The sequence below is a fragment of the Sinohyriopsis cumingii genome, chromosome 13, assembly GCF_028554795.1.
Source record: "Sinohyriopsis cumingii isolate HCF-2022 chromosome 13, ASM2855479v2, whole genome shotgun sequence".
In the NCBI taxonomy this organism is placed as follows: Eukaryota; Metazoa; Mollusca; class Bivalvia; order Unionida; family Unionidae; genus Sinohyriopsis; species Sinohyriopsis cumingii.
Window position 1 is genome coordinate 66317080 of NC_142973.1, and position 72089 is coordinate 66389168.

Sequence of the window (72089 nt, forward strand, 5' to 3'; positions counted from 1 at the left end):
TAATCAAGACAAAGATGGGATGATTGCAAATGATGATACCGAACAAAATATCTATGTTAAATATTTTAAACACGGATAAAAAAAATTCAAATCAATTCGCGTAACAACTGCACTGTCCGCATTAGCATCTACATTGCTAAGTTGCCAATATTTAATTGTCAGAGACCTATACAGACATGTACTGAATGTGTTGAAGTTTTAGGAAAAGATGACTTTATACATTTGACTCCAACAGGTCAAAGACAGCAAATTGTTACTCTGATGGCTATCATTCGTATTTACAAAAGCCTTGTCCGTTAAAAAAATATTTTCACGAAAATTTTGTTTCATACAGTGTCAGTGGACATTGCTATGCACTGTTCAGAAGTATACACATGAGTTCCCGCTGTTCAATCGGAACCATTGCATGGGTATTAACAGTTTACTTTTTTATGTGAAAATAATTTTGATATTTTAGTACGAGCAATCGCTTCATGGAATAGCGTCGTGAATAAAGTTTTTCGAATGCTGTTTTGTTTTTCCTCCATTTATTTCAGTGTGTTTGCTTCCACAATGTCCATGAATAAGAGGCCATTGTCTAGCGTAAAGTTTGTAAGCAACAACTGAGGATCTCTCTGGATATTCCTTTTTTGGGAACTGATGACCTCTGTTACCGTCTCTCTGATGTTGATTTTTAACAGAATTCGGTATTTAGACCAGGACGTTCCCAGTCAGTCTAATTCATCAGTGGTATTGTTGAAAGTTGGCTACCATAAAAAGTCCATAAAACGTCTTTCAGTACTCTCTCTAGTGGTTCCAGCCGCGAATTCGCTCAGTTTTTATCGACGATACTAGCAGACAGACAGACAAAGATACAATGTACCAAATTAAACGCATGACTGCGTTTTTATATTAAAAAAAGTCTGCCGACATTTTTTGAATTCACTGCAATACTTGCTATAAAGGTACATTCGAAACAGAAAAAACCCAAAGATTCATACAACTGATAAACATAATAACGAAATAAATGAAAAGATAAAGACTTTCTAAAGTGAATTAAACGCGGTAAATATGAATTAAGATTAATGCATTAAGTGTTAGGATGGATGTTATTTTATAATACAATTTAACAACGAATTTCGGTAGGAGTTGGCACTCATGTTTGGTAGTAGACTGTTGTACAATTTCTTATTAATAAGGGATAGTCAGTGTGAATGTTGTTTTATTTGTTTTACAGATATAACGGCTATTAAATTCGAATCTATACGAGTTTTGGAGGCTGGGTTTTATGAGATTGATATTCAACCAGAGAAATAAGGGAACACTTATGAATTTGACTATACTCCTTCACTTATTGTTGAATTGAAATTAGCAGATCAATATGTCATAACAGTATCACGTAGAAACACATTTTTCTCAACTTCTATATCAAACCTTTGTATTGTGGAACTTGTGTACTGAGTTCTACATTGGATCTGGTGTATATATAGGCAAAAGACATATTTCCTACACATGAAACGTTAAAACTATCTCAATAGAGGTGACGATCTTGACAGTGAGAAAGAAATCAGCATCAAAAAAAAGAGGAGAACAATGCTTAATTATTGGATTGAAAAACAAAAATGATGAAACTATTCACTGAATGCGAAATAAACTCTGCAACCATGTAAACGTTTGGTACCCTTAACTAGTGAACTTTTTGTCGACATACAAATATTAGCAGCATGAGTAATTGAAAGAGACCTAACAGCTAACGGTCTTGCATGGACAGGAAGCGGCTATTTGTTCAAGTTATTTGATTTTAATGAATGTGATGATGACTTTAGTTGTGATGATAAATACCCAAGAATCGGAGAGAAAACTGCAGTATTCAATAAAAAGGAGGCGAATACACTGGACTATTTGATAGATAGAGGACGAGGTTTTGATGGCTCAGACGTCAGCCATCTGAAAAATACTTCTTGTATATACACTTCTAGACACCAAGACACATCAGCTCATCCAGAAAATATTAAATAAAATTCCAAAACCAAGACAATAAAATCTCAATGATTTATATCAATTTTAAGAATAAAACAAAACTTAGTACAAAATCGTTACGCGTAAGTGTATGTTTTACAGATATTTCGTTTCGTTTTTGTACGTAATAAATACAAATATCAATATAGAAGACAAACATGCGATGACGTAAAATAACCAAACCAAACAACCAACTCCCGTGTTATGCCCGATTGTAGTAACTGAAGTACATTTTGGATTCAATTTCTAAAATTATGTGCGCATCAGAATCACTAAGTTCAAACACTGAAGTTTATGGTCTCTAACCCGACCTCTAGCACCCAGGCCTGGGCAAGATAAACTTATCTCGGTGTTGTCTTCGAGAAACGTGAGCACTATAAAGGCAGGAATGCGACAGTATGAGAGAAGATAAATGAGTACATACATGACTAGTCATCAAACAGCGTGTACACACCAACCGCATATTGTTCATAGCTGTCACAGTGACGTAGATACGATACTTTGAAAGCTTACTTCTTTCATTTCCGCGTGATTCAAGATTACGGATTTTCCTTGTGATTATGCTTTTGTACTAGTTTTCGGGAGGTAATTTGTTCAAATATAAAGGGATTATGCTATCCTATAAAGTATATATATGATTTTGCTCTGAATCAAACAGGTAATGCTGACATGATTTACACAAAAATGGAGACGACACTGGCTCTAGTACTTATTTGTTTGGTGATTAGATCCGCCATTGGTGAGTACATTTGTGTTTCAAACTTACATATTTAACTCATCTTGTCATTGTTCCTTGTAGTATATGTTTATTGATAAATTATTAGATAACAGGATTTTGTTCTGTGATTTTATGATTTCTTAGTGCTGTTTCTAATGCAGCAAGAATGTTGAAGGGCCATAAAAAGCTGCTATAATCTTTCACTACGCCCGTTTGTTAGTTTTGTGCTTAAGCCAGTTTCTCGGCACTGTGAGTCACTGTTTGGCCGTATATTAGTGTTCCGTGCAAATTTAAAGTTTTAAGACAAATCTTCGGGGATATTGTTACAGCATCTCGTATTTCTGTACGTAGGTTTATTAGTTTGTCCTTCCTTCTGTTAATCACTTCTGCTCATCCAAAACTGATGAATGTTTCACTTACTTTGTTAATATACCTGTCGATATAATGTGCAAAAGATGCATTATCTAAACTCCCCTGCTTGGGACCCTTGGAGGGATGGCATTTAAAGATTAAATGTATAAAACTACAGTTACAGTGATATTTATTCCACCTTTTTTTTAAAGGAACTGTTATAAATGCAGTCATAAAGGTGTGACGAGAGCTTTACAATTATATATAACGCATATAAAGGTTACGAGAAATGTGCGACAAAGTGAGGGAGTGGAGGTGTAAACAATGACAGTGGTTTAGAATTATACAGATTCAAATTAAGTATTACAACTTTATATTAAAAAATGTGGTGATTTTCGGATGAAAAGTTACTGTAGTTTTCTCGTGGTAAATATTTAGAAATTAGAATACTCATTTGTCAAACAATATTTTCTAATAAAATAGCCTTGAGATGTAATTGCAGAGAACATATAACTGGTGAGGACACCGCAATGTACGACCCTAGCCATTTCGGAAAATATTTAAAACCTCATGTACCTTCATTAAACACTTGAAAGCTCCATTTGGAATGCACAAATAAAAAATATTACAATTATGTTTGTTGATACTAGTTTGGTTTTTTGTTTTATGCGTTTCTTTCTCGAAAGTGTTTAATTATAAATGTTAATTTACGGCAGACATATAGTACAGCAGCTGATATGAATATCTTTTAAAACAAATTACCAAGGTAAATTCAGTACTTTTGGATAGTTAATTACAAGGACAAAATATTAGACCTACATGAGACAAATGGAATTAAGGTACAGTAGACTGGAATTTCTCCTTACGTCGAATAATGACAACAAACACTATGTTTGGTCAAATCTTCTGATATATATGATAAACGTTTTGGTTTGTAATTCAACAGCCATGAAGAGTGATAAATGGTGGTTTGAATAACATTGTTACAATGATATGGCATACCTCTTTTTATTGCCATTTGATTTAATTCCGTTCCTCTTCTTCCCTTTTTGTCAACTTTAATCATTTCAGTCCACTTCAGTCCAGTTTTCTTTATTATGTTAGTATCTATCATCATCATCTTCTTATTGTAGCACAGAGGCCAGAGAAAGACCTCGGGATTAACAGCGGTCGATATCTGGACGGGTCCAGAATAGAAAATCTCAGGGGATTTGGACCCTGCAGTCCGTACCTATGTCAAATACGGGAATGCATCAGCAATGAAGACAACCTTACTTACGGCTGCAAATGCAACTGTAATGCAACCTGAGGTGAGAACGTCGAATAATCCTTTATTGTTATGCTTACAAATCAGAATATCTTCCAATCTTTTGCAGATTAGTTTGTGAGAGCTATAATACTTGGCTTTTCAAGACTTATAGAGATGGGATCATGGGAGCGTTACCGTGAAAATAAATTAACTGATTTGTTTTTGGTTTGTTAATTTCCCTTGGTTTGATCGATTCATGCCAGATCAGTCTCAATAAAATTTTAATTAATGTTGAAACAAAACTTTTTATTGGTGCTTGAAATTGAAACTGTTACATTACCTTGTGTATAAATGATAATGATTACGGACAAGGAACCAAGAAGCTTTTGGAAACATTAGTTCCTTTCTGAGATGATACGGAAAAAACGAATGCTCAGATCTATTATATAGATTGATATATTTCGTGTGGTGATTTACGCCACGGCAACACAAGTAGGTTATTTAGTTCCAAGGCAACTGGAGTCAAGAGCCTCGCTCAAGGACATATCATGTGGCTAACACAGGCTGGTCCGATACATAGTTGTATGTTTGATTGTAAAGTATAACTGGCCACTTGAAAGTATTGTTATTGCTTGAATGGTTTATTACATCAACATGGGGTTTTCACTGAAACACTACATATGATGCCTAATTATCCCTAAATGAAAATGGTTCCGACAAGACATCCATTATAATTTTATGGAAGCCAGCTTCCGACTATTTTTGTTGCTACTCCTCCTAAATGGAAAGTCATATCAAATGAATTTTTAACAAGAGGACTGAGTATTATGTCTACTTATTTTGAATGAATTTGGTCCATATATGATTTAAATATGGCTGCCACATTGAACCTTTCGAAATTCTTATCGTAAATAAAAATGATGCAGTTAAAAAAAATATTGCCTTATCTTGAATTCCTGGAAATTCTTTTCGGTAAGAAAAATGATGTCAGTCTGGGGGGGTGCGGGTGTGTGTCATCCTCTAAAATCCTTCTTATTTTACATTAGACACTGAGAATGCAAAGTCGTAAATGCATGTCAACAGAAGGGTCTAAAGATAGCTTATGTTGCGTAAAACAAAGTGCAAAAAATTCGTTTTACCTAGATGACGTTTTAGATTAGATAAGTTTAAACCAAAAAAAGACGCTGGAAAACTTGATCCAAGAAAAGATGGCAAATTTAAAATAAAATAGACTCCGAAATACTTAATCCTAGAAAATATGGCAAATTTAAACCAGAATAGGTTTTGGAATAATTTATGCTAGAAAAGATGGCAAATTTAAACATAAATAGACTCTGCAATACTTTATCCTAGAAAAGATGGCAAATTCAAACAAATTTAGACACTGCAATACTTGATCCTAGGAAAGATGGCGACTTTAAACATGAGTATCATTTATGAAAATAATATTAGATTTGTCAATTTATTATCCGGCATTAATGAAACCTTACTATATATGTTACAGGAATTTTCAAAAAAGAAAATTAGGAATAAAACTATATTCAAGTGAATTAAAGTTTGTATTCTTATGTCACGTGCTTAGACTCGAATAAACAGTAACACAAGAAGGAGTGAAAACAAGAAGCTTCAAAAAAATACAATAATTTATTTCCCTGGAAAAATTCTATAAAAATGAAAAAAGATGAACTTACGGTTTTATACAATCAAATCCAAAAGTAATCCACCAATAAAATTTTTGAAGTCCTATTAGCAAAATGTTCTTCTGATTTCAAGTTGGAATCCCGATGAAGAATCAAAGATGGAGGACGATGGCGTATGCTGCAATCTGTAGTGTTGAAGTCTATAGTTTCTTATAGAAACAAGAATTATCACTGCGGTTTCTGATAGCTGAATATATTTTTATAAAAAAAAATGTCCTTGTTGAACCATTTTACATAAGCACACGTATTTTCCAGAAAAATGACAGAATTAATCCTTTTGAATCCAAGTAATAATATGAAATAATTCCAACCCAAGTAATTTGAAATAACTCCAAACAGCACAACATACAACTCCTAGTTTAACAGCCCAGCTTCTACTGAGAATAATTTTCCAAAATAAAGGTTATATCGTATCCTAAAACGTAAACAAGGGGTCACGTGATCATCTTCTAAAAGCTTATAGAAAACTAGTACTTGTTAAAGGTCACGTACAACAAATGTGACCCTGACGAAAACCAATCATTTTACTCTAAGAAATAAAATATTAAAAAGAAGTTGTTTACATCTTCAACCTGAAGTCCCATCATGACCTCGACAACAGCCAAACATTTTAAAATAAAGATAGAACTTGTTTACGTGATTGCCACAATTTTTTAAAATTAGATCAGGATTTAGATCAACATCTGGTGTTTATAAACTAACAGTTAAGGTCAAATTATTTTCTGAAAAAGTATCATCTCTAGTGAATAAATTTACAATACAATATCATGTAATGAACAAAAAACAATTGACAATCAATTAAATTGTAATAAATATATATTAAATCAGATATAATTAAATCAAATATACATAAGAGTATATCGTTTATTAGATTATATTTCTTATAAGTAAAGAAACTGTGCAATTTACCATAAAATATATATGTCTGCGTGGCTTCGATTCTCGGGTTCGGCCAATGTGGGTATGTGAGAAAGCTTGCCAATAGCTCATCGTGGGTCTTTGGTTCTTTCAGGGGGTTTCCCGGGTTGAGAGAGAGAGAGAGAGAGAGAGAGAGTTGCAAACGATATCATTTTAAGCGGACTGTATTTTTTTACGTTCTTCGTTGTTCATGTACAGCCAACAACATTATTAATTTTCTTAATTTTCTTTGTCTTTCATAATTATTCAAAGTGTGACTATCTGATGATTTCTTAATGGAGAGATAGCATCAACGTTAACTCATATTATTTTACGTCATGACGAATTCCATTTATTTATTTATCAGTGATTAAATGTTAAATAGTGTTTGTGCAATAATGAGAATACTTTTATAATATAACGTAATTATTCGAAACACGATTACTGTGTAAGGGTTTCCATTTTACGTCAACGTTGGCAATATTTGCATTCCATGATAAATCAGAAGCAAGTCAATGACGTATAACAGTCATCATACAAGGTGTGGTCTCGTGAATCCACTTGGCCAATAACGCCAAGCAATACGTAGATTTTGGAGTCCCCGACTAAAAAACATGTATCGACGTTTGATTTGATTAGAACTAGGAAAAATGTCTGAATATGTTGGAAGATGAACATGGAAAGTTGCATCATGCAAGATGTAATGTGTTGTGAAGGAAAAGGTCCACTGATGTGCGAAGGAAACTAAAACAGTTGGAACAATCCAAAAGTGTCGTTCGTTGAACCTGACTCGAGCAGAAAGCTAAATCAGAAACAGCCACAAAGCAAACAGCAAGGGAGTCCAATTTCCAGACAAGGATGTATTCCATCTGACTTTATATGAATATTTAATTTAAATAAACTTACACTGAAAACCGATGATTCTCTATCCTGTGTTCTTTTAGCGATCATGCAATATTTATGATACATAGATTAAGCATATGTCGAACAAGAAAGTGTCTTCAACTTTATCCATTCATCTAAATTTTGTTTAAAAATAACAAAAAGAAACTGTTATAGTTTATACCCCTGATCTAGAAATCATAAACCTGATCTAGAGTTTGAACTTAGACTTACGTACATTGAATAAGAGCTACGGACACATAGGTGCATAATTGACGCACGTTGTCTGCTTTCCACTTGTTCAGATAAATACTAGTGTGAGCCTGAGATTTTATTTCAACAGTCACAAATGGCGTTACTTCTGAAAACTTGTTTCTAGTTGGCTGATAATGGCAGCTCAGTTTCAGAGTTTTTTAATTATAAACTTCTGAGCTTGAGGCTGAGTTTGGAGTTTCAAAATCAGCCAATCAGAAACAAGTGTTTCAAATGTAGGGTCCCTTGTGGTTGTTGAGAATAAAATCACGCTGAGATTGAAACCCAAGGATTGAATGATATCGTACCCCACCCTACTTCAGGTCTCAGTGAAATTCTGAATATTTCTCCTCATACTGAGATTGGACATAGACATTTTTATGATATTTCTGACAATATTTGGAATGATGTCACATGTAAAGATGGTAGAAAAAAATGACTATTTTTATTGTGACGATTTTATCTTTGAAACAGGATAAATTGGGAATTCACCAATTGTTAGGAAATATTTAATGTTTCCCAGAGGAAATAAGGACTCTTTACATAATAATTCAAGAAGTTTGTGTAAGAACTGTACATAGATTCCTAAGGCCTGCTGGAATTTAACATTTATGATTTAAAACTGAGCGAACCTAAGATTTTTTGTTAAAAAATGGACGTTTTAAAAAAATACTCTAAAGAAAATACTCTCTCAGTTACATTGTCGCAATAAAAAAAAAACTTGTTTAATTAGTTTCTCAAGAAGTTCTTATAGAAATGTCCGCTAGATAAATATTAATTGGTTTCGAAAAGGGACATACATATATTAAATGTAATACTCGAAAATGGCATCCCTGAAATATCACTAATTTACTGCCAATTATCATGTGACCCCGAAAATTCTGTATATAAATTATGTAAACACGAAAAGAGGGCTGTACTTTGTTTCTATGTTACATATCAACAGCGCGAGTTATAAGGTACCGTACATGATAAAGTGTTCGTTTGTTATTGTTTTGCTTTTTCATTTATTTGTTTGTTTTTGTTTGGTTTTTTTTTCTTTGTTTTTTTAACGACCCTTTTAACACATATTGGCTCTATCACGACGAGGAAATGATACCTTAGTGCCTTTCATAACAGCACACTGAGGTACCTGGCCGAGACTGACATGACCAGGTATCAAACACGCGACCCTTAGATTGCGAGTCATATGTTTATTTTTTAGCCACTTAGCAATATCATATTTAATGGCTAATTAAAAACAAAATAATTATTATCGTCATATTGAATGGGTCATTAACAACAAAATAAATAATACATAATATAAACTCTACAAAATTTAAAAAATCTAAAACTTTATTTCTTCCAATTATTTGCCCATGCTAATATTGAGTTAGAGTTTTAGACAGCCGGGTAATCTCCTTTTCTGTCGACATCATTTTTTTCCATGCATCATTTACAACAAGATTTTCAAAATAAAAAGACCAAACAACCTGATATAAGTGTCTTTTTATTTGCCACTCTTTAAGAAAATATTTATTCAAGTTTCCTGTTGTTAAATTTTGATCAATAACCTGGATGTAAAACAGCATACCATAAGCTACATGGGACAAACTGGGGAGTTAACAATACAAAAGACAAAGGAATGAAATTGAATGTCCCACATTCCTTGGGGTATACTATTATCTCTTTCAGTGTACAAGAATAATTGAGAATATCTCTTTCTGTCATCAGCTACTTCTGTCACATGTCCTTTTACAGTGATTATAGTGCACATAAACAGTCACTTGACCTTCTACTGTGATCATAGTACACAGAAAGAGTCAAAACTCCCTAATTTGTATCACCATGTGCGCATCCATTTACAATAATCAAGATAAACGTTATTTGCAAAACATTGGCGTCAAAAACATCATTAATCATGCAGCAGTTGAAGTTAGTGACTCGCAAAGAAGACGTAGTGCGCACATTGATCTGGCTACTACTCGGTTTTGACTTCTAAAACAAATTTTGTTCTTGTAATTGTTATTGTTTCACGGTTTATCTTTTTATTATTATTTATGACAGAAAAACCAGTTCTATATCAAAGATGATCTGGGATCTGTTTAATTAGTTTTGATCTATCTCGTCTGCTATTAGTGATTACTGTAGAATCTTCCAGTTCTAAGCCGATGCAGGACTTTTTGAAGGACTTTATTAACTTTTCATTCGACTATATTAAACTTTTGTTAATTTGTTAGATACTGCCATGAAAAGAAACTGTATCAAAATTTTTACACATCATATTCAAGATGGTATAATATGTGGGGTGTCTATTTTTAAAAAATATATTTACAAAAACATATACTCATGTTTGGTAAGAAATTATACAAGACTTCCGTTTTTCAATATCGTGACCTCAAAGAGATAGTATTCATAATTAAAGTAAGTACATTCTGCAAAATGATTAGTGTATACATTTGGTTTTCTCTTTTCATTGAATCATGGCACAAAAATGGCATCCAGTTCAGAGTTATTTCAATTTGTCAGTCGAGACCCAAATCACGTCATTATTTTTCTCGGAGACAAGCCCGCCTTTTCCGGGTTATTAATTTGTGAATAGATTTAATAAATGATAATAAACGTGTTTATTACCCAAAATGTAGGTCATATACATAACATTCCCGAGAGAACGACATTATTAGCTTATTAATCAGCAGGTATACAACATTTGGTTTTCTCTTTCGCTACGAGACAGATTTGCAGGGCTGCTTGACACTGTATAACGTTAATGATTACCAGATTGATAGATCAATCTAAGCATGCTGTCAATAGAAGGACTAAACAATTACATCATAGCTTGCTTTGTTGACGAATCTTTTAGTCAACTTAATTACTAATACCTGCAAATTTTGATTGTATATTTTCTGTAGACCTCAGACTCTAGGGTGTGACGTCTATAACATACCCTATGTGCGTATTAACATAGGAAACTGCCATTCGGTTGTGACACTAAACAATGATTCCAACAATTCTTAAGTGTTAAAAGCTAAAATGAATGCATAAAGTATATGTTTTGTTTCTATCAGTGTTTAAGAAATGTAGAATGAAGTTCTGATATCAGATAGTGGCATATTTCTGGCTACAAACACGTAAACAATGGTATACAAAATCAGGCTTGGTATTCCCTGTAAAGGCTGTCAAAATGTTACTACTTTGAGGAGGGACAACGTCGTAAAGTTGTGGTAAATGTCATTATTTACACCAAAAAATATTACAAATGTTACTGGACTAATTTTAATCTATTTTGATGAACAGGGAAACAATAACGATACAAGGAAGGAAAATCTGAAAAGCCAGAGTTATGGTTATTGGAACAGTTTTTTTGTGACAAGGTTGGAGTATTCTCTGAGGGGGAATTGGTATACGAAGTTTATTATTGGACATTAACAAACAATAGCTGATTAGAACAAATATACTGAGTCATTTTGATCACCGACTCAGTCGTGCGACACTTGTGGACTATATTAGTACCATGGGTTGTTCTGTAGTATCTGATCACGTCTGGTAATACTTTGAAGGCATCCAAATGTCCAGTGACACTGGCCAAGCCAGGCATTGACACCTGGATGAACCGTCTTTTTGCACTGAAAAATAATTTATATAAAACTCTCTTTATAGTCCGACTATGTCGAACGATTTGTGGTCTCTTTTGTTCTCCATTCAAAGTTTGTTATTTTCTCTTGATTCGGTTTAAAAAAGTAAATACATGCTTCATCGTTTGGTAGAAACTCATTCAAGCGTATCTAGTCCTTCTTGTCATATTTGATGAGTAGCTGTATAACGATTTAAATTTCTCTGTTTGGTGAGTAGCTGTATAACAATTTCAATTGTGGTGAGTAGCTGTATAACAATTTCAATTGTGGTGAGTAGCTGTATAACAATTTCAATTGTGGTGAGTAGCTGTATAACAATTTCAATTGTGGTGAGTAGCTGTATAACAATTTCAATTGTGGTGAGTAGCTGTATAACAATTTCAATTGTGGTGAGTAGCTGTATAACAATTTCAATTGTGGTGAGTAGCTGTATAACAATTTCAATTGTGGTGAGTAGCTGTATAACAATTTCAATTGTGGTGAGTAGCTGTATAACAATTTCAATTATGGTGAGTAGCTGTATAACAATTTCAATTGTGGTGAGTAGCTGTATAACAATTTCAATTGTGGTGAGTAGCTGTATAACAATTTCAATTGTGGTGAGTAGCTGTATAACAATTTCAACGCAAGTCTCTTTCTGATCAGCCTCCAAATGCAGGATGCAGCTAGCACACACCTTTTCATTAGCTTCAAATGATTCTTCAATATATTAAAAATATCTGACAAATTATTGTAATATAAATATCTTCCACAGTGTATCGAAGATCTTCATCGATTCACAGCATCCACCTCTTCACAGAGAACTGTCTTCCAGAACCTGGTCATCTTTAATGGATTCGTGACCTTTGAAACGATATAACCACTTCGAAATTGTAGGATATAACAGAGAACTGCATCCTTAGACTTGTTATCAGTTAAAGAATAGCCTAAGAACGCCAGGATATTACGGAATGCTCTCTACGCAGTAGCAGAATTGTGTCCTCCTCCGACATTTTTACGTCTACGTTATTTACCTGCATGTGTGTGGCGTGCTTTATGTGGAGCAACAGATCAATGTATAGATCGGCATTACATTTATTGACGGGTTCAAGGAAACAAAATCAGTTATAACAAAATATTCACAACTTTTCAAATATCCATTGTCTAGAGGTAAAAGACCAGCACCAATTTTGTACACTTCCATATACAAATATGAATAAAAAATCCACAAAGTACCCAGACCCTAAATGGTTGCAATTGAAGATTTTCCATAGAACGTTGCCTATAAAAGTTAAAGATTTTACATAGAAGGTAGGCTAGAAATACTTAACTTAAAACAATCAAAATTGTCACAAATGATCTTTATTCTGTGTGTATGTTACACGCTGAAACAATCTCTCATATCTTCTGTGACTTTCACATATCACAGACATATCTAAATGACTTGTTACATTGGACCAAGAGCAAGTGCAGTCACACCAACAGTTTAGTTTTCTCAAAGAAACGTGTAATATTCGAAACCAAAGAGACACCAAAGAACCAAAAAGAAAATTCAGGCTGATGATGTAGTACAAAACAATTTTTCTTAATATAAATGTAGACAGACCTAACATGTCACGTTTTCAAAAGAATTTAAATTCCATTTTAATATAAACAAATGGGAAATGTTTGATGGTATTGTACAAAAACAATTGATTGAATGAACTTAGTTTTGCAAAGTCTGTTGGTGTGTGAAGAAATAAAGCATGTTAATTTTCATCTGACTGAACTAGTTCTTTTTTCCTTCGTACCTTATAAGTCACGTGATATTTTCCAGGTATTTTTGTAGAACTGTTATCTGGATTAGGGTGAAAGAAAAAACTGTATCATCTTCATGAATAATAATTTTGTTTGCTCCTTGTACACACACACACACACACACACACACACACACGTCTGTTTCTTCTTTTCTCGTTTCGATCTCCATTTATTTACTTGTCCGTAATCATTATTTTTTATTAGTAATCAGAGCCAATAAATATTATAAACATTTTTTTAAAAATAAAAGTAATCTGAATTTATGACAAAATATATCAACTTATGAATATGCAGTTGATTAATAAGCATAAGCTATAGGCTTCTATATCTACCAAACTCCTCAACCCTACAAGTAATAAACAAACCAACATATTTAGCAAGATTTTTCATCTACTAAATCATAATGACACATCAAAAAATGTAATGTCTATCACCTGTGTAGGCGATAACTCCATTGACCGTAACCTTAGAGTCGCTATGATTCTGGGATGAATAAAATAAAACATACAAATAAAAAATGCGCAAAATATCGCTTATGATCGATAAAAGAAATATTTTCAATTAAAAAAAACACAAAAATTCAAGCTCGTAAATAAGCAATAACCCTCTGTTATAATGATATAACTGTTGTGAATGTGACAAAAATGCACCTGCTTACGTAATTACATTTTGCTATTTTGTATTATGTTAACTCTATCTACACCTTGGCGGATTAATTATAAATTATGTGTCACCGCATCCAATCAAAATCTAGTTGCTCAGATTTGAACAATGTTTCTACATGATCGAGATAAAGGGAGCACACAACTGGAGTGGAGTCAAGCAATCTAATTGACGTCGCAAGGTCAAAGCACTGAAATAGCTGATTAATCTGCCAAGGTGTATATAGGGTTAACATATCGGAACCTTTGCTGGCGATGATGACGTATTCATAGGTAAAAAGAACATTCTACAGCCTAATTCCTTGAAAAACAACATCTAATTTGATATTACTAACGTTAAAAAGCCAGAAAAGTTGATAAATTATCGGAGAATTACTATATAATACATGCACGCGTTAAAATTAGAATGTGAAGTCCGCAAGTTTACTGTATATTTATCACAGGCGTAAATGTCACAAAGTCATATAGTATATGTGACTGTTTTAACATTTTATTTCAACTCAGAAGATTCTCAGTCTTGTAAAAGATATATATGAAACTGGAATCTTCGACATGGAGCATGTGCCAATACTACTTATGGGGTTTAATCAGTTGTTACTAGTCAGTTGTGTTTTCCAAACTTAGCAAAAATTGAAAGCTGATTTGTCAGTAAGTCTTCTATGTGCTATGGACTCACGCACCTGAGATAAGCTCATTACACATTTTATGCCATCTTATTAAATAAAACTGGAATTTATATTATGTAATAAATGGATTCGTACACATTAAATGTATGAAACTAACCTAATTGTTTCAATCTTTTACTTAAAAAGGCAGGTACTAAGAGATAACAGTCAGGTGTCTTTCATGCATTGTATTTGAAACAAGGATATTAAAGATGTTTTACGTCAGAATTATACATTATCTTCTCGTTCTCACTTCATGGCATTTAAAATCTAGATTTAACATACGCCATGTGCATTGATTAACACATGCTATGTATTTTGATTGACACAGGCTATATGTATTGATTAGAACATGCTAAGTATATTGATTAACACATGCTATGTGTATTGATTGACTCTGGCTATGTGTTGTGAAGAACACGGGTTATGTGTATTGATTAATATTTATAAAGCTTTTTTACCGACTATGATAACTGGGAAAACAGGTAATCGCAAAGTGTGCATGACATCATCGTTAAGATTCCTTTGCTACCTAAACTGGGGACGTTTATGTTAGTGCAAAAAATGTAATTTAAGAAAATATGTATAATCTAAAAAATTCACAACCTAAATTGAATGGATAGCTTGGATATCAGGATTCATTCAATCACAATCTAAACTGAATGGACTGTTCGGATTCCAGGATTCTTTCAGTCGCAATCTAAACTGGATGGATTGGCTGGATATCAGGACTGATTAAATGGCAACCAAACTTGAATGGACTGTTCAGATATCAGGAATCGTTCTTCGAAAACAATGCCATAAACCATTTTTCGGGGTCTGTCGATAGGTATGACTTTATGCCTATAATCAAGTTAAAAAAGGTTCAGCCATTGTGGATAAAGATTAGTCCAATAATAACATCGTCTTACTAAGAATCGGAATAATATTAGCGTGGTGCTGTATTAGTTGCAAAATCTAAATAAATAAAAATAAAAACAAAAGAAAACAAGAAGAATAAAAAAGAAAATGCCCACTTGGCCTACGCAACTCTATACTTGTTTATATATCTTAGCATTACGGCGGTTTAGTAGAAAGAAAAACAAATTCATTTATAAAATACAAATGAAGCCGGAATTCCCAAAACCTTGGAAAAGGGATTTGATAAGATGATTAGATGTGATGACGTATGACCTCATTGCAATGATGAGATGACCTAAATAATTTCAGTTCCATTGACGATTGATACAAGTCTCTTTCATTGGCGTCTGTTTAAAAACAATATTTCTGTTGACTTTTTTCATGATGCTGTTAATAGTTTACAGTAGAATGATAGTATAATATATGTTTCGCTTCATTTAAACTAAATATTATTTTCAAACATATAGATCGTACCTAGTCGACTAGAACTAAATATATACTTCAACGAAAGCGCAAACGGTGTGATCAATTTTTCCCACTTATACCACCTATAACACTACCATAGGTGAACAAAAGTTAGTAAATATATAGGAGTAGTCGAGAACTACACCATGCCACCACCCATTGCCTTGCCTGTAAGCACCAACCCTCATAGAGTATCGACCATGCTCCCATCACCAAAAGATGATGCCAAATATCGCTGGTATAGGCAACAATCTACAATTAAATTTACATAGCTATATTTTATGTTGGGGTAATATGCTTCTAAATTAAACATAAATGTACATATCCATACTGAATTTTGGGTACACAGCAAAATGCTAAATATTTCTAAATGCAACATAAATTTACACGGCTATATTGTATGTTGAGGTACACAGCGAAATTCACATAAATTTACATGGCTATGCTCAAGATACGAAATACTTCTAAATTAAACATCAATTTAAAAAATTTGCATTGCTGCATTGCATGTTGCGTACACAGCAAAAATCTAACTTCAGCATAAATTTATGTAGCATCGGCACCATAGTTTTTTACTCACCCTGTGAGATTCAGTGCGAAATAATTTATGATGCTTTTTAAAGTTTAGGAAAGGAAACTCAAAATTTGTTTATAAGTTCTGGATTACCACCATCCCCTTTTCCCCAGCATCACAACTCACTCGTGAAAAAATTACTTAACAAAAATACTCATGACAACCACAGTTGACACATAATCATAATTGGATTAAAGTATTTAAACCCAACATAAGACTGACGTAACACCTGAAAAATTTTGTCATGTTCTCGGACTCCCTGGAGAGAGGAACGATGATATACACTTGTATACGATAAGAAAGAGCATGGAGGCATTACAAAGAATGTTCATATATTCAAGTTTTATGGAATGTTAAGTTATCAAGCAAAATAGAACGCGGGGCAGAAATTTTACTTTCTTTTACTACAAATGAAAAATATCATAACGTTGTTGTGAACTCTTAATGTCATCTTACCAATCTATTTTCCAGTTAAAAATACGTATAAAGTGTACGTGACAGGTATTTGATTTTTACTATAAATGAAAAATCACGACAGCGTCCTGAATTCATAAGGTCACCTTAGCTGTCGACTTGTAGATATACGTCACTCAATGCATACATGACATAAGGCTGAGTTCTTTTCAATGCAGAGTAAACATGACGTCATTTTTATAAAAAAAAAAATCCCGACAATGTTGTTATGTCTATGGGTCACCTTACCTGTCCATTTTACGTGTGTCAAGTACACGTGATATATACATGACACGAGCAAAATTGCCTTCAATGTATGTCAGGTTTTTGTTGTTGTTATAAAACAGGGCACGTTTACCATGTTGTCTATCAAGTTCAGTTCTTAGTGGATCCATAATCTGTGTTGAAGTTACTGATTAAGCCCTTATTTTAGACTTATTTTCATTAGTATTTTTACTTTTATCACCTTTAATCTGCAAAAAGATTATATTTGAAACACACATTCAAGTTCAAAATTAATCAGCATCGTATTGTAACTAAACTGTTTGTAATACGGTTGAGAAACAACATCGGCAACAAAGACTGAAACTAAAACAGCGACGTGTTTAAAGTGTCAAGTTTAAAACGTAATTTTTACAAAACTAGTGCTTAATGCAAACAGTGTAATAGGAAATGCAGCTAACAGTGGGAAGAAAAAAAACAAGGACCACTGCAAACATTGTTGAACGAAAATAAAGAACACTTTATAAATTGGGGATAATAGAGAACACGACAATGCATACTTTGAACATATACATCGCAATAAAGAAAGCTTAAGGATAACAAATTTAGAGTAAGAATTATACAAAATGTTAAGAATTTCTTTTAAAGTTTTACCATCGATTGCTCTTGGTCATATTTGCTTCAATCAAACTAAACCGGAAAGTGTTCGTGATAACGATTTTATTCATTTTGCTTCATTAGACGTTTCCGATCAAGAACAACAAAACACCTGTTTCCAAATGCAAGGTACGCGAAGGCTAGTGCTACCGGATATGAAAGTGTCATCGAAGAGAGAGAGAGAGAGAGAGAGAGAGAGAGCTTGTAAAACTGAATTTCATAATTGTGATTTTACATAATAGTCTGTAGTCGGGTTTCTGTTGTCTCGTGTTTAACTAGTCATTCTGTCAAATCCAAAGAAAATGGAATAAGTGCTGTTAGATATTGCTAGCAATTCTAATGCTTAACACATAGACTTTAAATTCCCTATTAACGTTTCTGCCGATGCTACTACTATTTAAAACAGCTGATGTTATTATTATTATCATAAACATCGTCACTATTATCATCATCATTGTCGTCGTCGTCTTCATTAAGAGAATAAATAGTAGTAATGTGCGCATGAGCATTCCTTTTACAATCAGCAGTGATTCTGGTATTTGATTTTTATTCTTTTGCTTTTCTGTTATCTCATTTATTTTAATGTTATCTTCTGTCAGCTCAAGGACATGCCATAGACAAGGGGTCGGCAACCTATATTACATAGTGTGCCACTTTTTTCCGGATTATTTACAAAATGCCACCAGTAAGAAAGTAACACCGTTAAAATAGAGATTTTTGGCTAGCCTTTTCGTGCCATACAAAACCTCTTGACGTGCCACGTAGTTTGCCGTCCTCAGCCAACGACTTTTGGATGTGCACGTGTGCCGTAGGTTACCGACCCCTGCCAGAGACATTTGGATGTGCACTCGTGCTGTAGGTTGCCGACCCCCGTCATAGAACTTTGGATGTGCAGTCGTCAGTCAGGTGTAATGAGGAACATCTGGCCCAAAGTATTTGACTCAGGCCTTAGATCCAGAACCGGGAGACTGAGTGGTCAGGCAATTAACTAATGGGGTTATTGCAGTCGGTCCCTCTGTTGAAACAAGCAGTGTTTGGGAAATGAATACAATAGTAAGCACCACTACTACTGCAATGGTGATGTTAACATCCGCTGCTAGTGAGGAGAGATAAAACACATATTCAACAGTTCAATATTGTATATGCATGTATCGATCTTGCTATCAAATTTACATGAACCTACAGCTGTATTTTTTCTCCACCACAGGTGTACATTGTTACATATACCTGATTTAACTCATATTTATTTTAATTTAATTGTTTGTCAGTTTTAATTTTTTTTATTCTATTATATGTAAATTTATTCACTGAAGATGATATTTTTCCAGACAATCAGTTGACATGAATCATTCTTTCGTAAACACCAGGTGTTGATCTAAATCCCGACCTTGTTTCAGAATTTGTAGCAACCTTCGTAAACAGGTTCTATTTTATTTTAAAATGATTGGTTTTCCTCAGGGTCATTTTTGGTGTACGTGACATAAACCCGATCACGTGACCTCCCCCTTTCGGTTTCGCAATACCGGTTTTTCCATTACTGCGCATTTGTTAGTTTTAATAGAGATGCGTAGGGACAGACTTCTCAGTTCTGGGCTTTTTACACTGATGTCAAGTTATTTTGTTGAAGCCAGATTTTGAGTTCAGATCAGTTGGATTTCAAAAGGATTAATTCTTTCTTCTCTGGAAATATTTTGAGGAGTGCTCACACAGAAATTTTGGAAAACATTGCTTACAAATTCAATTTGGATTTCCAACACCGGAGTGCCATTATTTGTATTTCTACAAGAAACTGTAGATAAGCACAGTACTGACTACATCATACGTCATCGTCATCCATCTTGGATTTTCCATCAGGATTCGAACTGGAAATTATTAGAACATTTATTACTAGGACTTTTGCAATTTAATTCGTGGATCATTCTTAGATTATTTTTGGATTTGATTCTTGAAACCGTAAGTTCGTCTCCTTTTTTCATTTTTACAGAATTTTTCCAGGGAAATAAATTATTTGTTAAATTTTAAAAGGCTTGTTGTTTTCACTCTTTCTGTGTTACTGTTTATTCAAGCCTAAACACGTAACAACTTTCACAGGATTCAAAACACACTGAAATGGGAGTTACTGTTACTTAAATATTATATTATATTATATTATATTATATTATATTATATTATATTATATTATATTATATTATATTATATTATATTATATTATATTTGATTCAAAGAGGCCATATCTGATTTGCGGATTTGAGTCATTGATAGATATTTCAAAGGTCTCTATGCCACCATCCTTTATACTAAGTTTTGTTAAATTCTATTCAGGGGCTTTGGAGAAGATACTATCGAAATATATGTCTATCTGATCGCAGATCGACATTATTTTAACATATTGGAAGGTCTTTATGAGAGAATGTTTCTTTTTTGTCAAATTGGTCTAAATCTATTGGTCTAATACATACTGCCACTTAACAGCATCTATGAGCTATCAAGTATCAACATGACTGCGCATTTCATAGTGATAAATGCCTACAAGTATGAACTCTACAAAATTAACAAGAACCTGTTTCATAATTTGGTGCGGCTAAAGCGACCCAAAGGTACACAGCACTACGTGCATTTTTGTTTCTAAACTCTTGCAAAGAAAGTTTAATAGAATATGACATACTGGTGTTTGGAAACATTACATTGAAATGTGCTCATCTCTCATCACACTTCATTGTTTATTTAGACTTTGTCAAGCATTACGTTCTGTTCCATTTGTGTAGACTTACACTTTTCATCAGTCAGACAGCCTGTTTGTACGCTATATTTTGTTTCAAAAACAAACTTCTTGGAGTTTTGAAACTATCAAAACGTGTCTGTATGATCTGGATTATGCCTGGTTATTCCTGCAGTCGGGCTCGTGAAACAAACAGCATATCCCGATGTGGCGGCAGTTCAGCAATAACCAGTCTCTTAAGGCATCTTTTTGCCATAGGTACATATCATCTAACTGGAGTTTTATGACCCCCCCCCCCTCTCTCTCTCTCTCTCTCTCTCTTCTACATACATATACACAGACACACTTGCCATACTCGCCAGATACGATCCGTCCGTCATTGAGAGTCGAGCATTTCCCTTTTAACAAGTGCAATCAAACCGAATCAATAAGTGTACCCGATGGGTAAACCAAGGGACAAACGAATACAGCATCATACAGAAAACAGGAAGTAGTCTGACAGAGGTGCAGCATGCATTCCAAACAAAGAGGGGCCCCGAGTGGCCGATTAGTCTAAAGCGCTCACCGTTCCGGTTCACTGCCATCTCACCCCTGTCTGCGTGGGTTCGAGTCTTAGGTTCGGCTAACGTTGGTACGTGAGAAAGCTTGCCAGTAGCTTCTCGTGGGTCGGTGGTTCTTCCCAGGGTTTTCCGGGGTTCTTCCTCCACCATTTATACTCGCCACCATGTATAGTTTATCTTGTACTGAAAAATGGCGTTAAACCCTATTGCAACCAAACAAGGAATATAGTACGCAAAGCACACTGGACGCTTAAACTGACAATTCATACAGGTAAAGACTCTGCCATTCGCCATGTATCAAAGTCAGTCTCGAGGGAACCATATACTGACAAATCATGCATGTCATCATCGAATTTGGAAACCTTTGAATTTGTAGTTGGTTCATTTTATAACAGACGGTTAAAATAATTACAGAATTCGAGCTGATATAAGAGCTATTAGATTTAAATCGTTATTATATCTCTATGCTGTCTGAAAATCATATCCACACTTCTTTGACTGCAATCCATCGTGCATACATTGCTCTTGTGTAAAGATTATTACAACAAAACCCATGTTTAAAATCTTATAATGTAGCTACAGAAAAGGTATTTTTCACTTTTGTAATTTTGTAAAACTAAGTAACAAATATCTAACATTATTCCCAACAGAAATAGAAAATTCTTTGCTAATATATTGACTGTGGAAATGCGATGTGAATTTAAGCAAAGAGAACCGTATAATTATACAAAATGACAGGTCATATTTGAACCAGTATAGAAATATGACTCTTTTGAATTGGTATGATGCTACAACACAAACATTATATATATATATATATATATATATATATATATATATATATATATATATATATATATATATATATATATATATATATATATATATATATATATATATATATACCTATATGTTTTATTTATTTTCCCTGCATATCTATTTTTACATTTCATTTTCTTTTAATGCTATTATGCAACACACACCATGTGATTGTTTTTCATGGTGGAAAGGAATTTCTAAGTACTTTTAAACTATTTCCTTTTTTTGCAAATATATTGTTCTTTAAGGTGATACAATATTTTCCTATTAATTAGAGATTAAGAAAATTATATATATATATATATATGTGTGTGTGTGTGTGTGTGTGTGTGTGTGTGTGTGTGTGTGAAAATCTATCTTTTACAAAAGAGGAACGAAAGAAGCGTCTTGTATGAAATACGTTTATTCCTCGTCCATGGAAGGTGGATATATGAATGAAACATTCTGAATTACAATGGAAAGAATACTTATTTAAAGTAAACAACACTAACGTAAAATCGGTGACCGGACTTGCTTTATTTAGTCTTCACACTGAAGTTAACTAATGGTTTACAAAAACAGAACAATTTTTTTTCCCTACTCACTTCAGGTGAAAACAAAATTGTATCAGTGAGCAGCAAGACAAGAAAATCTTCAGCCAGCATAACCTTTTCTAATGAAAGCGTAAATAGTTTATCTTTTTTTTTTCGTCTATCAAAAGACGGTACAAATCACGCTGGGAGGCAGTGCATTAGTAGTGTCTAACCAACAATCGCAGAACCACCTGCATCATCAACGTGTATGATGGTAGGAACGCTCTCTCTCCTGGCTCGGTCCACGCCTCTTACCGCGTATTCACCATTCGATTTAGCGTTGTAAATGACCGTATCTTTATCTATGACAGCAACAAGTTCCCACACATCGGCTTTCTTCTTGTAGATGGACCAAAGATCGATAACTGCACTAGTATCCTTGTGCCATGTCATTCTATGGCCAGCAACGGTAAGGTTGGCTGGACTGTGCACGGCTGGAAGGTCTGCAGTCAACCAACTCATCTCTGGACATAGTGCAGGACTTTGGTACAGATGCTGCTTAAAGTAATCACTAATACCTACACTATTATCCCTAAAATACTTCATGCTGTACTGAATATCCCCAAGACTGAGATGGCCATTTCTTGCCCTGGATTCTGTAATTTGCCTGCCGATCTCTGTAAGAGGCCAATGTTTCAGAAGCGTGTTTCCAGCAAACATTCCTGCATAGATATGTCGCTGTTTCGTGTTCTGCTGTATCCACCAGTTCAGTAATGTGGTGAAACTTTGTTGCGGTGGATCTATCTGCCAGTAGATTTGTGGAGACAAATAGTCGATCCATCCTTCGTGGAGCCATTTTTTGGAGTCGGCATACAACGAATTGTATGCATCAAGACCGTTTATCCCATGAGGGTTGCTAGGTCGCCAAATCCCAAAGGGAGCTAGGCCAAATTTCACATTCTTCTTTGTGGCTTTAATTCCATTGTATATTCGATGGATAAGCGTGTTGACGTTTTCCCTCCTCCAATCAGCTAAAGATAAATGCCCACCGCCTGCTGTATATTCATGGTAGGTATGGGTGTCAGGAAAGTCGTGGCCTGATACTGGATATGGGTAGAAATAGTCATCGAAATGAACGCCGTCAATGTCATACCTTTTAACTACATCCATTATGACGGAATATATGTGATCTTGTACCACCTTTGCACCAGGATCCATCCAAAGATCATGACCATATGCATGTGCGTGACTTGGGAACCGTTTAGCCATATGGTTCGACGCAAGATCGGTGTCTGTGGTCTTGCCAGAACGTGCTCTGTACGGATTAAACCATGCGTGAATCTCTATTCCTCTCTTATGTCCCTCCTCGACGACTAATTGTAAAGGGTCATAATGTGGCGAAGGAGCTCTTCCCTGCGTGCCGGTAAGGTACTCACTCCATGGTTCAAGGGAAGAATGGTAGAAAGTGTCCCCAGCGGGCCTTACTTGGAACACAATGGCATTGAAGTGTACTTCTTTGGCTTTGTCCAGGATAGTCAACAACTCGGCCTTTTGTTGGTCAGTGGTATGATGCCGAGATAATGGCCAGTCAATATTGGCAACAGTAGCTACCCATACACCACGGAATTCTCTTTGTGGCCAACCAGACTCTTTAAGAAATAAGAAAAAAATTGTGTCACCTAGATAGTTAATAATATCTGGAAAACGTTTACTCACATGTTTTATGGTGGGAGGGTAGTGATTGGCGCAACTCTTCCTTACCAAAAGTCTGTGGAAGGTAAGCTTTCAATTAAAAAAAAATGTATTCTGTTTGTATAACTTTTCGTTTTATGTTTCACCCTAGCAATCTATCAAAATATTAGACAGTCATTAACTTGAGTGATGGGAACGGCACATTACATGCCAGCCCCGTCTTGAATTTTGTCCGCCATGTTAGCACTAGTTGGGTATTGGAGTATGTATATAACAAATGAACTGGTTTCATTGGCTTGGATCTTTGATCCATGCATGCGGTCTTGAACTAAACCCACTAGTGCTAGAAATTCACAAAAGGTGAGTCAAGGAACTTACTCCAAAACAAAAGTTATTTTGCCAAGCCCATTTTCCTTGACCCACAATTACTTTGACCTACGATCTTTTGAACATAAGATCAACATACCTCTTCCATACTGTACGAGCCAAGTCTTACACAAACTTTGATGATTGTACGTAGCCCAGAACAAAGGTTATTATGTTAACAAAAATCTCTATCAATATAAGCTTCCTTTCAATCAATTTTACCTACCAATTATTTCGCGCACCTACGCCGTAAACATTATTTATTACATAGGCGTGCTCATACGTGTTTTCACTTGTGGGACAATAATAGTCGGAAAAGTAGGCCATCGTCAATATGGAGTAAATTGTGTCCCCTAACTTAATCGTTCTCAAAGATCTTTTTTTTCTTGATTAAGACGCTGACAAAGAGCAGAATATACGATATTATCACGCTAAAAATGAACTCGATACATATGCATTTTGCTCTTCTTTATTGTTATTGTTTACACACACAAATATACAGAGCGTCCATGGCTTGCCCGTTTTCAGCAAGACATTTTTGCCTGCTCTCAAGAATGCCTCTTGAGGGTTTTGTTTGTCGATGATGACATATTGGAGAAATTCTTTGCCTTGCGTCAATGCGGCATCTTTCAAGGCGTGCAATCCTCGTGTCACCATTAGTTTCAAAACTGGGGCCACTGAACGAAAGGCTGATTTCAACATATCTCCTTAACCATGTCCTCGCTGTCGAGCGACGCATCGATACACTGGATACATGACTTACGATTCGTTAGAGAATCTTTTTTCGAAAATGGAGTTTCACCGTGACTTTCCCTTTGGTGAATGGAATATTTTGTCCTAAATCTCCTTTTATAGCAATGTTGACAGTGTCAAAATACGACTTACTGACGGGTAAATAATGAGGATATACAAATTCGCGAAGACACCTTCTTCGTCAGCGTTCGTGGCAGAATGTACTTTGAAAGGAATGACACGCAGTAACGGTACGGAGGTATGTCCCACCATGTTGTACTCCACCACATCGGAGTAGACAAGATCAAATTCAGTCCTTGGTTCAGTTCTACCGGGGATCGAAAATACCTCGCAAAATCCAGGTTGCTGACAATGTTTGGTATGGTGATCTTTTGGTTCTTATCCGTGGCCATATTGAGGTCTCCACCCAGAATGTCATACAATTCAGGGCAAAATCTAATACCTATAATTTTTTCTTCACTTTCAAAGTTTATTAGCAGGCGATGCGAAATTTTATGGTACTCAATGGTGAGACGTTTTTTAGTGTGGCCAGAACTTTGTCAAATGTTGTATTGAAATTGTCAGCATTTGCGTTCACCAGATGTTGACCACTAAAATAATGTCCTGAGTTAATTTTAAACTCATAGATGTACAAAGGAGGGTCACTGTTGGGTACTGTAAGCTTTGCAGTTAATTTATGATGTTTAGTGTTAGTCAAGGTTTGTTGCAGTGTTTTGTTCATAATTTCAACCTTAAAACTGTTTTTAGTTTCAGTTATGTTTCTGATTTGTGTAGGGTGAATGATTTCCACCAAAGCCACTTCCCAATAGGTTTAATTGGATGGCCTGAGGTAATTTGGTCGTGTAACAGCACAAAACTGTTGTTGGGAAACAAGTCCATGGAACTGTCACTGGGTAAGGTTAAGTAAAATTGGTTGTTGTTCATAATTCCAGAGTTCTGTGGCTGTCCGAGGGGTCACTGGAAGTCAGAGGAGGGTCTCCGCCCAAAATGGGGTTGTTGTTGTTGTTGTTGTTGTTGGAGTGGTGACTGACACTGGACGTAATATTCCCGTTGTTCCCGTTCGAGGAGTATTTCAGGGAAGGATTGGGAAGAAGGTAACTGATGCAACAGCTCAATAAAATGGTCCACAATTGTTTGTCTCCTCGTTGCAAACTCAAATTGGCAATGGCTGCACCGATGACACAATACACCACGAAGATTTGGCAGAAAAAGACGATTTGCGTTTTAGGCACACGTTCTCCACACCACACCCACAAAGGTTGTTTTTGTAGATCTTGCAGAGAAGAATTCGGTGAAGGAGTGGTCGCTGCAGTGGTAGCGGTAGCTAAGGTTATATGGTAGAGCATGATGGTCACTTCTTTTTATATTCGATGACTTGTGAAGCGTCCATCCAAGACTGGGAGGATATCCTTTCCAACGCACTTTGACTTCTCTGACACGTCGTTTTCACACTTTAAGGGTTCTGCGTTCGAAAATGCTTTCGATATCGTACACGTAGTCTTCATTTTTGGTGACACGTTGTAACTCGGGTAAGTAAAACGTTCCTTTTAACACTTCCCCGTTCATATCTTCCAATTTATAGACGACAGGATGATGGCCATGCAGTCCAGTGACACGAAACCATTCGGTGGTCCAGTTGGTTAAGTAACCTTTGTCGAAAGTGCGTTTGGTTTTGCCAATGCGCACCCAATCTCGTACGGTCAACACTTCACCTTTCTTGGGGACAGCTACTGTCGGGGACGTACCAAACAGGCGATCAGAAACGAGCGCTTCGTTGTCGGAAGTCACTTCTTGGGGGTGGGTGGGGGGCACGTCCAGTGTTTCGATGGTAATATTGATTGTACGCTTGAACCAGGTGCAGTAAGATGTTGATGTACTTGAGAGTGTGGTGATGTGTAAATATGTCCACATGCGTTCTTTCAAAGTGCGTTAGAAACGTTCCAAGATGCTGGCTTTGGTTTCGGGATTCTCGGTGGTGAAAAAATGAATGTCACGTTTCTTTTCTTTTCATTTCTTTTTGGAAAGCTTGGTTCAGAAATTCGGTGCCTTTGTCAGTTTGCCATCGAAGAGGGTGACGACCGCTTTATTTCAACACCAGTTGGAGGACTCGCACTAATTCACTGCTCGATTTGGAAGTCAATGGCACAACCCAGGCAAATTTGGAAAATACATCGATGACACAAAACACGACTGAAGCTGGCCAAATGAGAGACATCGGCTAAATCGGCTTGCCATTGATAATCGATACCCTCCACTCGAGTGCGACTTCTAGAACATTTTCGTCGAATGGGTTTGTGTAAAGTGTATGTAGCTTGTTTTTGTAACCATCGTTGCACTTGAGGTAAACGGAGACTTTTCAGTCGAGTTTTGGCAGCACGATACAATTTCTGAACTCCTCCGTAACCTGCAGGATGGGATGGATCGTAGTAATTGTTGGCTAACACCTTCTCCATTTTTGTTAATAAGTCACCCACTCTTCGCTGATGCTACTTTGGACGGGACGAAAGGGTGGCTTGGAAACGGATTTACGTGTCCGATGGGCTACGGGAGTAGAAGTCGAAGGTAGTGGTGGGGGTGGTAATGGAATGGCTTTGGTCTTCTTTTCTGTTTTCACTTCTGGTTTCCCTTCTTTCTTTCCTACTTTTGTAGAAGGAGGAGTGGACATCATCTTTTTAACCCAAGCTTTCAGTTCTTCTCGTTGGGGTGTGGGGTAAGGAGTCAACAAGGACGCTGCAGTCTTACTAGGAATGGGAGCTGCTGACGATGTTTGAAAGACTTCTCGTACCTCTTCATTCTCAGGCTTTCGTGGGTTACGTCTCACATGACCACTGGGGGGTGGTGGTGGTGGTGGTGGTTGGCGTGGGTGATGGACTTTTCATCAAGGCCTTACACTCTTTCAGAGTTGGCTGAGCTGTTTCGTCTAAAGCTTTCTGGTGAAAGAGTTGTAGTCGTTGCAAGAGTTGACCGTACTTTTGCGATTTTTCTGTTTCGGACAAATTGTGGCGATCCATCAATGACTTCAATTCGTGTTGTAACTGGGACATCTCGGTCAAATTTGGATTGGGAGGCAAATGCGGGGTCCGTTGCTCTTGCCAACGATGGTATTCCATCCATCGTTTGTAAGGCACTAAAACCAGTTTTTGTCCTTCCATTCGATTTCAAGGGTCACTTCTGAGATCTTTGGACTTCAGAGGTCTCTTTTATCTCTCTTCCACGAGTCCTCCCATCATGGTTCCCAATACTCCTTTCACCAAGGGTCCTAACGACAGAGGCAACATTCCTCCGCGTTGGACCAACGTCTTCTTTTTTTGACGAATGGGGATTTTCTTTTGAACCATTTGGCGAAGAACGTGACGATGTTTGGCTAAGTATTGTTTCTGTAGTTTTGACAAAGGTATCGTGCCTTTCAAGACGTTCAAACAACATTCGCACACGGTATCGATGACATCTTTGGAGGCGGTTTGAACGAGTTTTTTCTCTCGCATGGGTGGAGAAGCTTTGGACAGGACAGATAACATGTCCCCATGTTTGACTAAACGAGGAAGTAGTCCTTTCCTTTTCTTTCCTTTAGGTTTAGAAGATGGATGTTTTCTGGGGAGTGGCATCAATGCTTGTTGGTTCCGGGACACACACCAAAAATACACTGACGTCTATGTTTTATCATACACCCTTTTATCTTTTTTGACTATCGCTTCGTCAAAAAGGTGACAATGTGTTTTCCAAAATCGCCAAAGAATCCTCTCCTTTGGATACTCCTCTTTTTCATTGTACTATTGTGTCTTTTCTTGGGGTAACGTCGATGCTTGGCTAAGCGCTTTGTCGGATGACGAGACTGTCATTGTCTCTTTCTTTTATGGACAGGAGAATGGCGATAGTCACGGTGTGCACTTCTTTGAGGTGACATCTTTGGGCTTTCATGAGCACAAAAAACCCACTATTACCCATCTTTGTCTCAGGATTTTTATACTGGAACGCGTCGCCACTGATTGTTTTGCGTCGTATCAACATGATGACAGACATCACGCGTCGTGGAGGGGTTCGCAAAAGGACTGAATCGGGACAGTTCTTGCTTGGACAAATCCAGTAAACTCTGTAACATACCCAATCTCTTTTGGACTTTGCGTTTGGGAGCAGGTACTTTGTGAGTAGCTGACACTGCCGCTAAAGAGGAGGAAGGTGTCACCGCTGAATCGGGACAGTTCTTGCTTGGACAAATCCAGTAAACTCTGTAACATACCCAATCTCTTTTGGACTTTGCGTTTGGGAGCAGGTACTTTGTGAGTAGCTGACACTGCCGCTAAAGAGGAGGAAGGTGTCACCGCTGGAGGTGAAGTTCTTGGAGACGTGGGTTTCCATGGATGCATCACCTGAGGAAGAACGGATGTCAAATGGGGTTGGGCTGGCATCACCAGCAATGGAGATGTGGAAGAACCTGAGGACACCGGAGACGCGGCCACTGTCGTTGCAGGTCGTGGTTTGCGAATGTAAGGTTGCGTCCTGGCCGAAGTGTCTCTCTTGCGAATAGAAACTGTTTTCTGAGGGATGTTCTTTTTCTGGGGACTTTTTCTTTTTCTTTTTCTGTGGGCTTTTCGTTTTCTGGGGTTGTGACCTGGTCTTGGCACCGCTGTTCCTTTTCTTCTTTGGGCTTCGTTTGGGTTTTTTGGGAGTGGCATTTTTCTTAGAGAGAACTTTGGGGGCACTATGATCCCATTTATGAGGGAGCGAATGATCACACCTCCTAGAGTACCGCTCCCTCCAGGTTTCAAAATGAATGATTTGCTTTTTGGTTTGAGTGTCGATGCGGGGATCGGCCAGTTGTGTCAAGGCTACTTTGTTTCTGTCAAACAAGCGTTTGGTTTGATGAGGAATCTGAATGATGCCTTGCAGTAATTGACTTGCTGTCACCGTAAACCATCGTAAGACTTCTTTAAGACTGGTTTCTAAGACACGAGCACGTATTTGTGGATTGGTGACATGTCGACGATGTGTGAGACAGACGAAAAGTGTCCGAGGTTTTTATAGATTTTTTTGGGTTAAGTCGACGACGGAGACATGTACAGGACAGGCCATCCGTCTTGACACCAGTGGTGAAACAAATGGGTACGAAATCGCAAATAATCAGGAGTGGTGGGTTTCAAATCGACGAGTAAATAGGCATGTGGAGTTTGAGTGGCATCGTCGTACGCATGAGTCAGCCAAGGTGTTCCTAACTGTTTGGCTAGGACTTGCACTTGCGATTTATCTCGAGGGCTTTTAAACAAGACCATGTAATGAGCATTGAGAATGATGGTGCGATAGGCTTTACTTTTTTTCAAACAAATTTTGAGTAATGCAAATGACACTGGCATTACCATGATGTCTTTTGCGTGTAAACCACAGTTTAATTTCTTCTTCGTCTTCTTCTAACATGTCGCCGAAAATGACCAGATGGGTTGGACTGTGGTCAGACACGATTCCGTCATCTTCGTTAGGAATGCCTTCCACAAACACGATGGAATCGCCTTGACATTCTCGCAAGAGACTGTACGCCGATTGCCACTCTTTGTAACACCACACGATTCGTTGAGGTGGACGATCGATCAAATGATTTTTATGTTCGATCAAACGTTTCAGAAATTCGGTTTTGCCTGAACCGCTAGGTCCAGCAATTAAGATGTTAAAGGGATGGCGAAGATACAAGGCCTCCCAACTGGCACGATCTAAGTGTTCGTCGATGACTTTGAAAGTGGAGGAAGGGGGAGCAGAGACAGCAGAGGTAACCATAGTGCAAAGAATGCTACTTGTGAACGAAGACAGACAAGATAAATATGAGTTTTATACTTTCTCAGGACACATTTATTCATTTTTTTAAAAATAAACACGAAAGACAAAAATACATAAAAGCCAAAGGGTTAAGTACAACGATAAAATACACATCAAAACGACCAAAGTGGAATAGAAACAAGTCTCTGTACAACATGTTTTGGTAACCAAGTTGTCATAGGGACAATGTGTAATGTTCCTACAGACTCTACATGGGGTAATGTCACACAAGTGTCCTCCCGGAATGGTCTTTCGGGAATGTCTATGACAGTCCTGTCCTGAAGAAAGTGATTGTCCTCGGTGACAGGTTCTTCTGGCACTGTCACTAACACAGGTTTAAAAGTCACTTTTTTCCTTGGACGTTTGAATGGAGGATCACAACTCTCGAGCATAAAGGGTCACTTCTTGTGTCAAAGCCTCAAAACCCCAATTTTTCCAGTTACGTACATCAGTCCAATGAGGGTGTAAGTCACAAGCCACACACACATCGTCATACACATCTTCGGTACCCAAAAGTTGACGAATCATTTTTTCCTGTAGAGGTCGAAAAATATCCCTATGAAAACGCAAGGCTTTGAGAAAAATGAGTCTCTCGTGGTCATTTAAAGGAACCACTTTCATGTGTTATTGGTTGGTAAGTAGAGAGTCCAAAAGGAATCCGCTGGCAAACGAAATCCCAGAAAACAAGCCACTAAGACACACGTCACACGTCTACCACAAATTGAATGGACACAGTTCTGGTAATAAGTGTTGGTAATCTTCCACTGTTTGAATAGTGTCATTGATTTCCTTCCACGGATTATGTTGAATCACTTCTGAGAAAGGTTGTGGCATGGTAGCCTGTTTTTATACCCTCTTTTTTTCGGAAGCAATAAATGTACTTTCTGCACAGAGATTATCGTACTCCAGTAGCGAATCTAAATGGTTCAATCATCAACATACAAATCACAGTTCGTTCAGAATCTTCCTCTTCCACTAAGTTCAAGTTGTGCAAAAGATTTTGGTAATCCACCAACTCTTCTTCTGGAATTCGTTGCAGTACGTGTATCTCGTAGTAACGAAAATCATTAACATACCGATACTTCTCGTGCTCGAACAGTTTAACAAGGTCTGACCTCTGGAACACTTTCTCATGAATCAATCTTCTTATATCATTCAGGTACTAGTTGTTTAAACATCGGTGACGTAACGGATGCAACTGTTCTTTACGTTTCACTTGAATTTTGACCAGTTCTTGGTAAATGTCTTCTCTCAAATCCACTGACAAGCCCAAAATGTTCTCTTGTAAAGTATCCATAGTTATATACTCCTTTGGAATTACTGGGTCGTGGCCAATAGCTTCGTTTGCCTTTGTGACTGAGGTAGTCTCTACTCATAATCAGTCTTCTTATACTTTGGAAAAGAGCATAATTTAAAAATCGAGAAATGATTTTGAGTTTGCGTTTCACTTGTATTTTGACCAACTGTCGCTAAATGCGTTCACTCAACTCCACAGGCAAACCCCGAAAGTTCTCTTGTAAAGTATCCACGATCATGTCAGTCAGTACTATGGTATTTAAAATCTTCTCATAGAGCGAAAGTAATGAAGATAATGAGTAATTTCTGACCACTGCCATTCAGGGTAACGGGAAAGAATGTCACTGAAATCTTCTGATGTAAACGGTCTAAAGCAGAATAATAGGATGAACGCACACTTGATCCAGAAAAGTCTAATCCGTTTGTTGACTTTTTTCACTCTCCTCTTGTGAATTTCTCGACACAAAGGTTCTACAATCACCCATTGAGATTTCGCTTTGGCATGTCCCTGCAAAACTTCCTTGCAGATCTTCTCTTGCAGTTCGTTTGTTAATGCTTGAATATTATTTTTAAATGGGGTTTAAATACTGGTCTCGGTGGTATCCAACGTTTGACTCCTAGCCAATCTGGTTTCTTAAACGACATGGTAGGTCACTTCAATTACTCAGTCCCACTACAGGTAGGTAGTGACAATTCGGAGACCATCGAGTATGTTCCAGGTATGTTGAATCTTGTTGTTCCCACTGGTGTAGTGACACACCGCAACTGAAGCACTTCACTGTATCCCCTTCGCCCAAGTAGAAAAATCCGGCTCTGGCTGATTCTTTGGGGGTCGGTCCTCCCAGATATTTAGGCCATTTTCTTTTGAATGATTTAAGACGATTTTCAAAGTCGCAGTATTTAGGCAAACGCACAGGGAACGCATATCCGTCTTTCACAGGTTCGTTTCGAAGAGGGCAGGGTGATATCGACAGGAGTTTGCTCAGTGTTGGATGACATCCGTAGGGTGGTAGACGTGAAGGTTGACATCCACAATGAAAACCAGTAAAGAGTCCACGATAACGAGTGGCATCGCTTTCGCATCCGTCAGGTTTGACACGCACATCATCACTTTCTATGATAGGTGTAGTGGTAGTAGTATTGAGGACAAAGTTCCCATGATGCTTTGTTGCATCGCTGAGGTCACAGCGTACGGCATCGCTCTCATCGCAAGGCACGGCATCACACTCCACAGCAAACTCCGCTACGCAATTACAATGGTAACCGCATGCACACTTACAGTTTCCTTCCGGACAATTTTTGCCGCAATGCATGGGTCTTATCCATCCACTACTAGTCACACTATGGAGAGGTAATTTTTTTACAATCCCCGAACTTGAATGATATCTGTTTTAAAGGATTCATTTTGTTCGCTTAGTCTTGGTAGTCACAATGAACTATCGATCTTGCATATTGTGACCTTTTTATATGCTGACCAATATTGACGTGACCGTACGGCAAACAGAAGTGATATGGATGACGTTTCTGGTACACGATTTGATAAAGTTTTTCCAAGGATCGACTAACGATTTGGTGAGTGGGTAAACGTACAATCTTGTTCGGTTGGTAGGTGGTCACTTTAAAGTTTCCATCATCTTACGACTGCAAGGCTTCTTTCAATCCCACAAAGTTTACCACCCGACTGGTGCGATAATTGAGAGTCAATCCTTTCACTTTACATTCAGCATGCACTTCACCTTGTTTGTCCCGGTATTTGTAGCCGTAATTTTTAGGACCGCCACTAGCAAAACTTAAAATCTTCTCATCGGGGTGTTCTTCTGTCCATGCTCCTAAACGGTCTCCTTCGATGTCAGGGTGACGTTGATCCGGGCGATCGATGTAGATGCAACTGTCCGTGTCAAAGTACAGGACGCGATCACCTAACAGTTCTAAAGCCTCGTACAATTTTAAGCGAGCATGGGCTGTCACGTAAGCCGCAGTGATGGCATTTCCAAATTCGTCGGCTTGTACAAAGTCAAGATCTTCTTCGTAATTGACTAAGATCAAATCCTCACGAACGACGTCCACGTGTTTCATGTATAGCGGAAAGGTTCTGTCAAATACTCTGTCTTGTGTAAAGACGGTCGTTGTACTATTTTGCCCCACAAGCAATTTAACATCACTTTGGCAAACGATCGCCTGCCTTCTCTTTTCTCGATGTGATCCAAAGTGATACCTTCCTGCTCCCAGTATTTCTCTTTGAATGTCCTTTGATCTTCGGGAGTGTGACACCAGGAAGGATAGCCGCTGGCTTCTTGTTTCAGTTTCAAAAAAGCATCTACGTAGTCTGCGAAAATGCCTTTCTGACTCTCGTCGCCCTTGTGGTATTTTTGTGTCTTGGGGAAGTGGTAAATTTCGTATACTTCTAACAGTTGGTATCCCATGTCCAGAGTTTTGAACAATTCCACGCTCAGCCACGTTCCCGTCAAGGCGCGTTCTTCTTAGGTGTGCTGACAATGTTGGTCTTGGTTACACGTTTCGGCACAAGTACGACACAAGGGAAACATCAGTTCTCCTTGGCAATGGTGAGGTAATACGGGATGGTACAAGTCCGTGGGAGGCAAGACTTTGTACTTGATCAAGCCTTCGTATTGTTGAATATTATCCAGGTCAAAGTGTTCCGTCAGCAATTGCTGGTGCCCTGCAGGAAAGTGACAATATTTGCACACGTAAGGATACAGTGAACACACGTCCAAATATTTGATTTCTTCTCCTTTCTCTTCGTCAGCGTGGTACAGCAAACAGGTGGCATTTGTCCGTCCTCCGTACGAGCTATCCCTCGGGTTCAGTGGGTCCACCAGCTTGTAACTTTCCACGATACGTTTAAACTCGGGATCGTTTTTCAAACTGTGATCGTATTCATGTTTCCACATTTCCACCACTTGATATCCTTGCTGTTCTAACTTCAAACGTCGTTGACAAGTGGCTTGGTACAAGTCTTCCATGGTTCGTTGAAAAAACTGATTTTAATGCCACGTTGAGTGTAACAGACAGGACATCCGTGAAATAAGCAACCATGAAACTCGTACACGATCTTGGGGTTTTTTAAGCCCCAGTCATCCACCAAATACGTCCCGATGGTCTTTTCGCCTCCTCCGTTGCGGGTGTCTTGGATCCATTTGTCTTCCTTGTCGCACAAGTAATGTAACCAGCGTAGGGCTTTGACCGAGTATTGACGTTTGATAAAGTTGGTCGTTTGAGGACTAATGACAGTCAGGGTGTTTTCGAGCATGAATCGTTGACGGTACACGAAGGAACACGTTTTGGCAATGGTACAGGCTTCTTTCAAAGGATCGACCCCTTCGTGTTCCATGAACAGTTCTCGAAATTTACCACAGCAACGTCGTAAAATGTCCACGTCGGAACGACAATATTTTAACATTTCTTCCTGAAAGTAGAAGGTGTTTGAGGCGTGAGCCTGGTACCAAGCGAAGAAAGCTTCTCGTTGTTTGGCACGCATGTTGTCGGGGTCGTAGCAGTGAGCCTCAGACATATGGGGTAGAACGGCATGTTGTTTGGTCATTCCAAACGTTTTAGGCATTCGGCTCAAAGGCATGGCCAAGGAACTCATTGAATCTTTAAACTGTACTTGTCCCACTTGCATGGAAATGATTTTGGCTCCGTTCAAAGTCACTTTCGGACGTTCGGTAATTTGTTCCGTATAGTATCTCAAAAGAAACTGGCCATCGTATCCCGAGAAATTGTGAGCCGTTACTGTGGCATGGCGATGACAATCTCCGTAACGTTCGATGTCCTCTTGGCTCCACATCTAGTCGATGGGGTTTAAGATCCATTGGGCAAAATCGGTCAGCGTGTTCGGTCTCTGAAAGATTTTTTTCACGTCCTCCAGGAATCTTGCTGCAGTGAGGGCAATGACCAAAGATAGGCTCTTGGATGCACTTTTAGCACGTTCGATGAGCCACACAGAAATTAGGAACGTGAATGCCGGTCTTTTGCATGAATTCGAAATCGAAAAAGATGAAATTGCCTTTCTTCTGGTCATCTTCCTCTTGTTGTGGTTGGTATTTTTGAATGTAGCATTGGTGTTCCAAGTCCATGATTTGGTGACAAATGTGACAGTTTCTTTCCTGAACATACGTGTGCCTTGACATTATTGCTACGAATGACTTGTCCACAAGTAGGGCACAATATCAGCAGTTGACAAGCACCTTTCTGCTGTAAACATTGCAGTTTCAGATGCTGTTGGTAACAGGTTGGACTGACAAAAGTGCGTTGACAAGCAGGGCAATGCACTCGTTCTTGTCCTTCGTCCAGACAGGCTTGAGAGACCAAATATCCTGAGCATTTCGATCCGCAATGCTTGTGTTACTCTCGGTTATTATAACCATGGTCACATTTTTCACAGTAATAACCGTATCCCAAGAATGCGGTGATACTGGTAATAGCTTCGAAATGTTCATCGTGATAATAGACGTGAATGTATTTTCCGTCTTGGAAATCTTTGCCTCGTAACAATAGTGGCCCTCGCTCTTCTTGAGGGTGTACTTTCAAGGTGTAGCGTGGAGCCAAGACGTCTTGAAATGTTTGCATTTCAGGAATGCCACAGGGTGTGTCTTTGGCATAGGTTCGTCCCACCACGATAGCCCTGGCTAAACACATCTGGTCTTGAGGGTTGTTAATTTGGACGAGGCTACGCTTGATGCTACGAAGGTCGTTCACCAATAACTTTTCTTCGTTGTCCAGTCCCATTGGGGAGAGAGACGTGAGTCATGAACAGTGTCGCTTTTCCATCGGTGATGTGAAATTTGTCGTTGGATTGTTGCACGTGTTGAATCTTGTCCATGACTTTGGAAGGTGTCAGTTCTGCTGGGCTGCTGAACTCGATCCAAACAGGTGATTTCAAGCTGTCGTGATGAATGGAAAGTCTCAAGTGATCGTCTTCTTTGGCTTCTCATTGGCGTTTCAGTGTGCTTAACAAAGAATCCCACACATCGGTGATAAAGCCCTCTGCTTTCTCCAATGGTACGTCGGATTTGAAATCTTTAAACCTCATCGTGTAAGTGTAAGCCACAGTTCTAAATTTTCTAGAGGAGCGCTTTTCCGTCTCTCGAATGTGATAGTAATTTTGAGCGTTTACTGTTGGTGGTGAAGTTTGGCTAGGTGAAGAATGTCTGGGTCTGGATTCTGGCTCACTCATGTCATCTTCAAAGTCACTGGCATGAATCTGTGCCAAGACTTCGGCTACTGTACAAGGCGATAAATCACGTTTCTGCCTCTTACTTTCTTCTCCTTTCTTCACTATTGTATGCGATCGTTTCATCTTGACTGCGAAAAGTCAAATGACTACATTTTAAACACCATGGGTCACTTTTATATCTATGGCAGACCAGCGTATATATAAAGGGCGTGTGACTTCCCTTCCAATATTCATTTCACTCTCAAAGTGAGCAGAACGATGGACGAACCTACACAAATCGAACTTTTGATAAGAGCTTTGCGAGGTGCCATAAGAAAATTTTCTTCATACAAGCCGACGGACTACTCACCCTCCTTTCGAGATAAAAGTCAAGATACTTGCTATATCTGTAAGAAGAAAGGACATTGGTCTTCAGAATGTCCAGACCGTTAAAAAAGCAAAACAGGTGCTAGAAGAGACAAAAGGCAAGATAACTGTTATCATTGTCAAGAAAAAGGTCATTGGTCTTCAGATTGTCCTAAGAAACAACAGGAGCAAGAAGAAGAGATGGGTTCAAAACAGCAAGAAGAAGAGGCACCCACCCCAAAGGAAGATTCCATGCACGTTCAGAAAGAGAAACATGAGAAGAAAAGAAGACGAGGAGAAAGTGAAGAAGTGGAGAAAAAACATGTGAAAGTGAAGAAATTTAAAGAACAGAGAGAATGAAGACAGAGACAGAAGAAGCCTATGAACTTTTTAAAGTGTTATGTTGTGCTGTGAATTGGATTGTAAAATTTGTACCAGAATAGACCAGGCATAAAACGTAAGTGTCTCTTGGTTTCAATTTTTAGAATAAGAACCTACACTCACACACGTACATGATGGGCATAAAAGGGCTTTTTGAGTTTTAATTGATGTTGGCAATTGAAATACTATCTCTTTTCGAGAGAAGCGAGTGGCCCTGAAAAGGGCCTTTGGGTTTATGTTTGTTTAAAAAACAAACTCAGGAAAGGAAGCAATCAGCTTTAACTGCCTTAAGCCTTTGCCACGGCCAAGGCCTACTTCTGGACTGCCCCCTGTCGATGATGATTTGGTAGAAATCACTAGGGGCGTTATGGTAGACGTAGTAACAGGGTTGAGTTGTTTAGCTCGGGAAGGTCTTTTTCTCTTCGGTAGTAATAAAGAAGTCTGATACATTTGTTTCAGACTCCTTAACTCTGCTAAAATGTCTAAGAGTACCGTGACCGTTTGACTTTCACTGTCCTCCTTCTCTCTTAGACCTTGTTTCTTTTCTGCTTCTTCTTCTTGTCGTTTCCTTCTTTCCTCTTCTTCTGCTCGCTGTTGTTGAAGAAGAAAAGCTTGTTCTGCTTCCTTTTGCTGCTGTAAAAATTTCTCCAACTCTTCTATCTGTCTCTGTTTAAAATTCTCCACGTGTGGTAAAGAAGAAGGTGGCGAAGATACTGGTACCGGAACAAATTCTTGCAAGGAAGAAAGAAAATCCACTAAATCTCAATTAAAATCAACCTCTTCTTGAAGTAGGATTGTGTTGACTTGAGTAGCCGCTGCTATACTATCACTTGTCTTCTCCACAGCTGGTGCACCCCAATACATCGTCTTCTTAGGTTCCGTCATCATTGAAAACTGTGTCGCATGGATTGACTGCGCACAGACGCTAGCGGCTCTATACAGGGAATGTAACGTCACACAGCACTCTCTTCGGATTGGAAGACTGACTCCGTGTTGTGCCTGAATTTTGTAACGCGTGTTTGGATTGGTGAATTAACTCAGTCCGTTTTGATCCTCCCTTCCCCTATAAATAACCGCAGTTCACCGCATTCCCTTCACTTGTTCTCGTCACAAGATGTGGACCAACGTAGAAACCTCTACTCTCGCATCGTCAATGCTATTACGTACGGACTTACCCATGTATGTGAAATCATCATGGACAGTTATCAGGATCACGGATAGTAGCGTTTGGAAAAGAAGAATTTATGTGGAGAGAAGACTGTTTGAAGAGGGTCCTTATCTACAAACCAAAAGTCAGACAAAGTTTAAGGACGAGAAGTCCTATGCAATGCCCTCTTAGTTAACGGAATAATGTTAACATAAATCCAAAGGTCCTTTTCAGGACCACTCATATGCCATGAAAAGAGTTGCTTTCTTGCCTCAAAATTTTTTTTAGAGTGTTGTATAAGTGTTTGTAACTGTATGTCACTGTATAGCAGTTAGAAGAATGTCACAAATATAGTCCATGCAGCGAAATCAGCCGACTACACTACTAAGATTATGGAAAGTTCCAGCTGCAAAGAGCTCTTCGAGATTACTAACAAGCTAATGTCAAGGAATAAATCTACACTACTTCCAACTACCTTCTCTCCAGTCGACCTTCCGGACATGTTTGCAAATTTCTTCCGTGACAAAGTACAAACCATTAGAGATAAGCTTGACACCACAATTTCAATTGACTCGTCGTCACCATACAGTTAGGATATAGAATTTGAGCGGCAACCATTAGCATCATTTGAACCTGTCTCTATGGATTTCGTACGTACAATCGTGATGAAGAGTGCACCAAAGTCATGTGAACTTGATCCAATTCCAACATCACTGCTGATTGAGTGCTTAGATCCAGTATTGCCTTCACTAACTGATGTTATTAATACCTCTCTCTCATCTGGGGAATTCACATCATTTTTCAAAACTGCCATTGTAAAGCCTCTGCTGAAGAAACCAACACTAGGCCATAACGATTTAAAAAACTACCGCCCAGTTTCTAATCTCCCATTCATTTCAAAAATCTTAGGAAAGGTTGTTCTATCTCAGCTTGTATCTCATCTAAATTCAAATAGTCTTTTTAGCAATGTACAATCTGCATATCGCCCTTGCCACAGTACTGAAACTACTCTTCTAAAAGTAGTTAATGACATTCTCTCTGCGTTGAATAGCGGAAAGATTACAGTCCTCACCCTCCTTGATCTGTGTGCAGCATTTGACACAATAGACCATGATATATTACTTCACCGTCTCCAGCAAGTATTTGGCATTCATGATACAGCCTTACTGTGGTTCAAGTCCTACTTGGTCAACAGGACCCAAATTGTGTCTGCAGATGGAATACACTCCAGCCCAGTTGATCTATGTTGTGGTGTTCCACAGGGGTCTGTTCTTGGACCTGTTCTCTTCATTCTGTACACTCAATCGCTCTCAAGTGTCATAGATCATCATCCAGTGTCTCATCAATTGTACGCTGATGACACCCAAATATACAAATCTAGCCACCCAACTGAAGTTGATGCTACCATCCAAGGTGTAGAGAGGTGCATTTCTGATGTTAAATCATGGATGACTTGTAAGAAGCTGCAGATGAATGATGATAAAACTGAGGCCATTCTGATCACAACACAAAGACTTTCTCATTCACATCCTTTACCTCAAACAATAAATATCAGCAACGCCAACATTAAATTCACACAATCAGTAAGAAAAAGGTGTTACTCTGGACAGTACTCTCATATCGCACCAACATGTCATGAACATATGCAAGGCTGCATATCTTGAGCTGAGACGCATCAGCTCAATTCGCAAATATCTTTCAGCTGATGCCACTAAAACACTTGTGTGTTCATTAGTACTTTCAAGACTGGACTATTGTAACTCAGTTTTGTCTGGTTCATCTCAATATCTACTCCAGAAACTTCAAAAAGTTCAAAGCGCAGCTGCTCGGATCATACTTAGAGTACCACGATCAGAACACACCTCCCCGCTGCTCTGTACCCTACACTGGCTATCCATTCGATCCAGAATCAAACACAAAATTTGTTCTCTGTGCTACATTTCACTGTCAGACTCCAGTCCAACATACCTATCTGACCTCACCTATGTGTACACACCAGCAAGATACTTACGCTCCTCTTTTGACAATCGTATACTCATTATTCCCACTATGAAAACAAAGTCATATGGACAGCGTTCTTTTGCATACCAGGGCCCAGCAACGTGGAATGAATTGCCCACTGAACTTAGACACAAAGACACAGTGATCACATTCAAGAGGGCTCTCAAAACTCACTTATTTCGACTACAAGAACAAACTTAAAGACCAAATAATGTTTCCTACCTGAAATATTCTCAGCATGTTTTTTATTTTTTTAATGCTTTTCTAATTTCATGTTGTTTGCTTTTGTAATAATATTATTATGTTTCTTATCTTATAGGTGTTGTCTAATGTTGTAAAGCGCTTAGAGCTTCTAAAGATTAGGCGCTATACAAAGTCCTCATTATTATTTTTATTATTATTATTATTATGTTGTTGTTGTCTGTCTCTGTCCCGCCAATCCCGTTCCCGCCAAGCGTTCTATGTTTTTTTTTTCCCCCGCTGTTTGCTCCAAATGAGGTCAGCTCTTTGCTGCATTGTTGCTCATCGTCAGTACGGTGACGTCACCTTCCCTGTTTCATTCCTCTTGTCCCTATAAAGTCCCAATACTTTTTTGTCCCTGTATAGCCCCACCCCTTCTAAAATTCCCCATTTTGAATTCACCCTTGTCCCTATATCGTTCCAGGGTGTTTTTCCTTCTATGAAAGAGCCTACGTAAACGTATGCAAACAACAACATGCATCATTAGGCCGGTCCCTATCATCGCTAGGCAAGGGTCATCAATCCCCTGAAGATCATTGGTTAGCAAAGATGGTCCGTGAAAGAGTAATGTTTTTATCTGACGCACACTCATGCGTGCACTACCTAAAAATGAAGTACACAGTGGCGTCACTCGGGTTGGTATCACCCAGTGCGGTAGCTCATGGTGTCACCCCCATGGTCCTCCTTCCGTAACAGACCATACAGAATCCTTAGTAATGTCATTTTGGTGTCACCCCCTCTGATGGTGTCACCCGGTGCAGTCCGCACCCCCCGCATCCCCCTAGCGACGCCACTGCTGTGCCTGCTAGTCATGTATTTAACTATGATCGGTTATCGGCTTATGAAATCCGACTAGACCGAGCAGTGTGTGCTCTGTAAAATTTGCAATTTTTCATTTTGGTGTCACCCCTCTGATATGGTGTCACCCGGTGCGGTCCGCACCCCCCGCACCCCCCTAGCGACGCCACTGGAAGTACAGACAATATACATCAGTAGTCATGTCGTATACATTGTATTTTGACTGACAGCGACACTCACTTGTACGGTTTACATAAGATGTAAACAACTTCTGTCACCAGGACCGCGCTTAATTTATTTTCGTACATGCTGAACACTCCAAATAAAGATTGCAGGTAGCATACATCGACAGAGCCGACATTTATTATACATGATTGTGACTGATATACACAAAGACCCGAATAACATGATGTAGACAACATTTATATTCGGGCTCGTCCTACATTACATGTCTGGCTGATACGTACACTGTTATAAAGACACATGAAGACACAGAAATAACGTAAATCTGTACGTCTGTATGATATACATTTTGACTTTGTCTTCTATTTTATTTACATTTTATTTTTGTCTTCTATTTTATATACATTTTACCTTTGTCCTCTATTTTATATACATTTAACCTTTTTTAAATATTTTATATGCATTTAATCTTCTCTTCTATTTTCTACACTTTTTCCTTTTGTCTTCTGTTTTATGTACAAATTACCTCTGTCTTTTATTTTATACATACCTTACCGTTGTCTTCTGTTTTTATAATGATTCACCTTTGTCTTTTATTTCATACGTATTTTCCTTTGTCTTCTATTTTACTCATATTTTACCTTTGTCTTCTATTTTACTATTGTCTTTATATATACACATATTTCTTTTGCCTTCTATTTTACGTACATTTTACCTTTGTTTTTCTTTTTATATTAATTTTACCTTTGTCTTCCACTTTAAATACATTTTTACAAAGTTCCACCTCTTTGCACTTCTCATTTTATGTTATATTTCAACATTTATTTGGAAGAGTTTATCTTCAAAATGTTTGTCATGTTATTCCTTTTAGTTGTTATCATACAGCCACTACTGAGCCGAGGTGCCATAAAGGCTATTACATACATACATACATACATACATACATACATGCATGCATGCATGCAAGCAAGCATACATACATACATACACACATACATACATACAGTCAGTCAGTCATACATACATACATACATACATACATACAGTCAGTCAGTCATACATACAGTCAGTCATACATACATACATACATACATACATGCATGCATGCATGCAGGCAAGCATACATACATACATTGATACATACAGTCAGTCAGTCAGTCATACATACATACATACATACATATACATACATACATATATACATACATACATACACATACATACATACATACATAAGTACGTACGTACGTACGTACGTACATGCATGCATGAATACATAAATTCATTATTCATTATTATAGTTTAGGAGATAAAAAATAATTTATGAAATAGATTTACGTAAAAAACCCTTCACGAATCATTTTTACTGTGTGCTATATATATATATATATATATATATATATATATATATATATATATATATATATATATATATATATATATATATATATAAAATATAGAACGGGACCGCTCTGATGGCCTAGTGGTGACAGCGTCCGCCTCGGAAGCGGGAGGTCGTGGGTTCGAACCCAGGCTGAGTCTAACAAAAATAGTACTTACAGCTGCCTCGCTATGCGCTCAGCATTAAGAGGTCAGTGTTAGGATTGGTTGGACTGGTGTCAGGATAATGTGACTGGGTGGGACATGCTACATATGTGCGGCATGATGCCCCAGTGCTAGACATCACTATAAAACAATGCATACATCGTAGCGATATGAATGAATTTTTTTAAGGCTACGTTAAAAATCCTAATCACACACACTATCCTCTGATTCTACAGGAGGATGCTTGATAATACTAGGTAAAATTAATGATGAATACAAATAATACTATCTTAGGGCATAGAGAATATTTAATTCGGTCTTTACAATGATTCGAACCCAGTTCCGTGGGTAAACGGCTCCCATCGCCTTGCCTGCATGTACCAGTCCATATTCCATCACGACTAAGCACACTTGACCAAAAGAATGAAGCTACTCAGTCTGTGTTATATGCACCGGTGCGTAGCCGAGACACTCGCATGTCGACCTAGTAGTTAATTCGCATCTATGTAAATAGTCATTCCGGATTCCAACGAGAGAAATCAAGGTATATCTGATTAATTATGATTAATTACAGAGAATTACTATACACCAAAAAGAATGGAAAGTGCAATCATTGGATTCTACAAGAAAATGCTTAATAATACTAGGCAGAATTAATATAGTCTAGATACATCGACTGACCAGGTTAGGTATATTTTATACATGCAGATTTCGTACATGTTCAAACTGCATTGTATATATATATATATATATATATATAGAGGTTATATATACGTTTTTTGATAAGTTTGAGAGAGAAAAATAGTTCCTTATTTACTTTTGCCAAAGGAAATTAATCGAATGCCACAACAAGCCCAAAAAATTTCATATATAATAATAATAATAATAATGAGGACTTTGTATGGCGCCTAATCTCTAGAAGCTCTAAGCGCTTTACAACATTAGACAACACCTATAAGATAAAAAAACATATAATAATATTATTACAAAAACAAACACCATGAAATTAGAAAAACATTTTTAAAAAAATAAAAAATGTAAAAAATATATATAAAGATTTAACCCCTTAGGGGTTGAGACCCGGGCCATATGTACCCCCCCCCCCCATCTGATTGGGTGAGGTAGGTAAATGAGAATTTTGGAGAGTTTGAGACATATTCTGTTTGATCTCTGTTTCTATCTTTGGAGTATATGCCTGCAAAGAGAGCGAATTTAGATAACATGTGCCTTTCTCAGGGAAAACACTACATATTTCTTCCCAAAGCGCAAATTACAATATTTTTCCAAAACGTTGAACTTATTTTTTAAAATATGGCTGTCGTTCTGACGTGTATTGCTAAAGAGGAGCAATTTTAGAAGGAAAAGTTTTCAATATTATTTTGATTTTTAAACTGTTAAAATGTTAGATACTTCTCGTGTATAATAGTTATCAGCTTTTTGTTTATCACATATTTATAAATTAAATTTTAAAAATGCACACTGAAAAGGACATGCAATTAAATTAAATACAGAACACACTTTCACTGAAAACGGTTGTAAAGAATCCGTCTTTTTTTATTTATTGTTTTTTTTTTTTGTTTTTTTTTTTGTTTAACGCCATTTTTCAGCGCAAGATAGGCTAGTCATGGCGGCCGTAAAACTGGTGGAAGAAAAACCCGGGTCAAATCCCGGTAAGAACATAGACTAACGGGAAGCTATTGGAAACTTTATCACATACCTACATTGGCCAAGCCCAAGACTCGAACCCACGTGGACAGAGGTGAGATGGCTGTGATCGGTACAGACGAGTGCTTTAGACCACTAGGCCACTCGGAATCCAGGTATATTGTAAAAAATCCCAGAAAATACGAAACGAAACAGTGAAATAAAAACAACTTGCATTAACTTAAATTATCATGTTCCTTTATTATGGTGATGAGCAAATACAAATATCTCTCTAAATATAAAATAATCTTAATTATAAATGTTTTAAGTCCTTTTTTCGCTTTATCACTTAATAGAAAATTGATGAAAACATAAACATCCATAATATAATTTCAGAAACTATGAACATTTCCTATTTTCGGGACTGTATCATTAGTCATTAGACGTGCTACGTATGAGCTGTCAATCTGTTATGGAAAGTAACCGGTCAAACAAACCATTTCCTCCCAGGCTTAGAATTATCAGAGTTATGTCCCTTTATGTATGTATATAGGTATATATATATATATATATATATATATATATATATATATATATATATATATATATATATATATATATATATATATATATATATATATATATGTGTGTGTGTGTGTGTGTGTGTGTGTGTGTGTGTGTGTGTGTGTGTGTGTGTGTGTGTGTGAGTGTGTGTGTGTGTGTGATAGACCGACAGACAGGAGACAGAGAAAGATACAGATACAGACCGACAGACAGAAATAATCTCCAGCGATGCGCAAAATAGTGTAAAAGCAATTGGAGCTCAAAGGAAAGAAGAAAGAAATGATAATATTTCCCTAATTCTTTGCCTAAAATGCATGTCAAAACCACTCTCCTTGCCTTAGTAGTTCTGCATACTGATCATGACGGATCCAACATGAGTACCAGTTTTAAATTAGTTATTTACCTAATTTTTAGACTTGAAAAAAATAGGATACACGGGGGAACAAAATCAGTTTCGTATGGGCCTAGACTGTTTGATTCATGTAAGACACATCAATAAATTCTTTGTGATCATATTTGAACACTGTCTTATCGAAACCTGTAATGATAGCAATATTGTTTTGTTTTTGTTTGTTTTCTTTTGCCACCTGTACATACACTTATATACCGTAAATTTTATGATTACGACACCACTTCCAATGGCAATATCGTATTTATTCTTAACGTAATAATGTTTTTGACTATATGCAGTGTGCGTGTGGGCAGGGGTGGGTGGGTAAGTTAAACTCGTTATATAAGGCCCTTCCACTGCTCATATACATGTCTGATTTTCCGAGTTCCGGACTCATATACGTAATAATGAGGTCAAAGTTACGATCAAAATTATGTGTTATCCAATTAACAACCATTTTTTTATAATAATAATAGACTTGAAAAGAAACTATATCTAAAAAGACGCATAATAAGAGTATCGATGATATGGGTAGAATAAATTTATATTTTTTTCATTGCTTGCAGTTTGCAGTAAATTCAAATGCTTCAGTCATGACACGTGTACATGATGTAAGGCACTGAGGTAAAATTGAACAATTTCAATGCTAGCAAGAAAACAGTCAGAAGAGTTTATTGAATGTTCTAATTGTCAATGAAGTCATGTGATCTTTCACATCATGATAATTGTAGCTATGATATTTAATTAAGACATCCTGTTTAATTAATTGTTCTTTAATGACGTAAATATTCGGAACTTTGTCAATCTCACGAATGCCTTTATCGTTGCTGGTTAGATAATCTTCATATTATTTGCATTGCTTTTTGTAAATATTTCGATTAGGTCGAATATAATGGCAATCAACGTAAACTCACGGTTTGATACATAGATTTGTTGTGTTACCTGCGCATGTGTGTCTTTGCGTACAGATTGCAGCCAGCCAGACGGTGAGTATATACCAAGATACCATATTCATTTTTACCTACAACGAGAAAGAAAAAAATTACAATCCTCATTTAGTGAATATTTTTGTCGTGTCCAAAATTTTCTTATGATATTGGATTTTGAAAAATCCTCAACGTGTATTTTACATCTCACTTCCGTAGGCACCATTAGATAACGACCTTACAAAGCACCTTGATCGATTGCTACCACCAAATAAGGTGTTCTAATATGACAACGACAGTAAGCAATTAAAAGTTACAATGAAATATTTTTTCTTCTCAATGTAATGAAAATCAAGATGTTCCAATATGCTTTAATATTAACTAGTACCATTTGCAGTAATAACGAAATTCAATGACATTTTTAAACACAGGATATCTTTTCAAGCCATTTTAGTGGTTGTTAATTTTCTTCCTGTGTTTCGATGTTGCAATTGCGCAGGACATAGCTTGCTTGCAGCAAAATGACGTTAGTTTTCAATTTGCCCTGATTCCGGAAGATGAAAGCTTTCAGCTCAATCGTGCTTGTATTTTTCGTTCATCCCGCTTTGAACTTTTTAGATACTATAATTAGGGAGGAATCAATATTAGCTTCCTTATCAGGATACAGTTTTGATTTTTTTAATACTAAAAAAAAACACCAAAACCCCCAAACAAAACAAATATGACATACACGGAAGTCTTCTTTCATGAACACAAAACCTTATAATTATTGTTAAATTAATCTAAAGGCATGAAGACAGTGTTCACATCAATCAATCAATCAGCACAGTAGTGACAACAGATTTACGCGGTTGGCTCATCGGCTATACATACCACATTGCCATGCTAATTTTCAGTGAGAACAAAATTGTAGCAAATGAAGAGTTTCGCAAAATTGATCACATTTTATGGTCTTGAAAACGTTTTGATATGCTGTAATTCTTTCCATTCTTTTCATCAATAGGTTCTAAATGAAAAATACCTTACCAATAAAAAAAGGTCTTTTATGTGGTTTCGATAGATTTGACGACACTGTCTCCCGTTGACTGTACAAAGGCTGATTATCTCTCGTTAGTTGCGCATACTACTTTCTATAGTTCCATGTTATTGCATCTAGAAGCGAGGTTTTGAGATTTAAATAAAGATAGCAAAATCCTTGTCCTTATAAACAGACTTGTGGGAATGTATGCCAGTAAATGATATGCTTATCAATGTCAGACCTATTTATAATACGAAACGTGTTTCAATAAATAGACAAGACAAGATGTATATACATACAGGAACGGATTAAGGGGAGGATGTACAGAGGATATATGCTGCGCCCCCATTCATGCCCGCCCCCAGCAGCCTTGGAGAAAGTTTGGCGTATTTAAATAAACCATACATAGGTCTAAACCGTCTAATTCTTAACCTAATGTAGCTATAATTAATACACATATATACAGGACATTTAAAGGAATGCTTTCAGGATTTAATTATAGATCTTTAAGGGTACCCCTATATCAAGTATCACGAGCCATCCAAAACCTTAATCCGGCCTATATACATACATACGTACGTACGTACATACACACATACATACTTCCATACGTACGTACGTACGTACATGAATGCATGCACACACACACACACACGCATGCATGCATACATACATACATACATACATAGTGCTCCCTTCCAGTCTCGATTCATAAATGGGCAACTCCGCTAATAACAATAACACCACATGTATATACTAGTTATTGCCGTCCTAGGACGGGAGAGATCAAGATGAAAATATAAAAAGTATTTTAAAAATTGGGATGAGCGAGGTAAAAGAAAGTTTGAAGATAAAAATACTATAAACAAGTAAAAACAAAAAATTTGGATGCTGTCGCGAGTTTCGAACCTGTGATCTCTTGCTCAGGTCTTTAAATATTATATTATCCTATGTTTAGTTCCAAGGAATTCATTATACGAAATCACCTGTACTAAACCCGGCAGGTGAAGTGGAAAGAAATTCGCATGTTTAGTATTAGTGTGCCCCCTTTTGATTCCATGTTTGACCATGTTTATTCCATGGCAGAATTTATCGTATAGAATTTGTGAAATAAATTATTGTATCTTTTGGGGAAATCGTGTTTCAATGCCACAAATATGTTGGTAGTTCGTAATTTAGCGATTTCGACCGTCCAGTGTTTGTATTGTCATAGAAGCTATGCGACATGGAATTGTAATTGAATTAATGTGCCTTCGCTGGTACCCGGCTTGACAGAAAGACAATTGTGGGTGTCTATATATAAGATAGTTTTATTAGTGGAGTTGCCTGTTTGTTATGTTAGAATAATTTAATATGTAACGTTAAGACGTAAAATACCGCCTGATCTAGGTGTCTGTCTCATCATTCACATTTTTAGTTACTGCGTGGATTTAGGGGTTGAAAAGGGATGGGGTGGGGTTGGGGGAGCTGGGGCTGAGGCGGCATATGACATCTACCCCTAATAATGAGCGCGAAATAGCAGGTGCATTTCCTAGAGCATGATCGTTTCCTAGAGTAAATTCTCTTTACAGATGGCAGGAGCTTCCGGGGCTTCGAACCCGGTGAGCCTCTCATGTGTTTCGTCCCATTTATCCCGCGCCAACTGTTCAGTCTTTGAAATTCCTTTTAAATGAAAAATGCATTTCTGGATCCGCCCCGTATTGTTGTTGCCCTTCCTGTTAAATTTACACCATCCCACCCACCATAATATAAATATGAGTACTAAATAAATATGAGTACTAAAACTTGTTGTGGTCTTTAAATATTCTAGTATCTTGTGTTTAGTAACAAGGAATTCATTATAACATCTCACCTGTACTAAACCCGGTAGGTCAAGTGGAAAGAAATTCGCATGTTTGGTGTTAACATGCCCCCTTTTGTTTCCGTGTTTGACCATGTGTACTCCATGGCAGAATTTATCTATTAGAATTTGTAAAACTTATTATCGTATCTTTTTAAATACGGTGTTTTAAAGCCACAAATATGTTGGAAGTTCGTAAGTTAGCGATTTCAGCTGTCCAATGTTTTTGTTGTTAAAGAAGATGGGGCTGGATCAGGCCAATTGTATGGGGAGTGGGGGAACAGTTCCAAAATTTCAAAAGGGTCCTGACTGTCCTCGAAATGGAACCAAAGCAAAAGTCTCTGTGTCTACCTACTCAAAGTGTGCATAATACCCAAAAAAAGTGCACAAGAATAAAACCATGATCAAATTTCAAGTGACAATTGACTGTACGTTTGTGTGTGTAATTTTTTTTTACGGGGGGGGGGGTATGTTAAGAATTAAGCGCTTCGAGTTAAAAAAAAAAAAAAAACATTTGTATTTTGAAAATATATGACAACCTCTAGCCAAGTTTCTGCTTTTTTAATTTTTTAATTTTTGGTTTCTGAATCTTAGTGTATCATCAGTACAATAATTCCACAAGTACATTATATCCGTCATCTTCGGTCATCATAGAAAAGTCAGTTTAGATAATTGAATTCAAGTATGATTTTATTGAAGGAACATCGCTGGCTTTGTGGTATATTCCAGTCAAAATTGGCAAGATATCTCAGGTTCGAATCCTACGTTAGGCTTTGCATTAGTAGTCTTGTCCCTCGTTCAAACTGCAAGAATTAATGGAGTAGAAGGCGTCATTTTTTGACGTTATTATGTCTTACTGGTGGAGTAGATAGCGTCATTTTTAACGTTATATGTCTTACTGATGGAGTAGATGCCGTCATTTTTGACGTTATAATGCCTTACTGATGGCGTAGATGGTGTCATTTTTGACGTTATTATGTCTTACTGATGGCGTAGATGACGTCATTTTTGACGTTATGTCTTACTGTTGGAGTAGATGCCGTCATTTTGGACTTTATTATGTCTTACTGATGGAGTAAAAATTTAATAGTTTCTAATCATGCAATGAGCAACATTTAAAGTTTAAACGGTAACTCAAATCCCAAACTTACACTTTAGTCCAAATAATTGTTGTTCCATCTTCTTGAATGAGATTTTGTTTGTTTTCCATTCAACGAACTTTTAGTTTTGTATTTTTGGGATCTTACTGCATCCTGCTGTCACTATAAAAAGGTCACTTACCTTCGTCTTTATTTTATTTCTTTATTATTTCCTGCTTTCTTTCTATATATTTTCTGACTAGTATCTCTTACATAATCATTTATTCGTTTATTTGAAAATTAACAGTTTGTTTCTTTTTTTAAGTTCAGTGAAGTATGAACCAAATAAAAAAGGTCGCGAATCATACTAAAGTTTGCATTGCGGTTTCTTTTTTTCGGTTCTTGCTTCTGCGGAAATACTACACACACACACACACACACACACACACACACACACACCACTAAGCACAGAATGATAAACATGCTCAATACAATGAAACAAGACAACTAAAATGTTTAATTGATTCATTTAACAGATGTAACTTTCCTTGCCTGTATATTAAACAATATCCAAGTTTTGATTATGTCGCGGTTTCGTTCAATATCTCAGACTTTCTTTCCCATTTTGATATTTCTGAATGTATGTATTACATGTTATTGCCTGGTTGCTGGCAACCAATTCTCTCAAAAAAACATTCATCAAAGATCAAGGATTAAAGAATTGTACGAATGATATCTTAAATTCTTCAACTAATATTCAAGATGAATGTATATCTACAAGTTCTTTTTTAAAATTAAATGGCAATTCAGTTCATTTTTAAAATTAAATGGCAATTCAGTTCATTTTCAGTTCATTTATAAAATTAAATGGCAATTCAGTTCATTTTTAAAATTAAATGGCAATTCAGTTCATTTTTAAAATTAAATGGCAATTCTGCGTGTATTTCACTATCAAGATAATGTAAAATCGCAACATGAGGATAATTTGTGAGAAAGATATTGAAATAGGGTCCAGGTTAACAAAAGTAAAAGTTTAATCGTCACACTTACAGCCAGGCAGGAGAGAGAGAAAGAGAGAGAGAGATAGAGGGGGAGGGTCAGTGTCATTAGAAATCATAAATATCATGAATGGTCAAATCTGGGAACTTGTCCTCTGAAATTTTCTCGTTTCCTCGAATGGCAATTTTTTTTTTTAAAATACGAACACCAGCAATAACATTTGACGTAGAAATGATTGATATTAACACGTTATCTCTCATCTGTTAGATAACTATAGTCATTGATGCTGGTCCCGTTTCTTTTTCTCAGATATGTCATGTTCTTGTTCCAATATTAATATAACACTTTAGCTTGAAATATTTAGATGGAAAAAAATGCACCGGTTGTAAACTTTGACTTACTTGTACACAGTTTTAACTAGTGATTTGAGACAAGTAAAACGAAGTAAAAGCTAAATTATTGGACAAAACGTTCCAAATGAAACTATGGTTATTTTAAGTTGTACATAAGTTAAACCAAAGATCAGTCATTCTATACGTGATGAATCAAACTCGAACCAAGACCGATATATTTATTTCTATAATCGTAAGGAAATAAATCAGGAACCTGGAAGACATTCGAATTTGATACGGTCATGGATATATATGGATGTAGACATAGATTCAGAAACAGATGCTAGTGCAGATTTTGGATGACGAGAGGATCACATACCAAACTTTCGACTGCTAATCTATGTCATACTGATCGATGTGTCTATCTTAGCTCAGCCTTATTAACCGTCAAGGGCACGACTGAGGTAGCTTGGGTTTATTATGTTCTATAATTCCTACAAAGTTACTGATGTACACTGATTATATATCTCTTTGAAAACTTGTATTCTTAAATTGATATTGAAGCTAATAAAGAGACATGTGCCCTCCTCACAATATTTTATGTGTGTATGAGACATTTTCAACTGAAAATAATCTCTGTAAAAAATCTCTATCCAATAGCATTAGTCGACATGGAAAAAATTCCTGAATGCCACATTTTAAAAAATGGCATTTTATATATATATATATATATATATATATATATATATATATATATATATATATATATATATATATCTTCTTCTTGGCATCCGTCCGTCTACGGGAGACGATGGCGTAGCTCCAAAGTAAGCTTTTGTTTATCCTTCTTTCTAGCTAGAGAGAGCTAGAAAGAAGGATATATATATATATATATATATATATATATATATATATATATATATATATATATATCATCTTGAATATGTGTGTGTGTGTGTGTGTGTGTGTGTGTGTGAACATAATATATAATTACTTCGTCTTAAAATTATATAAAAAGCATGAAGTGAATCACGTCTAACCAACGATTAACGATCCGCCCGCATCAGTGATATGTACTACAGCAGGATCACTCTCTCTATTGGCTCTGTCTACACCTCTTATCGCGTATTCCCCATTTGATGCAACGTTGTGTGTGACTGTATCTTTATCTAATAAAACAAGCATATCCCATACATCGGCTCTCTTCTCGTAGATAGACCAAAGGTAGATAACTCCACTGTTATCCTTGTTCCACATCATTCTATGGCCAGTAATGGTCAAGTTGGATGGATTTGGCACCGATGGAAGGTCTGCGGTTAGCCAACTCATTTCTGGGCACAGAGCTAGATTCTGGTATAGATTTTTCTTGAAATAGTCACTGATACCTACACTATTATCTCTAAAATACTTCATACTAAATTGAATGTCTCCGAGACTAAGTCGCCCACTTCTTGCCCTGGATTCTGTAATTTGGTTGCCGATCTCCGCAAGAGGCCAATGTTTCAGAAGGGTGTTTCCAGCAAACATTCCTGCATAGACATGTCGGTGTTGCTTGCTCTGCTGTAGCCACCAATCGAGCAATACCGTGAAGCTTTGATGTGGTGGGTCTATCTTCCAGTACAGTTGTGGGGCTAAATAATCCACCCATCCTTCCTGAAGCCACTTTTTGGAGTCGGCATACAAGGAACTGTACGAATCAAAACCGTGTATCCCAGGTGGGTTATCAGGTCTCCAAATTCCGAAGGGACTTATGCCAAATTTTACTGTCTTTTTTGTGACTTTGATTCCATTGTATATTCGATGAATAAGCGTATCTACGTTTTCTCTCCTCCAATCAGCTAAAGATAAATGCCCACCGCCTGCTGTATATTCATGGTAGGTATGGGTGTCAGGAAAGTCGTGGCCAGATACTGGATATGGGTAGAAATAGTCATCGAAATGTACGCCGTCTATGTCGTACCTTTTAACTACATCCATAATGACAGTATACGTTTGATCTTGTACCACCTTTGCACCAGGATCCATCCAAAGATCTTGACCATATATGTAAGCATAATTTGGGAACCGTTTAGCCATATGGTTCAACGCAAGATCGGCGGCTGATGTGTTGGCAGAACGTGCTCTGTATGGATTAAACCACGCGTGCACCTCTATTCCTCTTTTGTGCCCCTCTTCGACGGCAAATTGTAAAGGGTCGTAATAAGGGGACGGGACTCTCCCCTGCATGCCGGTCAGATACTCGCTCCATGGCTCAATCGAGGAGTTATACAAGGCGTCCCCAGCGGGCCTCACTTGGAACACAATGGCATTGAAGTGCAATTCCTTGGTTTTTTCCAGGATAGTTATCAACTCGGCCTTTTGTTGGTCAGTTGTGTGATGTCGAGATGTCGGCCAGTCAATATTAGCTACAGTCGCCACCCATACACCACGAAATTCTCTTGGTGACCAAACAGAATCTAGAAGAGAAAAGAAAAATACTAAGAAAATGAGAAACGTCTAACTTGCAAAGTTAATAATATCAATAAAATGTTTTGCTCTCATTAATTAGCTTAGTTGTTTTAGCCCATGGTAAAAAGCACGCTTTCATTAAGTCTATAAATTGTGAATTTTCGTTATAGTTTATGACCATATATATACGAGTACTCTAGATATAAAGTGAAATGGATACGTGCTTTGTAGACATGAAATGAAATGTACACATGCTCTGTGGACATAAACGTGCTCTGTAGATATAAAATCAAAAGTACATGTGCTCTTGTGTGTATATTGTTCTTATTACATAATAACCTTTTCGATAATTCAAGCTATATATTGTTCTTATTACATGTCAACAGTTTCGACAATTCAAGCTATATATTGTTCTTATTACATGTCAACAGGATCGACAATTCAAGCTATATATTGTTCTTATTACATAATAACAGTTTCGACAATTCAAGCTATGTATTGTTCTTATTACATAATAACATGATCGACAATTCAAGCTATGTATTGTTCTTATTACATAATAACATGATCGACAATTCAAGCTATGTATTGTTCTTATTACATAATAACATGGTCGACAATTCAAGCTATGTATTGTTCTTATTACATAAAAACAGGTTCAACAACTCAAGCTATATATTGTTCTTATTACATAATAAACAGTTTCGACAATTCAAGCTATGTATTGTTCTTATTACATAATAACATGATCGACAATTCAAGCTATATATTGTTCTTATTTCATAATAACATGATCGACAATTCAAGCTATATATTGTTCTTATTACATAATAACATGATCGACAATTCAAGCTATATATTGTTCTTATTACATAATAACATGATCGACAATTCAAGCTATATATTGTTCTTATTACATAATAACATGATCGACAATTCAAGCTATATATTGTTCTTATTACATAATAACATGATCGACAATTCAAGCTATATATTGTTCTTATTACATAATAACATGATCGACAATTCAAGCTATATATTGTTTTTATTACATAATAACAGTTTCGACAGTTCAAGCTATGTATTGTTCTTATTACATAATAACAGGTTCAACAATTCAAGCTATATATTGTTCTTATTACATAATAAACAGTTTCGACAATTCAAGCTATGTATTGTTCTTATTACATAATAACATGATCGACAATTCAAGCTATATATTGTTCTTATTACATAATAACAGTTTTGACAATTCAAGCTATATATTGTTCTTATTACATGTCAACAGGATCGACAATTCAAGCTATATATTGTTCTTATTACATAATAACAGTTTCGACAATTCAAGCTATGTATTGTTCTTATTACATAATAACATGATCGACAATTCAAGCTATATATTGTTCTTATTACATGTCAACAGGATCGACAATTCAAGCTATATATTGTTCTTATTACATAATAACAGTTTCGACAATTCAAGCTATGTATTGTTCTTATTACATAATAACATGATCGACAATTCAAGCTATGTATTGTTCTTATTACATAATAACATGATCGACAATTCAAGCTATATATTGTTCTTATTACATAATAACATGATCGACAATTCAAGCTATGTATTGTTCTTATTACATAATAACATGATCGACAATTCAAGCTATGTATTGTTCTTATTACATAATAACATGGTCGACAGTTCAAGCTATCTATTGTTCTTATTACATAAAAACAGGTTCAACAACTCAAGCTATATATTGTTCTTATTACATAATAAACAGTTTCGACAATTCAAGCTATGTATTGTTCTTATTTCATAATAACATGATCGACAATTCAAGCTATATATTGTTCTTATTTCATAATAACATGATCGACAATTCAAGCTATATATTGTTCTTATTACATAATAACATGATCGACAATTCAAGCTATATATTGTTCTTATTACATAATAACATGATCGACAATTCAAGCTATATATTGTTCTTATTACATAATAACATGATCGACAATTCAAGCTATATATTGTTCTTATTACATAATAACATGATCGACAATTCAAGCTATATATTGTTCTTATTACATAATAACATGATCGACAATTCAAGCTATATATTGTTCTTATTACATAATAACATGATCGACAATTCAAGCTATATATTGTTCTTATTACATAATAACAGTTTCGACAGTTCAAGCTATGTATTGTTCTTATTACATAATAACAGGTTCAACAATTCAAGCTATATATTGTTCTTATTACATAATAAACAGTTTCGACAATTCAAGCTATGTATTGTTCTTATTACATAATAACATGATCGACAATTCAAGCTATATATTGTTCTTATTACATAATAACAGTTTTGACAATTCAAGCTATATATTGTTCTTATTACATAATAACATGATCGACAATTCAAGCTATGTATTGTTCTTATTACATAATAACAGGTTCAACAATTCAAGCTATATATTGTTCTTATTACATAATAAACAGTTTCGACAATTCAAGCTATATATTGTTCTTATTATATGCCAACAGGTTCGACAATCAATGTATTCTTTGTTTGTTCGATAGGTGAAGTATTCGTTCTTACCTTCACAATTTCCGATCTGAGTTTTAAGTGCAGCAAGCAAGAAGATGATGAAAAATTCACAATACATATCTGCATTCATCTGAGGGAAAAAAAGAGTAAACAAAATAATTTGTAGATCATGTGAATAGTAAACTCTCTAGGTGGAAAAGAAAGTCGTGAAAAGAAATTTTGTCTCCATTTGTATCCTTCTGTCATTTCTAGCTCCAATAAGTACAATAAAATAGTTTCTAACAGAACTGCATGGTATTACAGGTATATCTGTTTACCGCGTTATTTTAGTCTCCCGTGGGACGTACAACGGAACTTTTTCTCTGTACCGGTACGCTGGTAGTTTTAGTCCGCAAGGAGAGTATGGAAATTCCCGCTGAATCTTGTGGTTGCTCTAATGATATTAGACTAGTGTGTCCATTATACATGTCAAAATATTTCAAACAAATTATCTTCTTTTACAAAACGGTTGTATCTGTCACAAATTAATGGTGAATTTAAAATATAATTTTATGTATGACCCTTTGATTACATGTTTGAAACGTGCCACGTATTCTTGCATTTTTTATGCTTAAATAATTCTTATGAATAATTTCAATTAACACCTTACTGAGCACAATGTATTTTCACCCCGATTGACTTCTGACCTTGCCCAAAGGATATGACACGTACATAGAGAAATGTCGATTAATCTATTGATTTCCTCCCGTGACACAGGCTACATAGAATTTGCAGAGATGTGTACTTTGGGTAGATGGTTGAAACTACTCTAATGTGGCTAAATATCCTTTGTATATAGCGGATAAAAGCAGCTTTGTAATAAAGCATGGTGACCTAATATTTATTGTAATCTTACATATAATTATGTACCTTTGTTCAGGTGAATATGAAGCTTTATTGACCAGGAAACTTGATTGATTTCTGCTTCCTGTATCCAAAACTTATATTCACCGAAATAATGGTCAATTATTACTTTATCACATGTTATGTATATCTATATTTTTTAAAACTCATGGTACATGATTTTTTCTACTTTTTATAATCTGTATTCATGACTATAAACTCAAGCGATTATCTCTAGCTGGATTTGGCGTACGTGCATAGATTCTCTTTTAAGATATAAAAGAACGTAAAATTGCCTAGTATATATAAATAGATTCTTACGTACGTGTGGACAGTTACTATTAATAAAAGTATCAGTAAATATGTTGACAAGTTTCGGGCTTCTTTCCCACTGGACAGGTCAGTCGTTTTGTATCTTAGAAGAATTAAGTTAATTCCCATTTCAATCAGGTGATGCTTATTGTTTCTTCCCCAGACAAAGACCTTATTTAGCTCTAAATGTTGGGTGGTTTAAGTTTGTTTGATGTATTACTACACATCAGCATATGAAGGCTTTATCTTGTTGAGGCAGTTTGAAGCAATGTGCCTTGCCCAGGTTAATCTCATAACATAATTTGAACCCGCACCTTTTGTCCTCTTGGTCGCCAGTCAGGTGCACTAACCACTAAGCCACTGCGTCTGCTAGTAGACACTATTTCGTCGTTAAAATTCGACCTTCTTTTCTGTTTACGGGTATGGGTGGAAGGAAAAGGAGAACGGAGTAGGGCAGAGTCCTTCATGACTAAATGAATGATGGAGATGTGTTCCTGTCAAGGTCATCAGAGGAGCTTACACGTGTTATCAATGACTGCACTTAAAAGTAGAAAATTCTCCCGGTTATGTTTAAGTTGCACTGTTTTATAAACTAACACCTTTATTAAATACACATTGTACTTTTCAAGATTGGATAATACTATCCAGCTAGTTTGAACCAAATTATACAATCCTTGAAAACGATCTGTATCACGATAAACACATTTGTAGTAGTTAATATGTGCCGAGAAAAAAATTAAAAAAAATACTCGCCGCAATTTTTTCAATGTTAAAATTTATCGGTGGTTAGGGTGTCGGATTAGCGCCCAGAAGAGTTCAGGTTCTAATCCTTTCCAGACCTGACTGTATTGGTCGCTATGACGTGCGTCTGGGCAAGTCATTTTACTCCAATTGCATCAGTTGATGTGCCGTTAAAGACCACTCAATCAATCAATCAATCAATAAAAGGGGTATATATCTTACCAAAATCATGGATCGATCAGGCGTTTGGAGTTGGAGTGATTCATCAAGACTGTCTTCTACTGTCTGCAAGTCGAAATATATTGTTAGTCGTGACTGACAAATTTCTGTACAGACTTGTCTTTCATCTCAATGTAGAACCACTGAGAAATTTTAAATCTGATAAGATTTTATCGTGACTCTGTAATTGGCACTAATTCTATTGCAGTATAATGCGATTGCTTTATCAACATTCTAACCTGAATCTGATAAGAACCATAATTTCCTGACCTATCGATAGGCAGCCATACTTACAACCATACAAACAACCATACATACTACCATACATGCAACCATACATACATACATACATACATACATACATACATACATACATACATACATACATACATACATACATAAATACATACTACCATACATACATACATACATACATACATACATACATACATACAGCAGCAAAGAGGGTGAATCCCACAAGGTATTTCGCTTAACAGAACCTTCTATCGAGAACATTTTAGATAGAGATATTATTTTCACAAAATAAACCCTCTATTCAGAAAACATGACAAAATGGGCTTTCTCTGCTGACTTGAAGGGTTATATCGTGAAAATATCTACCTATACAACTATTTCTGTTATACAAGGGTCTATCTTGCGAAAATACTCATGATGTTTAGCCCTCTCTGCTGCTCTGTGAAAGTCCCTGGCAGGGTTTTTCTGTCGTCGCCTCTAGTTAAAAACTTTATCTAACCCAACTCGATACCGTGTTCGAGGATCATGTAAATTTATTGTTACAAATCCATGTGGTTTTGCCTGAGCACGACTAAAGGAATTTCTAAATTTATTTATATCCATGTCGCCGCTGCACCAAGTCTGATGTATATTTCGTAACGTGTGCGTGTCAACTCCGTTAAACACCGCAAGAATATTACAGTTATCTCTGATCACTTTCGGGATTTGTTTATATCGTTGAGTCACATAAATCACATCCACGTTTTTATGCCTGCCGCGTGAAAATATCCTGGCAGGGTTTGTCTGTTTGTCCAACATCACATCGTCGTACACGACTAAATTATTGATGCTCCCGTCAATATCATCGATACCCGGCGACTCATCGATGTCAGCAATAAATTCAAGAACATCATCACCGTCATTTATCGATTTTGCATTCTCATTAAAATCTTTTAACACGCTGTAGCATCGCTGATCGTCCATAGATGGAGCTACCAAATACAACTTATCCCACTTCATCCACTTCATTATTAAATTAAGTTACAACTGCGTCTTACAGGACCCAGATGGACCTATAATAATCATTCGAATTGAGTTTGGTAGCACTGAGTTATGTTTGATTGGCTCTCGTCGTTTTGTTGCAGAAAAGTCAGTGATCTCCATTAGATATATTATAAAATAATATGGATTTATATTGTGTGAAATGTAGAACACGTACCCCAACTGCGGACATAACAACGATTACAACAAAAAATAATCGACAAGCGCTTACAGGCAAGTGTAAACGATGCGGTAGAAAAAAGTTTAAATTTATTTGGTCGGTTAAAAAAAAGCGAGGCGGTGATATCGCAGCTAAGTTAACAAAGTTACCAGGAGCTCCGTGGGCTAAATACCCAGGAGAAAAGCATCTTCCAGGATATAATTACTGTGGTCCTGGAACCTGACTTGATATCAGACTTGATACCTTAGATCAACCAAAACTAGGTGAGTATCCGATAAACGCTATCGATAAGGCGTGTCATGCGCATGATGTAGCTTACCGAAGTAAGGATTTGCAACAGCGCCATCTCGCGGATGTGAAATTAATTCACGTGTTAAATGCCATCACTGATAAATCTTTCAAACAAAAGTTATCTAGCTGGTTAATAAAATCCGCAATGAAAGGTAAATTAGCGCTAGCTGCTGGTATATAATGGAGTCGATTTATTATTCCCCAAAAGGATATTGGAGACGTACCGCAGCAATTAGTAAACTCGCTGAAGCAGCAAAAGTTACGCGAGTTACTGCAAAGAATTGGTTATCCCGACAGGCAATATGGCAAATTTATCTACCGCGTCCTAAACAAATTCACTTTGCACATTTCGATGTTAGTGTACCAAATGAAGTTCACCAAGCTGATATATTATTTCTGCCGCACGATACTATTAAAATCCGAAAACGTCAAAACACATATAGGTACGCGTTAACTGTAGTTGATGTTGCAAATAGATACAAAGATGCGGAACCGTTAGCGACTAAAACAGCATCTGAGGTTGCTTCTGCGTTTGAGCGAATTTATCAACGAGGTGGTCTGCGATGGCCAAATCTATTACAAGTTGATCCTGGCAAAGAATGTCAGGGTGCAGTATCGTCGTTGATGAAACAACATAACGTCACCATCAGGCGAGGACATACTGAAATTCACCGTGATCAGGCAATTGTAGAGCGATTTAATCGAACACTTGCTGAGCGGTTATTTGGATATCAATACGAGAAGGAATTCATTCAGGATACGAGATCACGCGAATGGGTTGCAAGATTACCAAGTGTGATAGCTGCGCTAAATAATGAAATTACTCGAACAACCAACATGAAACCTGCCATCGCGATCACAAAAAAATATATACCCGTACAACGTGATTCTTCAGCGCAGCCAATACTGGGTGATGTCACTGTAAGATATTTATATGAACCAGGTGAACTTGAAGGTGGTAAACGAAGAGCGACTGATCCTATCTGGAGTGTTACTACACATAAGATATCTAACATAACTAGATCTACTGGTAGACCAGCAATCTACAGGCTGGATTCAACTGCTCTTCAACGTGGATTCACACGTGAACAATTGCAAGTAATTCCCGAGGATACACAATTACCACCCCGATCACTTAACTAGCGCCAAGGGTGCTAGCACCCCGACGTCGATTACACTCAAGACAGGTCAGCATCACATTATCACGTGTATGACCGCGACTGTTATCTTTTCTATCTACGGTAAATTGTCTTGAATTTTTATTCGAATACTGCCACAACATTATACAACATTATACCATTACAGCTCGCACAGTGATTATTCTGCTGTTGTTTTAGCGCAATGACGAAGTCAGTGTCGATGTCAAAATCGCGATTTTTTTTTTGTTATTCTGTTTGTAGCCGGCTAATTTTCTTTTTATTATGTCGCTGTTGTTTTCATTGTCCGCGTTTGACTCTTCCAAGACAATTCTTCGCAGCTGAGATATTCTTCTAACTCTGGACACAGCTTTTGACCATTCGATTCGATCATCAACGATCCAGACAGTTGTATCACTGATAGTCAATCCTTGAGATGAATGAATTGTCATTGCGTATCCTAGCGTCCATGGGGATTTATTCATTTTTAGTGCGTCTTTGACAGCATTAATATCAACTAGCACAATATCATTCAATACTAAATTCTGTTTCCTTGACTCTGTCAAGTTTCCAGGAATATCAGCATCTATATTCTGTAGTCGTGTATCAGCTGGTCTATAACATAACGGCACTGGCAACATTGGAAACTTTTCTTGCTGTAATTGAAATAACTGTTGTTGAAGTGTGTCTCTATCTACTTGCCACTATCAAATCATCTGGTTTCCATGTTTTCCAAAAGTCGCTCATTGAAGTTTCAGGAATCATCTCACGCATGATTTCACATTGAATTTTATTCGGTTGTAACCTGATTAATATTTTAAATTCCTTCAACGTTGCATCAAGTGCTCTATGATCATCAAACACTTCTTCGTAATAATCAACAAAATCTTTTAACCAATCATGTGGAGATACGCCGACAAACGGAGGTGGCTGACCGTGATCGCCGCACATTATCACTGCAGTATTCGCTGTTAGCAACCAATCAAGAAACGTTTTTAACGTTTCCAACGGTACCGTACATATCTCATCCCAAATTATTTTCCCGGGAATATATTTTGTTCCCATTCGATCTGGAGTCCATACCACCGCTGTATTTGAAAAAGCTGTGCCAAGTGCAAGAATTAACTCCTGGTTGTTTCATCTCCCTGGCGAGTCTGTGTGTAGGTGTTAGCACAATCATATCTGACGATTTTCGAAATAATTCAATCGCTCGAGTTGTCTTATCAGACCCGCCTGGTCCGTTCAAATAAACGGTTTTGTGTCTGGTGATTGGATCATACACAGATGGTGCAGAAGACATTTCTGATAATTCTGATTTACAATAATTATCTTTGATAGCAACATCAGCGGATTCACAATATCCATGTAACATCTCCGCTTTTATTCTCCACGAACTCCATGATTCATCGCAAAAGTCTTCGACTTTCTTTGTAAAACGAGCCAGTGATTCGGAATATTTTTTATCGATATAAAATGAATCCGTTGCAACTCTAACTGCGGTGTCAGGAAATCTATTTATCATTGATAGCAAATTTATAGAAACATAAGCCAGCATCGAAGATCTTAAATGCGTGTATTGAGGAGATTCTCCGTCGATATAATTTACAATTGTGCCCAACCTTTCCCCGTTGGACAAGTAAGCATCCTCCCGATTACAAAATATATTTCTCGCAACGGCGTCAGCAATTATAAAAGCCAACTCAGCATCATCGATAATCAGCCGCGAGTGATGTAGTTTATGATCATATGCGCCACCTTGAGTAAATTTATCGATTATTTTTCGTGTTAGATCCTTTGCTGTTTTTTCACTATTGCTGAGTTTGATCTTGAGAACTTTAGGAGCTTCACCGACAATGACATCCATGGGAGTATCTGGACTCTCTCGTGCATACTCGCTAATAACATCATCTACACTGATACGCTCCGGTGTTGGCAACCAAACTGAAGTCTGCGGTCGATATGATATGATTGCTTCACTGACAGTCAACGATACCAGTATTCGGCTGTCAAGCATATATCGCAATAACATTGTTGGTACCCAACGCTTTTCACTGAAGTGTCTGCCAAACCAAACATAACAGCACGGATGAAGTTTTTCAGTAAATTCAAACGAAGTTACACGAGCAAATCCTGTCAGGTCAAAGTCGGGTAAAGGACCGTTTATAGCAACTCGTGTCATCGAGTTCGTGGGATGTCCAAATGGCTTAAAATATTCGCTACACTCGCCCATCCCGAGAAAGCTTCCCGGGTAGCACGCAATCATATCCACGGAAATCATATCCCGGTAGTCATACTGGGTATTCCACAGCCCGCCATGTCTATTCTCGACGCAACTCAATTGTATATCCGAAAGAAACTCACTTCGGGTTGGTCTCCATGAATTTCTTTCTCTTGCAGCGTGGGCGACAACACTCGGAACTGTAAAACAATTAACCAATAACTGCTCAGTGTTTTCTTTCACATATTTCTCTGCGAGTTTTTTCATTTGTTGTTGCAACGACTCCGTCCGGTATAATTCACCGTTGGGTTTTACAAATTGATCATACTCGGAATCTTCGGAACTTTTAAACAACCACATCGACACAGGGTCGGTTTTGCTTATCTGTTTGATAGCATCAAATATATTTCCGCGATTATATTTCACAACACGATCCCGCGGAAATATCGTAACTGCGTTAGTCGAAGCATGAGCGTTATGATCAATGATATTTATTGGAGCTCCGTATCGATTATATTTCGATTTGTATAACACTTCCTTTGTTATCGTTGTTACGGTTATGGGAAATCTTAATGCGCTTTCTAGCTTGGCGACATCGTTTATTGATGCTCCTGTGTGTTTGAACCGCTCAGCCCACGCTGTTATTTTGGACAGTCAGACCGTTTCCCCGCATCGCATTTTTAAAATGTTCCATTACTCGCTCGGCTACACAATTCAGCCCCGATGACGAAGTCATTGACGAAGACGTCCTCATCGGGGTGAGTTTATCAATTTTTGGTTTTTTTATCGGATAGATTCCATAAATGGCCGCGGTCACAGGATACGCTCGAGCGTAATATGGTTTATCAATCCCGGTCAGCATTCCTGGTTTGGAGTCTTTACTTAACAAAATGGTCTTTCCGCTAGCAAGGACAGGATCGAGTTTGTCACGGATAATCCAAGTATCGGAATCCGCCTGCACAATAAATTTTATTCTGAAAAAATATTTCCGACCACCTTCATGTTCATCAAGGGCGAGATAAATGATAATTGTTTTCGCTCGTGCATCATTCAGTGTAGCATCGATGACACCTTTGGTGACATTGACTTTGTCAACGACACCTTCGGTATCGCGGATAATTTTAAAAGACGACCATACGTGTGATGCGCCGTCGTCGCGGAATTCTTTTTTGGCATTTTTGATAATATCAAACAGATCAGTCAGGGATTGTCGTCGCGAGTCAGGGGTTAGTCTGTCAAGATCGAATCTTCCAGTGCCAATAGTAGATAACCTCGAAAACTCCTCCATATTATATTTAAGACAAATATTTAAATAAGAAAATATTATATATATGAATCATTGTAAGTGGCTTGGTACAAAATCATCAACTCGCTGTAATAAATCCTGCAGAGGTGAATTCTGCGGGACACATTCCCAAAGCGTACGACGTGGAAGTTTAGGGCCAATACCGTGCCTGCGATGTGGCATCGGAGTCAGGGGTAAAACACAGTTGTGCGCGGGTTGCGAAGGAAAACGATACCGTGAACTCAAGCGATATTACAACAAAAAAAAAAAAGTAACGATACCGCGTTAAAATCCGAGCGTGATTATTTAACTAAGTTTTCAGACAAATTATGATTTAGACAAATATATTATTATATAAATGAGCCAAGAATTTGTCCGACATCCAACCATCGAGAATTATGAAGCATCTCGTGAGGGAATAGTCAGAAATAGCAGGTTGAAAAAAACCAGTTGGTGCTGTTAATAGTTCTGGTTATTTAGTGTTTACTGTTGGGAAAAAGAGGTATCTTTGTCATCGTTTTGTGCACGAGTGTTTCCATGGAGAGATCAAAGACGGTCTTGTAATTGATCACATTGATGGACAAAAACTTAATAACTCTCTTCAAAATTCTAAAATTTGGCTTTGTAGCTTCCGTCAGTGAATAATGGTCTAGAAATTTTTGCTTACCATGATATGGATCATCAGGGGCATCAATTACTGCCTGAATTGATTGTTGATTAAGATATTCCATGTCTGAGGCAAGCTGATTTAATATTTCAATCCGCGTAATAATTTCGCTGCGTGAACTTGTTATATCAAAAAGATGTTCTTGGAAGCTCCGCCGTAGCCGCTTTAGTTGTGTTTTATGTTCTTGATTAATTTCTCTAACAATTAAATTAATACCGTCCAGGAAAACAGGATGGGGGGTAGTAACTCCTCCTCCTCTGGGATCTCGGCAATTAAAATGCCACATAATATTGTCCTTTTCGAAGAAGACAAATCTGCTTCTAACGTTTGCTCTTCTTACAGCATCCAGAGTTATTTTATATGGCGGGTTAATTTCATGATATGACTGCGCGTCAGTGACATAATCAGACTTTTTAGGCGGTGGTGGTATTGGTTGTGCCGGTGGAGCGACTCCAGGCCATCCTAATACTGTTCTGATCGAACTATTATATATATCCACGGCGTAGTCTGGGGTGTTTATTTCGATTGCAGATGACAGCGTTGGCTCATTAACAGTTATTTCTATTTTGGATTCCTTTCCGGTGATATTTTTTATTCGACGTTGTAATTCCTCATTGATTTCTTCGAGTTGATAAGACCCGGTTGGTAACCCAATGACGTTCCTGTCTGGCGTGCCATCGGGTTTATTTTTGTATGTAAACACAAACGAATTATTTGCTGGTAATTTACCAAACGATGCTGATCTGATATTGAGCCAACTGTGATATACTCGTAATTGTGCTAACGCGATTTCGCTTACTGGAATCGCAGTTGAAAAATTAATACTGAATTCTGGCTTAGTTGATGTTACTGTTAGCAGAGAGGTTCGCGACGGACTTGTATTTGCGACTATCTGCTGAAGTAGCGACTCTGTCATTATTTATCTGCTGTTGTTTTAAATCAAAAATTTTGGTGTAATCCCCGTACATCTTGGCCATTTGCGCGAATTCGGAATCTGATATGATTGTGTCGTCGAGACTAGACGATATCAACGATGACAATTTCATATACGCGCTTGTGGCATCGGTGTTTAATTTTTCATACTCGTGTAATTTCGTTGACGAGCACGAGGATATTTTTTTCGCGATGATATTGGCAACTCCTGCAATTATCGTTGATGTTGAAACTGCAACTGTGATCGCGATTGCAGTTGTTACTGGTGTTAGCGCTGACAATAATACTCCCGTGGACGCAACTACCACGGATACCGAATACACTATTGTGTCTAACATGGTTACACGTCGACGATATTTTTTATCTTTATCGTGCATGTGTCAATGATGGTTTTTAACTCTGAATGACATTTTTGCACCTGATTGTATCTGTATTGTTGCGTCGTTGAGGCCATTTTATTATTTTACGCAGTAACCAATTGAGGCGTTTCAGCTACAAATTCCAAACACCACCAGTAAGATGTTGAGTTTAATGTATCATCAGCTGCTACCAACATAAAATCCTCTTCGGTTCCTTTATTTAAGACAACAGACACAACCCCGGAATACTTGTCATTGGAATGACGCCAGGGATATTTTGTTGTAAAAATTTCAAATTTAGCGGCACTGAACACAGAAAACCTATACACGCCAGTGGCTGTTGCGATGTATTTGAACGTATTATTTTGTCGAGACCATGTTGCAAATCCAGATGATACCGTGTACACTATGTTGGTAAAATGCCCAGAAATAACTCCTTTGGGGACTTTAATCAAACTGGTTTTTTTAACGATATCAGGAATCCCCGCTACGATGTTTTGCTGTGTTTATTTGATCGTGTCAATGTTCGTCTTGATATCAGAAAGTTTCATGTCGATGACGGGAGGAGTTCCAAAGAACTTATCCGTGGTATCATCGGTTTTTTGAAAGTTTCTTCGAAGTCTTGTAAAAGCACCCACGCGAACATCATACTCGGCCCGCAACTTTGTTAGTTTACCGTCAATGGTGCTAGTGCCTGTGTCAACATATTGTTTGTTAGTGGCGTCGGTTGGCGAGGTTGGATCTGCCAGCGTTGTTATTTTGAACCCGCCGAGGTTAAGTTCACCCTGCATTGTATCACCGGATTTTATTATACGCTGTCCGATTAACAACGCAGCGATGCTATGTTGCGCATCCACGTATTGTTTGTTAGTGGCGTCGGTTGGCGAGGTTGGATCTGCCAGCGTTGTTATTTTGAACCCACCAAGATCGAGATGACCAGTCATTGTATCGCCGGAACCCTACGAATTATTTCATGCCATTTGATATCGCTGGTTGTTAGTTTTCCGTGTCGGTCCTGAAAAATAACAACCTCATCTGGGTCTATTCCGGTTAACGTTAAAAGATTATCGATTTCATCTTTGATATTTTGATAAATCCACGTCGGCGCGTTTTTTTGTCTCTGTTTCGATAAGAGATCTTCCGTAAATATAAACCATTATTTGATAGGAAACTGTTTAAATCGACCCATGGTATACTCGTGCATGATTTTGTGAGGTGAACTCGCTGATTTCGAGATCGCATCAAGAACATTTAATACCTCACGGCCACATATTGGAGGATCGGTTAATGTTTGTGTTGTTAACGTTGAATACCAAACCTTTGTCGTTGACCCTGACTTTGTCAGGGGGATGTTTTTTTGTATATCGGAGAAATTCAACTGGCGGTGCTAACCCATACGAATCAAAATAGATAATTCCACGTGGATCGATCGCGTAAGCAACCCAGTGAGTTCCTGGACCATTGTTGTTATCAAGATTAATAATTCCGGTTTCTGGATTATTCGGTTGTTGTGGTAATTGATCTCTCATAAAGACGCCTCTGAAATTTTTTATATTTAATTGTTTAACAGCATCGAGCAAATCAAAATTTGACATCGGTGTGAAAACACTTTGTGTTTTTACGCTAGCATTTTTTAAAGCCTTTTTGGGTACCGTGATGGTGGAGTTCCTGGAAGTCTTAGACCTGATCCGCGAGTGGATCTCCCCTTTTTTTGTATCCTTTTCCTGTGGTTTTCTTTAGTGCCATTCCAGCAGCGGTTCCAACAGCTCCTAACGCGGCTGCTTTAGCGACTGCGGGGGCAGCATCAGCTATCAACGCTGGTATTGCTGCGAGAAGTGGAAATATACCGCCGGTTTCAACCATATCTTTGACCGCGGCTGGAGAGAAATCAAGTCGAACTCCAGTCGCTGCTTGTTTTGCTTTATTAAAATGTTTTAGTTGGGTTTTAGTCAGCGATAATTTGTTTGGACCGCCAGTAATCTGATCATTTTTTAGTGTTATCGTTGCCCCACATGTACTCGCGTTTTTTGACTGTAATTTCTTAGCCTGACCAGGAGTCAGAGTGACATTAACGTGACTGTATGACATTTCTTGTAACTCTGCGATTGATCTAATTGCATTGCTTTAGCAATGCTACACGTTTTCCACTGGTGCATCAACGAATCTCATTCGGCCGTCAGCACCTTCAAGCAACATTGCTTTATCGGAAAGTATGACCGCGATTGCTCTGTAATTAGCTATAGCTCCTAGGTCTCTATTCACGGTAGCCCGAAAGTGTATATCAACGACAGACTGTCTGGTTAAATCAAGATGCTCGAACGAGAAGTAATAGATCGGATAATGAGATATAAAATCCAATTGTGATATTTGCAAACCAGCATCGATATTTAGATCACGCGCTAGATATTTTGTCAATCGTTGATATGCACGTGCAACATGATTATTACCAAAATCTAACAGTATGTTCTCAGACGGTTCTTGATGTCCGTTTATTCTCAGAGAAACGTCAGTGATACCAAGTTCCTGCTGTGATGCTATATGCCATGTGAATAAACCGTTATTGGTATTTTGAATACTATCTGTGGTTGTTGTAAGCCACGATAACAACACTTTACCACCTTGATCCATAAAAGAAAGCAGTCGCTGTTCTTCAGTAATTGCAGGAGTCATTACCGGCATCCACAGTGATAGTTTTTTTATGTTTACCTGACCAGGGTCACCCATAGGTCGCCATAGCGCATCATTGTCGTTGGCTTTTCTAACAAGCACGACCTATGTTTTGCTCCAAAAATCACCTTTCTGACATTTCTGCAAAATCCAAAGATGTGCGACAGCGGAATGGCACATGAAAAATTTCTACGATTACCTTTCAACATTTGTCTACGTGCAGCGAAACCTAAATTAAATTCTGCATTAGCACCATGAACCACCGGATTCACATCAGCGTCGGCATTGCCGGCAAAGTTTTGTGGTCGTCTAATATTGTACTGATCACTGTTAGGATGATTAGAAGTGTCCTTGGCAAACATCATTGATGGACCAGTTGATCTTGTATAATCATCAGAATATCTTGCTAGACCAATTATTGTTGTAGCAACATCGACATCCTTCTGAATCGATTCGATATTTTTTCCATCAATCATGAAGATAGCACTATCAAACAAGGCCATAATTCCGTTATTGACACAACCTATTTTAACCCCCGGGAGGTATTCTGTATCATCCGTTTTTATAATTTCACCTTCTACTTCAATAAATGCTTCAGCGGGTAGGAAACATCTACTTGTATCTTGAACCTGAAGTTCAATTCGTCCTCGTTTATTTGGTTCTCGTGCGTCATAAGAATAATACTGATAATCACGCACTGATTCATTTTTAAGGACCGGTTCGTCTATGTCGAATG

The 72089-nt window shown here is 37.3% G+C and overlaps 2 protein-coding genes across 2 annotated transcripts; both read right to left on the minus strand.

Moving 5' to 3' along the window:
* Nucleotides 1–22582: 22582 nt before the first annotated feature.
* Nucleotides 22583–49101, minus strand: LOC149785754 (uncharacterized). The gene is made up of 3 exons (XM_089931235.1): nucleotides 48943–49101; nucleotides 47933–48011; nucleotides 22583–24294 (listed from the first exon to the last, which is right to left on the minus strand). The coding sequence occupies exons 2-3, from the start codon at nucleotides 48003–48005 to the stop codon at nucleotides 22874–22876; spliced, it is 1494 nt and encodes a 497-aa protein (XP_089787361.1). The 5' UTR covers nucleotides 48006–48011; nucleotides 48943–49101; the 3' UTR covers nucleotides 22583–22873.
* A 5044-nt stretch (nucleotides 49102–54145) lies between these two features.
* On the minus strand, nucleotides 54146–60423 carry LOC149785755 (uncharacterized). The gene is made up of 3 exons (XM_089931236.1): nucleotides 60345–60423; nucleotides 58239–58317; nucleotides 54146–55640 (listed from the first exon to the last, which is right to left on the minus strand). Exons 1-3 carry the CDS (start codon nucleotides 60351–60353, stop codon nucleotides 54220–54222), a joined length of 1509 nt encoding a protein of 502 aa, XP_089787362.1. The 5' UTR covers nucleotides 60354–60423; the 3' UTR covers nucleotides 54146–54219.
* Between the last annotated feature and the right edge of the window lie 11666 nt (nucleotides 60424–72089).

What these genes read in the sequence shown, in the direction of transcription:
- LOC149785754 (XM_089931235.1), bottom strand. Translation starts at nt 48,005, where the DNA reads ATGAATATGGTATCTTGGTATATACTCACCGTCTGGCTGGCTGCAATC. An exon ending in GCAAAGACACACATGCGCAG is followed by an intron (nt 24,295 to 47,932) that starts GTAACACAACAA and finishes TATTTCTTAAAG; the next exon opens with AGTCTGGTTGGCCACAAAGA.
- LOC149785755 (XM_089931236.1), bottom strand. An exon ending in TCAGATCGGAAATTGTGAAG is followed by an intron (nt 55,641 to 58,238) that starts GTAAGAACGAAT and finishes TTTCTCTTCTAG; the next exon opens with ATTCTGTTTGGTCACCAAGA.